This window comes from Vigna angularis, chromosome 1, assembly GCF_016808095.1.
Source record: "Vigna angularis cultivar LongXiaoDou No.4 chromosome 1, ASM1680809v1, whole genome shotgun sequence".
Lineage (NCBI taxonomy): Eukaryota > Viridiplantae > Streptophyta > Magnoliopsida > Fabales > Fabaceae > Vigna > Vigna angularis.
In genome coordinates, this window is record NC_068970.1 from 33,745,432 (window position 1) to 33,809,346 (window position 63,915).

The window sequence follows — 63,915 nt, forward strand, 5'->3', positions numbered from 1 at the left end:
AACTTGTATAGTTACGATACTTTTGTTGCAATACATAATACTTTTCTTGTTTGAGATCTCTTTAACTTGTGGGTAATCCATTTTGCCCGAAAAGTGAATGCAATAACTGATACCATCACTATCTTAACAAACTATTTTGATATACTTTAACGACAAAAGTTTCATTTTTACTAATTTTCAAGTAATAATACTGTTTAAAGCAGTGTGTCCGATTTCTTGAACGGATATTTATGGGCAGGCAAGTTTTATCGTGAAGCAGTTCAATAAAGTGTTAATATGAATTCTTTCGAACATGTAAGGCTTATCTAAAGCTGAGACGAAAATCTATTGTTATTGAGTTTAACGTATTTCAGACATTCAATTTCGTAGTTCTCAACTTAGAAATATCTTTGGGTAATGGTAGGGTACAAAAGTTTGGTATACCTTAAGAATTTATACCATCACATAAAAGTAGATATCATGAGTGATAATTAAAGAAAAAAGTATACATAAATATTTAGTCTTTATTTTCGTTTTCTTTATACAAAGGGGTCTTTTTTTTGTAATATTTTCTAATAATGCGTATATAATGTGTAGTGTTTTTTTTTCTATCATCATCTTCATCTTTCAAGACTTCTTTCCGCTACCTATCATCATATCCAACTCATCCATACCAACATACATCAAACTTTATAAAACACATTTAATCATCATAAAACACACTCTACGCACACTCCATTTTCATCCGAACAAAACCCATCTCCACGCATTAATCTTTTTTTCAACACCAAACCACCCATCATCAACACAAAACACAATAACTTTTTCTTTGCGGTATCTTCTTTTTCACAAAACTAACACACCCAACATTATTCTTAACTACAATCAATTTCATCTTCTTCCCCAATTAAGAACCGACCAACACATAATCACACACAATTAATTGGAGTTTCTTGGATTTGAAATGGAGGTATGTGATTGAGGTTTTTTGAATTTGAAAGAGTATGTGACTGGGGGTTCATTATTAGGGTTTCTTGAGTATGTAAATGGAGGTATAGGTATGTGATTGGGTTTCGTGATAGAGGTTTTTTGAATTTGAAATGGAATATGTGATTAGAGTTTTGTGATTAGTGTTTTATGAATTTGAAATGATTTGTTGACTCCAGAATGGAGGAAATGATTTGTGATGGTGTTTTTATTTTGGGATGAAGGTGTGTGAGGATGAGTGATTAATGATGGTTCTGTTCGGTGTGCGTTGGTTGTGTTGGTCATGGATGGTTTGGTTTTGTAAGAAGATGAAGGTGGTGATATGGTTGTGTAATGGGTCCTAGAGATGCCTCTTTGCTGAGGGGGATATTCACCTACAAAAGACTCCCCCAACACTCAAATTAGTAAGAGAGTTAAGATATTTGAATAATTATGTGTATTAGAGTTTATGACAGGGTGAGAGTATGTATTCTTGAGGAATATTAGTCCTATTTATAAGATTAACATGGATCGTAAACCTATATTTCTATTAGAATAATACTTACTTGGGAAGTATAATAATAGTATAATAAATAATAATTGAATGATAAATAATAACTAACATACAAACTATTAAGATTTAATTATAATGTGTAGATAAGGCCCAAATAAGTGTAGGTTTGAACTTCTCCATAATTAGAAGGCTTAAATGATCTTATTAGACTGTACTCTTTAACACGTCTATTGGGCCGAATAGGAAGAAGAACAAAATAAGTTAAATGACGTTATATTATATATAGTTTTTTTAAAAAATGAATAAATGTGTACTATAAAAATCTTTTAAGTTAAAATTGGATTAATTATAAAGTCGTGAATACTATAAAAAAATTGTGATTTACTTACATATAGTTACATATGGCTTTGGATTCATAGGTAAATTAGTTGCTACATCTAGAAATATAGAAAATTGAGTTACGTATGAATTTTTTTCATAGGTAATGCAAAAAAAAATACCAATTTTTCGTATGTAAAATTTGTAAGTAATTTTGACACGTTAAAGCAAAATTTTTACAAAGGATATTATCTTTAGGTGATGATATATGATCAATAAGCAAGTGAAACAAAATTTATCTACTGATTTTACATACAGATTTAAAAATAATTAATTATTAAAAATTAAAACTAAAAACCAGTATGGCGCTTCCTACCTCAAAAATTTTCGCTCACGCACTCAGAGAAGAACATATGTTGACACTCACTCACTTTCGCTCACCATTTTTGACCTTTGTTCTTCGTATGTTGTTTCTCCCCAATCTTATTCATTCAACCTTATTCTCTCTCTTATGCTCACCATTGTTGTTTCGCGCTGACTCACAAAGAAGAAGTTTGTTCTTTTCTTGCTTACTCACTCTTTGTTCTTTTGGAGTATGTTCATTCTTCATTCATCTGGTAAGTAATCTTCTTCGTTCATCCCTAAATTCTTAAAACCCTAAATCCCTCTCTTCTTTGTTATGATTGGCCGAAAACATTATATCGTGTGGTTCACATGTTATGTGTGCAAAACGTTGTTGCTTTGATATCAGATTTTAATTAAGGAGAGGGTGTTGTGTTTTGGGAATATTGAGTGTGCTATTATGTATGTTTCATTGTTTGAGTGTTTTTTATTTGTTTCTGCTTAACTACAAAGAAAAACCATTTATTTGTTCAAAAGTCTTGATGAGAATAAGAGGAAGAGGCTGAAATGGGTTTGAAATAGAAAATTGAGTGAAAAGAAGTGATTTGTTGTTTGTTTTACCACTTTGCTAGGGACGTAAAAGTTGGACACAAATAAGCTCTCAATTTTGCAGCGCTTCAAGAATATATCTCCTATATCAGGGGAGACAATTTAAAAGATAAGACAAGAGTTTGCAACTTATCTTATGCAGAGATGGACCTAGGACCCATGCCCATGCCTTTAGGAAGACTTTTTGTTAGCGTTAGTTTAAGTTTAAGTTTTGATAGTTTAGGTTTGGATTGTTTAGTATTTTGTTAACTTAAAACGCATAGAATATATTATATTGTGATGTGCTGGGATCATTTTTTGTTTTTCAGGTGTAGTTTTATTGTAAAAAATATTAATATTTTTTTAAAAAACAAAGTAGGAGTTGGTTACATACATCCAACGTCTAGTCCGATAGTGTGTTGTCCAACGCCAGATTCGTTCTAGTGGCATGTCAGAGATTTGCGTGCTAAACGCGAAATAATGGCGCTTAACGCTCATAGACGTTGGACATGGGGGTAGATCTGACGTCTCTATAGATGTCCGATGGGGTAGATCCGACGTCACTATAGACGTCTGATGGGGATAGATCCGACATCTCTATTGACGTCCGATGAAGTATTCGACATCTAATTGACGTCACTCAATATGGTGGATCGAAAATCAGACGTCAAAAATCCAAAATAATAGACGTTAAAAGTCTTTTCTGTAGTAGTGAGTGTTTTGGTTTGATGGAGATATTTGCATCTCAAACACTCCAATATCATGAAAGAATACTTGTCATCAGATTGAAAAAATTAACCCTAAATAACCTTCCAGAGTTGGACACAGTAGGGTTAGCACACTCATGGATAAAGCCATACACTAAAAAGCTTGAATTTTTAAAGCTAGAGGAGTGCCCCCAGTTAGAAAAATTAATGTCGGATGTGGTGTCTTTCAGGAATCTGAAACAGTTGGTTGTTGGTCGTATGAAGAGATGAAAAATTTATTAACTTTTTCAACTGCTAAAAGTTTGATGCAACTTGAGATAATGAGAGTACTAAATTGTGAATCAATGAAAGAAAAAAATGAAGATAAAATTGCCTATAAGAAGATCATACTTGGACGGCTCAAAAAATTAAAGTTTAATTTCTTATCAAGGCTAAGGAATACCATGTTGCAACTGCCATGTTTGAGTACAGTGACGATAGTTAACTCTTTGTTCACTTGAATGGATTTGGGAGAGAGTAATTGAGTGGATTTGAGAGGATTTGAAGATAATTTTTTTGTTGTTTATTTGAGTGAATTTGGAGGCAAGTGAGAGTGAATTTGGAAACAACGTTTGTGAGAATTAATGTAAGATTTGATTGATGTGACAGATTAAAAAAATCTATTTCCAAATTCACTCTCACTTACCTCCAAATTCACTCAAATAAACAACAACAAAAATTATCTTCAAATCCTCTTAAATCTACTCAATCACTCTCTCCCAAATTCATTCAAGTGAACAAAGCCTAAATGTCCCAAAATGAAAATTTTGTCTGAAAGAAGCTTAATTAAATGTTTTTGGGGATTAAAACTTCTTTGAAGGATTCTGATTTTCACTTCCACAATTTGCAAGAAGTGTCTGTCTCTTATCGTGGAGAGTTGGCACCATTGTTCCGCTCCTCCTTTATCATAAATTTTGTAAAACTTGAGGAACTTGATATAGAGAATTGTGAGAAGTTGGCAACGAATTCGTCAAATTGGATTTTAGAGCTTTTATGTATAAATATTGTTATATGTTGACATTATTTGTGTAAAGAGTATTTCTTAGATATGAATTGTTCATTGCAGTAAGTATATGTATTTCAATCAATATCTAGATATGTATAATTATTCCAAGAAAAAGGAAACAAGTTATTTCATCAAAACTAACAATCAGATTACATATAGATTTTTTTGAAAGTAATTACGTACAGATAATTATATACAAATTTCTCCGCAAGTAATTACGTATGAATTTTTCCAAAGATAATTATATATGAATTTATCATAAATAATTATGTATCAATAAATTTGTAAGTAACGGTTTGTTACTATCAATTTACCTTCAAATTTTTATTTTTAAGTAATTCGTAGATAAGATTCTATTATCTACTGATTTTATTAGTTACTTACATATTTTTGTTTTACGTAATGATTTTTTTTCTAGTGAAATTTAAAGTATTAAGTTATACATTGGAAAGAGATTTAATTGGTTATTAGTTAAATTTGAAAAAAAAAATTGCAAATGAAGTTAAGTATGCAAACCTATTTCAAAAATAAAATATATAAATAAATTAGATATGCAAAGTAGTGATTTAAAATGTTTCACAAATCAATTTTAATACTTTGTTTGGATAATATATTAGGGAAGATATAAAAAATATTAATTTGAAATGAAATAAAGGTGAAAGTGATTGTTTGAATTAAGTGGAATATAAAAAAATAAAAAAAAAAATTAATAAAAAACGAAAGTTTGTGAAAATTTGTAAGTGAGTTAATTGATGTAAATAATAATAAAAAAAATTAATATGAATTTTTTTTAAATGATCAAACTACTCCTTTGAAAGAAATTATTATTATTATTATATATTATTATTATTATTATTATTATTATTATGTTAATTATTTCCATTATTATTATTAATACAACACTATTAACTCTTTATGTATTAGAAGCCCGAGAATCCATTACACTAACCATAAAATCGATTATCCATCGGTTCAAAAAGGTTGGGAATAGATTCTCCACATATGAATGCCCAAATTGATTGCATAAAGTAGGAGAATCAATTCTCCTTTCGGTAAAAACCTCTAAGAATTGATTCTGTCTATGTGTGTTAGATTCAGTGTTCCACTTACCAATAACGACCACCAGAGACACAACCACGTTGACCAAAAGTTTTCTCAAACACAACACCAACTTGTTCAAAGGTTTTTGCCACATTCAACAAGGAATATCAGCAAATGAATATCAGCAAGGAATCTGCATTCTGCTTGCCTATGCATCTTGTGCATGTGCAATTTAAAAGAAGGACAAATGCATACAAATGCCAGCTACCTTTCTTGCCTAATCTTCTCCCTTCTTCGCAATATCTCAATCTCCACTAATTTTTTGTTTTTCGTTCTAAAATCACTCTATACAAATATACAAAACTCTAGCTTTTCTTTTAGTTTTAACGGTTTTTCACCAAAGTAGGCAAATATGCCCTCTTTATTACCAAAATAGGCAAAATTTGACTGAAAGTGAAGTCGTGGGGGGCCAAAACGACTTCAAAGGAAGCAGTCGTGCCCCCCCTGCACGACTTCACACTGTGCATGGCTACAGTGTTGAAGTCGTGCACCCCAAAAACGACTTCTGGGTCCTGTAATCGATTACATTGATTTGGTAATCGATTACAGAGTGTTGTAATCGTGACTCCCTGCAGGACTGGAAATGTGTAGGCAGAAAACGTACTGGTAATCGATTACGACATTTCGGTAATCGATTACCAGGTTGGTTGTGTAGCAAGAAGCACTCTGGTAGTCGATTACAGGGTTTGTGTAATCGATTACCAGTGTGTTTTTTATTGGTTTATGAAAATTATTTTGCATTTTACATATGTTATGTATTGGTTGTGTTATAGGAAAAGAGAAAATAAATATTAATAAGAAATATTAATAGTAATATATCAGTCATCGATTTGATTACAATTGGGTAAGATTAAGAAATAACTAATGACAAAAAGGACAATTTCCCCTATGATGACCTTCGTTGCGGCAGTAAGAGCATTTTTTTGGCTTATCTGGATTGGATTGATCCATTTCATTATGAAGCCTATTTGTAGATGGTCTTCCGGATGCCTTGCGTCGCATTTTAGGATCTGGTATGAAGTTTGGACCTGTATACACAGACCAATAATCTTGATTTTGGATTGGGTGAAATTGTACTTCGTATGCCTTGAAAATGTTGTTAAGACTGTACACTGGATCGATTACTTGGGTTAGTGGGATATGCGAAAATGCACAAACAACAATGACATGATGACATGGGAGACGAGTAGCCTGGAAGTGTCCACAATCACACCACCATTCATTTAGGCTGACCTTGTAGGAAAGTGGAACAGGGCGGTAGTGGTGAGGTGTTGAAATTTCCTGAACATCAAATTCAGAATTTTCACGGTTGTAGCGATGAACATGACAAAATGCGGATTGTTGTTGATTTTTCCTAATGATGTCGGCGATTTGTTCAGGATATTGGTGTCCTACTTGTAGCATACAGTTTTCCTTTAATCCGCGTTCAACAAACCATGATTGTGTCCTCTCAAATGTTGTTCTTATGAGAGCACATATTGGTAATGAACGTGCTCCCTTTAAAATGGAGTTGGTGCACTCAGCAAGATTAGTCGTCATATGTCCATATCTTCTCCCTCCATCAAAAGCCTGAGACCATTTTTGTAATGGGATTTTATCTATCCATTCAACTTGTTGTGGGTATTGGTTTCTCAATGCAGCAAGTTTTGCCGTGACAGTTGGTTGCTTGACCTCGTAAGCTGTAATGATGTAATAAATAAATAAATTAAAGAATAATCTTAACAAAATTATAAAAGTATAAGTGTTTGAAGAATGTTTGTAGTAGTACCTAAATTGATGAATTGTTTTTTGAGGTCGTGATTTTTGAATTTGTTGTTGAAGTTGGAGTAGAGTATTACATTATACTATATGTCATGTTTTGTTTCCACGTGTTTCTAACTTTGCACAGGCAACCGAGGAAGATCTTCTGATAATGTGGATTATAATGACGGCAAAGCAGATAAACTGGACCCATCTCATCCGACATAGGATGAAGAAGGCTTTGAGGCTAGGTGCTCCTTTACCATATCCAACTTTGGTCACCTGCATCCTGGAACATTTTCAAGTTCCACTGAAGGATGAAATATCTGTCCCATCTACTAGGCATTGGACAATATCAGGAGGAGTCATACAATCATTTGGATTGACCCAAAATGCTGACAACAGATGGGTGCATAGAAATTCTCCTCCTCCACCTCAACCTCAAAATGAACCACCTCCTCAACTACAACTACCACCAGTTCGTCAACAACAAACTAGTAGATTTGATGATGTGATGAGGGGGATAAACGATCTCCGAACATTTGTTGGGGACAGCTTCAATACACTCAATGAAAGATTTGAACAATTGGAGTTGAACATGGGTGACCGCTTCGATACTGTTGATGCTCGAGTTGAGCATGTGGAGCACGACATTGAGTATCTGCGTCGTCATTTTGGTCCACATGGTGGATCATCTTCCTAGATGCCTTTCAATTTGTACTGTCCTTTTCTTTTAATTTTAGCTTGTTCCTTATGTAATGCACTTTTAATTCAATAAAATACTACAAATTTCATTTCTCATTTCATCTTATGATTTTCTCTTATTTCTATTACATAAAATCATATACTCTTCCTATACAAAACAATACATCAAAATGTAATCAACAACAATCCGTGCTTACACAAATTCATATCAATACACTTAATAAACTTCAAAATATGCACCACAATTACAATACAAAATTTCAAAAACCAACCAAAAACACACTGGTAATCGATTACAACAACCTTGTAATCGCTTACCAGAATGAATCTTGAACTAAATACAATCTGGTAATCGATTACAGAAGTGTTGTAATCAATTACCAGTGCGTTTTTGACATACTTATTTGAAGTCGTGCAGGGTGGTCACGATTTCAACACTCTGTAATTGATTACCATTACATTGTAATCGATTACGATCATCAGAAGTCGTTTTTGGGGTGCACGACTTCAACACTGTACATATGAACAGTGTGAAGTCATGCAGGGGGAGCACGACTTCTTCATTTGAAGTCGTTTGGGCCCCCCACGACTTCCCCATTTTTGTAATTTTGGTTGAATTTGCCCATTGTGGTAATATTATAGGCAAATATGCCTAGTTTGGTGCAAAAACTAGTTTTAACAATACGAAAAATGATATTTTAACACACATAATATTTTTAAATTCATTTAATAATAACCATTTTACTTTTTATTCTTTTTTCTTTTTTAAAAGTACAAAAATTTATTATTTTATAATTATTTTATTTTTGTGTATCAAATGAATGTAAATATTTCTCATCCAAACATTACTTACCGTAAAACAAACGTGAAGTAAGGAAAACTAAATATAAATACATAAATAATAATAAATATAAATTACAAAAAGTTTTTAGAGTGACATTTTTTAACAAGTATTCTTTATAACATTTCTAGTGATACTTACACTTTCGTTGAGTTTAAAAACTCAAATCCACTATGTTATGTTTGGCTTTAAAAAAATTGATAAATACAATATCAGTACTTAAAGAATAAATTTTACAATGAAGTTCAACGTTTATATTTATTAACTAAATCTGGTGCTCAAGTGTCATTCATAGAAGCCATACCTTAGGTATCATGTTTGTCATGATGCTTGAAGGAGGATGAACGTTTGCATGAGATGAAAGAACCCTTCATGAACGAAGAAAGAAAAAGACAGAGAGAAGAAGAAAAGAACCAAGTGATTTCACAAACCATTTGCGCGAGAGCTCTATACTCTACTTTAGACTTGTTTATTTGACATCCATATATGGGAGATTCATCTAAGTAAACGATGTAGCCGGTTACAGATTCTGGTGTCTATGCAGCCAATCCAATCGGAATCGCTTAAGCTTTGAGATTGATGTTGCTTTTGGCGTCCAAGAATATCCCTTGTCCTATAGTTCCTTTGAGATATCGCAAAATGCGAAAAATAGCATGATGATGTATTCTGGTGGGAGCAGAGACATATTGGCTCAAAGTGTTGACAGCATAATATCTGGCCTTTTATTGGTCAAATAGATGGGCTTGTCGGCAATCCTTCTGTATGTGGTAGTATTCTCAAGTCTTTCTCCACCTGCAGAGAGCTTGATAGAAAAATTCATTGGAGTGCTCACGGGAGAACAAGTTAACATACCAGTTTCATGCAATAAATCTAAAGTGTATTTCCTCTGTGACAGATTAATTCCTTTGTTGCTTCTAGCTACTTCGAAGCCTAGAAAATATGTCAGATTTCCTAAGTTTTTATTTTAAATTCTCGGTCAAGTATAATAGATATTACTAATGGCACTTTCATCATTTCCGGTCATTATTATGTCATTTACATACACTAATTAACAAGACGGTGATTTTCTCTTCATTAGTTTTGACAAACAAGAAGTGATCAACAGAAGTTTGATTAAAATCATGTTGATGCAGAAAACTTGAAAGTCTAGCATACCATTGACGGCTGGTTTGCTTCAAGCCATAGAATGATTTATGTAAAAGACAGATCCATGTTATTAACGTCTAGTTGCTTTAAATTCCAATTCTTTGATGCAACAATGGCAAGGATGAATCGAACAAAAGATAACTTAGCAACGGGAGAAAATGTGTCTAGGTAGTCCATATAGCCTTTTGCTACAAGTCGTTCTTTATGTAACTCTATTTGTGCTTATGTGATGGAAGACCATCAAGAAATCACATTGGACCTCTTACTAGAGCCATGGCTAGGAAGATTCAAGAAGAAGAAGGATCACCTAACATTTTAATTCTATGGAAGGTTACTTATAAAAATCCTTCTTCTCTTAACTAAAGCACTTATACTTTGTTTTGTAGGGACTAATAAAGCTTGGAAACCATGATTCAGTCATCCAAGAAGTTAAATCAATAAAGGAAAGCAAAGGAGCCAAAAAGGGAGGTGCTTGCGGAATGGGAAAGGCACCAGAATTTTTCACTTGACTTGGCTGACTTGGAATGAGGCATGAACCTTGCTGGCTGAGCTGGAATGAGGCATGGACCTTGCTGGATCAAAATGGACGTGCATCCTATTTGAATTTAGGAGGGAATTAAATCAAAAATTAGGCTCCTCTTCACCTATAAATAAGAGGGCCTCCTCTTTGTATTTTCTCACTTTTGATCTTAATGATATGTTGCAGGATTTGCTTTCCAGTTTTTGTGCTCTTAAGTCACCTTTGATTTACTACTTCTTCTTCCTTTCCTCAAGCTTCCTTCCTCTTTAGGAAGGCCCTCTGAGCTGTGAGGCTTCATCCATACACCTCTTCTCCATTAAAACACTTCAAACCACTGCACTGTTTCATCAATCCGCTGCACCTTCAGTCACTGCTGGTTTCTTCTGGTTTGGAGCTTCTGCCTGCTTGTTTCCAGCTGGGACTAGTCTCCATCAAGTGGTATCAGAGCTTAGGTCGTCCACGTACCAAGAGCTAAGCTATTCCTCCATCTTTGCACTCCATTTCTGCATTCTGTTGTGCTTTCTGTTTCAGTTTTCCAGTTTCTGTTTTGAGTATTTTTGTTGCTTCTGTTTTACTTTTTCCAGTCATTAATTTCGTGTTTCCTGTTGCTGTGTTGTGTTTCCAGTGTTCATACATGTTTTTTACTCATTTTAAAGGGTGAATCATTCTTGCTTATGTCTCTTCCAGCTTTAGAATTCAATTCCAGTATGTTAAAGTCATGTGCTCAAAATTCTGATGCAGTGTTTTAATTTGTCATTAAATCTGGTTTTTCCTGCTTTGGTTTTGGATGTGCTTGAGTTCAGATGAAAGTGAATTCATATATCAACCAAATAAGGCAATGAGAGCTTAATCTAGCCTTGGTGATATGAGCAGAATCACTAAAACTCTGGTTCAAGTTCAAATCTGATTGAAAATTCATTTCTGGTTTAACTTTTCTTTGAATCTGTTTCAGTTGAATTTTTCTGTTTCTGAATCATTGTACAACTTTTTTTGATGTTATTGGACATGGCTAAAAGTGTAGCAGACCATTACAAGCAATGAAATGCAATTTGCATAACTTGGTTGCTCACAATTAATAGCATTCCATTGTTTCAGTTTTTAATCCAAGTTTTTCACCGTGCTAAGTTTCTTTGAACTATGTAATCTGAGTTTGGTCATGCTAAGCATCTCAATTCTAGCTTAGTTCAGTAGAGTTACATCTTCTTGAGTCAATTTGATCATTGTTCCAGCCTTTGTTTCTTTTAAAACTGATTTTGGTGGAAATTTGGTGCATTTTACTGCATAATTTGGTACAACAGAGGTGATGTTTTGAAATCTGTTGTTTCTGTGCTGTTTAAGAGTTTGAGCAAGTTTAAATTGATGATTTAAAGTTGCTAGCACTGTTTATTTGGTCAAAACTAGGCCTATATGCAGATTTGCACTTTAAACCATCACTTTTTGAGTTAATTTGGAAGTGAACTAGTGAATTCATATTGCAATTTGTTTTCCAGCTGTTTCAATGTTTAAACATCTTTAAAATGATGATACAAAGTTGTTTGATGCATCAATTGAACTGCTGAATCACTTCCAATCAAAATTGGGTTTAAAACCACCATTTCAGTCCACTTTTTCTGGTGCAGAATACACTTTCCAGCCACTGTTTTGGTATTTCTTGTTCAAATTCATTTCTGGATTGTGGAAAAAGCTGGTTCAATGTTTGAGAATGAAAATGAATGATCAAAATAAGTATAATCAAGTGATAAAAGGCTTATAGAACCTTACAATCCAGTTTAGAGGCCCTAAAACTCAAAAACTCAAAATCTGAAATTCATTGGGCCATTTTATCAAACACCTTTGCAAAATATCAAACAGTTTGGGTCTGGATGGATTTTGATCTGCGATTTTGATTTTTATTGCTTTCTTCATCTGTTCTAGTGCCATTGTTAGGTTCCTTTTGAGTGCTTGCTGTTATTCCATCCCTGTTTCCATTTGATTTCCTCATTCTTGGCTTCCAAATTGTCAAAAGTTTAAAAATCTGGTTTGAAATTCTGGTGCAGTTTGCTAATTCTGTTTGGTGTGTTTTGAGTGGAATCTTGAGGTGCTGTGGTAGTTATTGTGAGGCATCCAGGAGCAGAAAATTTCACCTACTGAGGTAGCATATTAGGAAGTGAAAAGGAGGCTGAATTGGAAACAGAAAGGGGGCTTTTGAGCAGCTGCAAACCTGCTGTTCCAGCACCTAAAATACACCAGAAAAGCTTGATTTGCAACCTGTTTTGGAGTGGCAAACAGCAGCAGCCAAAGTTTGAAGCCTACACTAGTTTTAGGCATTATTTTAGGCTTGTTTAAGTCACTATATCACGGAACATTTGCTGTTTCAAGTTGATTTTTGGCTAAGTGACTTGGGAAAATGCTCTTGAAGCAATTCCAAGATCACATTTGAACATTGTAATAGTGTAATTTCGTTTCTTTAGTGTGGAAGTATGTCAAGGGGCTCCAAGTGTCACTTGCACTTTTACTTAGGGCCGTCTAGCATTTACATTTTGCATTTTTATTGATTTCTTTAAATTGCTTGTTTGATCTTTTTGTTTTAAGTCTCCGTGGTATATAGGATTGCATAGCATCTAGATAAACCTTCTTTTGGTTTTTAGGAGCATTTCATTAACATTGAAAATATTTTGAAAGATTTCTACCTAGAAACTAAGGTAAAAGATAATTCTAAGGAAACTCTGGCTAGAAAGAACTTGGTTTCTAAGCTTGTCCAATTGTGACTCACCTCTTCTTCCTGAGAGCTACTTGGAAACATTTTTGCCTCTAGGATCTCTTCAGAAATCTTTCACCAAAAACAAAGGAAGTTTGTGAAAACCTTTTCACTCATTACTTGTCAAGTTATTTTTTGAAAAAAACTTGTAAAAATCATTTCTACCTACTTGTCAAGAATGAGTCAGTCTAGTATCCAAGGAAGTGTAAAACCTAAAAGTGAGAGCTTACAACTAAGAGAGGAATTTGAGCAAAAGTTCCAACAAAGGGACAAAGAGATTAGTGAGCTCAAGGATATGATTGGTCAACTTTTGATCAATCAAGACAAGGGTAAAAGGAAAGAAGGGTCTACACATAGAAAAAGAGAATACCTTGGAGATACATCCTCTCCACCTAGTGAACCTGAGCATTATAGTAGTCATCACAATGATGACCACTATCAAATACCTCCTAGGAGAAATCATAGAGTGAGAGAGTATCACCCAAGGGACCCAAAATTGATCTTCCTCCTTTCCATGGAAAAGATGATGTGGAAGAATATCTGGAATGGGAGATGAAAGTTGAGCAATTGTTTGAGTGTCACCAAATAGATGATGAGAGGAGAGTTACTATGGCCTCTTTAAGCTTTCAAGGCTATGCCTTATATTGGTGGACAGCCTTGGTCAAAGATCTGAGATTGAGAAACCTACCTTCCATTACGTATTGGAATGAGTTAAGCTCTGCCTTAAGAAGAAGGCATGTGCCAGCTTACTATGATAGGGAGTTAATGGACAAGCTCCATAAACTCCAACAAAGAAACATGAGTGTTGAAGAATATAGGCAAAAAATGGAGTTACTCATGTTGAGAGTTGGGATAAGAGAGGAACCAAGGATAACAATTGCTATGTTCCAAAGTAGACTTAATTATGACATAAGAGATAAGGTAGAACTCTTACCTTACAATAATCTCAATGAATTAGTCCAACTTTGTGTGAGGGTGGAGCAACAACTCAAGAGAAAAAGCTCCAATAGAAAGGACTACCCTACTAGTTCTAGTCATAAGAAAGAATACAAGAGGGAGGGTAGTCTATCTAAATCAAGGTATGATGGGTCTAGGGAAAAAGAGAGAGAAAAAGAAAGGGTTAAAGAACCTTCAAGAGACCATAAAAGCAAGGAGACTAAGTGCTTTAGATGTGGGGAAAAAGGACACTATGCATATGAGTGTCGAAATAGAAGGTCAACTTACATTCTTGAGCATGAGAGTGACAGTGAGGGTTCTTCATATAGTGAGTCTGAAACATCCACTTCTGAAGAAGAAGAAACTTTACCTTGTGATGGTGACTTACTCATGGTAAGAAGACTCCTTGAAAATAAACATGTTGAGCTAGAACAGTCACAAAGAGAGAATCTATTCCACACAAGGTGTAAAGTTTTTGAAAAGACATGTTCAATGATTGTGGATAGTGGCTCTTGTTGCAACTGTTGTAGTTCAAGAATGGTAGGGAAGCTAGGCTTAACTACTACTCCTCATCCTAAACCTTATAAAGTTCAATGGATCAAAGAGAATGAAGGAATAATAGTTAAAGAACAAGTGAGTGTACCCATTTCCATTGGAAAATATGAAGACCTTGGAAGCTGGGCACATATTACTGGATCAAATGAGGCATGGACCTTGCTGGATCAAAATGGACGTGCATCCTATTTGAATTTAGGAGGGAATTAAATCAGAAATTAGGCTCCTCTTCACCTATAAATAAGAGGGCCTCCTCTTTGTATTTCCTCACTTTTGAGCTTAATGATATGCTACAGGATTTGCTTTCCAGCTTTTGTGCTCTTAAGTCACCTTTGATTTACTACTTCTTCTTCCTTTCCTCAAGCTTCCTTCCTCTTTAGGAAGGCCCTCTGAGCTGTGAGGCTTCACTCATACACCTCTTCTCCATTAAAACACTTCAAACCACTGCATTGTTTCATCAATCCGCTGCACCTTCAGTCACGGTTGGTTTCTTCCGGTTTGGAGCTTCTGCCTTCTTGTTTTCAGCTGGGACTAGTCTCCATCATTATGTTTGTATACCTTTGCATCCTATAGAGGTGACCGGGGGATAGAGTGGTGACAATCCATGTTTTGTTTTCTCTCAAGGGCAGAAATTTCTTCTTGCTCATAGCTTTCTTCCAATTATTATTTTGGGCAGCTTCTTCATAATTCCTTGGTTCATTCTCATTGTCAATGCTAAGAGCGATCCCCTGGAAACAAGGAGATAATATAGACAAAAAAAAAAATGACTCTGTGGGATACTTAATGTCTCCTTTGACAGGACATAATTAACGTGATAATCTTGTAGATATGTAGGCATATTCTTGGTTTTACTTGGTCTTTTATTTGTATCGACAACATTATATTCAACAGCATTATTTTGAAAATTTTCAATTAAGCCGTCATGGTTATGATCGACATTATGTATATTAGGTGAAGGTAAAGAAATTTGATGTTCAATATTATCATTAGCATTATTAGAACCAGGAAAAACATCTTCATAAAAGATAATGTTACGTGAAACCTGTAACCCATTACTCTTAGTGTCATAGACAATGAATCCTTTGGTGTTGGATCGAAACCTAGGATAATCCCAACTCTGGCACGCAGTTCAAACTTTTTATCTTGCCAGAATTTAAAGTTTGAAAGTGTTTAAAATCAAAAGCCTTGTTGTATAATTGCTCAAAGAGGCAAGATTCTTGAGAAAAGGAGTACGACCATCAAGCATGCAGCATATTCAATAGCATATGACCAAAATTGTTTCGAAAGTTTAGATTGAAAAAGTAAAGCCTGGTGGTTACATTTGTTAGAGTTGTACAGTAGAATATTTGCTTTTGGACAAAAACCAAGAGCGAGGTCATTTGATTTCTTAATTAATAAAAAATTATGCTTTAAATTTTTTTCTTAAAAATTTATGGTTTAATTGAAACCTTTTCTCTTGTTTTAATAACTTTATTAAAATAAAGAGAATAGAGAATAGAAAATTGGTAAAGAGATATTCTTCTATACATGTTTGCATAAAAGAGGGATTAACTTAAATATTAAAAATAAATTAAATGTTACAATTGAACAATTTAGGATAGAAAATACATCTCTCGAAGTTAAAGTGATGAAAACCACTTCCCTTAAAATCTAAAGAGATGAACACCTTTTCTTAATTACATAAAAGATAAATTTTTCTAGTAACAAGGACAATACTCAACCCAATTAGTGAAAATTATCGCTCTACCCACGATAAGTTTATAAAAATCTTTTTTCATAAATACAAAAAAAAATTCATAAATACAAAAAGTTTCTTTGATAGTTATAATCTTAAACCTCTGAATAAAAAATTGTTTTTAAAATAGGTATTCACAATAATATATAGTCACGATTGTGGTTGATAATCAATCATTTATTAATGATAAATGATTATCACAAAAACTTTCTGAAAACATTTTTTTGCTACCATAATCAATTCCCTATAGTATGCATCATTGAGAAGTTCAATGACCTGTCAACACTCTCAGTAGAGGAACTTGTCAGTTTGCTTGAGGCGCACGAACAATAAAGAATGAATAACTATCATTCACTTGATCAAGCACTACAAGCAAAGTGTGACTTGAAGGAGGAGTTGGGAACACTCAAGGCCAAGGTCCTGGAGGTAGAGGTCGAGGTGGACACGAAAGCAAAGGTCATGATCAAGATAACTATGAAGACGATAGAGAAGAAACTAGTAAGCAGAAGTGGGATGATCGAGGACAAGGTAGAGCCTAGGAAGGTCGCTCAAGAGTGGAGTGCTTTAAATGTGATAAGCACGACCATTATGCAAATGACTGCGGATTAGGAAAATGTTATAATTGTGGTAAGGTCAACCACATTGCGAAGTATTGGCGGGGTGAGAGAAAAAAGGAGACAAATCTCCTTACTGAAGAAGATGAGGAAGACATAAGAATTTTGTTGTTGTAAAGAGCTTGGATGTCGAGTTGCCGACCTCGAGACCAAATGTCAGGTTGTGTTCGAGTTGCGTGATGAAGAAGAAACCAGATGTTGAGTTGGATCCGAGTGGTGGGATGATGTAGAGACCAGAACTCGAGTTGTGTTTAGGTTTCATGATGGCACAGAGATCAAGGGTCGAGCACAAAGAGAACTCGACAACTTTGCAGACTAGCAAGAAGAGCTCGGTAAGGACGACGAGTAGAAGATGGAGCTCGACAACTGTGCTAAATGACAAGAAGAACTCGACAACATTGCTGAGTAGCATAGAGAGGTCGGTTATACAACCTAGTAACATGGATAGGCTGGCATTGGGCATGGAGAGCTCGACAACCCATGAAGGTCTCTTGATATCACAGTAGAGGTATCACTGGAGAGTTTTCTAGAGAACTTGGAAGAGTGTGTAGAGAGCTCGATAATGAGCTCGGTGGAGAGCCGAAAAGCTCAGTAGAGCAAGTAGAAATTTTAGCTGAGTATGGTGATAGCTAGGTGGAGAGCTCAAACGAGCAATTGGAGAGCCCAATTAGCTTGATTCGGTGACTACACGACTTGCTGAAGAATGAAGAAAGCTCATATGAGTTTGTGGAGCAAGTGGAGAGTTCGGACAACTCGGTTAGACATCTGAATAGCCTGGTAGTGCCTCTATATAGCTCGGAGGAGAATATAAGGATCTTAGTTGAGTGTGAGTACAACCTGACCAGCTTGATGGGATGGTTGATAGCCTAGAAATCGTTGCAGAGAGTGTGGACCTAGAGAGCTTGATAATGGATGAGGTAATCTTTGACAATCATGAAGTTACTTTGGAGATCATCTCGGTTAACTTAAAAAGTAAAGAATTTGGAGATGGTTTGGTAAACGTGCTTGATTTCATAAAAAAATGGTGTGAAAAACGTGGAAAAGGCAAACGTTGAACGCGAGGATCAACAGAGAATGAGGAAATCGAAACTATTAGGGAAAGTGATACAACAAGCTATAGAGAAGAAACTCAAAGAGAAAGATGAGGAGATTTATCATATAAGGACGACTTTGTTACCAAAATAGGCAAAAATAGATCATATATTACGAAAATAGGTAAATTCAATTCAAAATACCAAAATGGGGAAGTCGTGGGGGGTCAAAACGACTTCAAATGAAGAAGTCGTGCCCCCCCTACACGACTTCACACTGTGCATTTGACCAGTGGTGAAGTCATGAACCCCAAAAACGACTTCTGGGTCCTGTAATCGATTACAAGATACTGGTAATCGATTACACAATGTTGAAATCGTGACCCCCTTGCACGACTTCAGTGTAGTAGGCAAAAATGCAACTGGTAATCGATTACGACACTTCTGTAATCGATTACCAGTGTTTTAAGTGTGCAAGAACCACCCTCGTAAGCGATTACAAGCTTGTTGTAATCGATTACCAGTGTGTTTTGGTTGGTTTATGAAAATTATTTTGCAGTTTACATATTTTATGTATTGTTTGTGTTATACGAAAAAAGAAATTGTGGTTATTATTTAATGAATGGAAACAAATTTGAAGAAAAGAGAAAAAAAATATTAATAAAAAATATTAATAGTAATATATTAATAATCGATTTGATTACAATTGGGTAAGATTAAGAAATAACTAATGACGAAATGGACAATTTCCCTTATGATTACCTTCGTTGCGGTAGTAAGAGCATTTTTTTGGCTTATCTGGATTGGATTGATCCATTTCATTATGAATCCTATTTGTAGATGGTCTTCCGGATGCCTTGCGTCGCATTTTAGGATCTGGTATGAAGTTTGGACCTATATACGCAGACCAATAATCTTGATTTTGGATTGGGTGAAATTGTACTTCATATGCCTTGAAAATGTTGTTAAGACTGTATACTAGATCGATTACTTGGGTCAGTGGGATATGCGAAAATGCACAAACATCAATGACATGATGACATGGGAGACGAGTAGCCTGGAGGTAACCACAATCACACCACCATTCATTTAGGCTGACCTTATAGGAAAGTGGAACAGGGCGGTATTGATGAGGTGTTGAAATTTCCTGAACATCAAATTCAGAATTTTCACGGTTGTAGCGATGAACATGACAAAATGTGGATTGTTGTTGATTTTTCCTAATGATGTCGGCGATTTGTTCAAGAAATTGGTGGCCTGCTTGTAGCATATAGTTCGCCTTTAATCCTCGTTCAACAAACCATGATTGTGTCCTCTCAAATGTTGTTCTTATGAGAGCACATATTGGTAATGAACGTGCTCCCTTTAAAATGGAGTTGGTGCACTCAGCAAGATTAGTGGTCATATGTTCATATCTTCTCCCTCCATCAAAAGCCTGAGACCATTTTTTTAATGGGATTTTATTTATCCAATCAACTTGTTGTGGGTATTGGTTTCTTAATGCAGTAAGTTTTGTCGTGACAGTTGGTTGCTTGACCTCGTAAGCTGTAATGACGTAATAAATATATAAAGTTTAGAATAATGTTACAAAATTATAAAAGTAAAAGTGTATTAAAAATGTTTGTAGTAGTACCTAAATTGATGAATTGTTTTTTGAGGTCATGATTTTTGAATTTGTTGTTGAAGTTGGATGCTAGATGACGTATGCAATAAACAGAGTTCAAACCATCTTGTTCCCAACCAACTTCTTCTGATCTTAAGGCTGATAGGATACCCTTTCCTCTGTCAGTGATGATGCAAATATTTTGTTGAGGGCAAACATGTTCTTGAAGTAGTTGAAAGAACCATATCATGGCCTCCTTTGTCTCACCTTCTACAATGGCAAAGGCCAATGGAAAATGATTTCTATTGCCATCTTGAGCTATGGCGGTGAGCAAAGTTCCATGATATTTACCCGTTAGAAATGTACCATCAACTTGGAGAATGGGTTTACAGTATTTGAATCCTTGTATGCAAGGACCGAAAGACCAGAAAACTCTTTCCATAATATAGCAATTATTGTCAGTTTGTCCATCAATCTGCACTGGAGAACCTGTGCATTGTAAAATTGTACCTGGATTTGCATCCTGATGGAAGAACTAATTGGCTGATTCGGGTGGAGGAACAAATCAACCAAGCTCACCTCTGACTTGGACCATAGAAGCACCCAGCAATGGAAGAGGTGCTTCGGCAATGCAGCGGAATGGGTTGAAGATGATTGGAGGAAACAGAAAAGTGTGGAAGCCACTCTGAAGAGGTGTTCGATGGTTCGATTGGAGAAGATGTAATGACTCGGTGATAAAGATAAGGTTGAAGTAAAAGGAAAGTGGAATGAAATAGTGGTTCGGTGAAGGAGAAACTGAAGCACAATTTCAAACGGTGGTGTTCTGTGAATTGGAAAGTGAAATGGAGGCAGAGATTTGGGTGCTGAAATGTGATGCGGATGGGTGGAGATATGCTAGTAATGGAGCCTAGCTAGGGAGAGAGGCTAGAGGAAACTCTCAAGCTCTCTCTCGGTGACCTTCAATAAGAAGAAAGTTCTGGACAACATCAACAGAAAATAATTCTTCATTCAAATCAAAGGTGGGTTACAAGCAATGGAGCAAGGTATTTAAAGGAGAAACAAAGCTCCTGGTTCACGCCTACACTTAGCTACGTTAGCTATGATGCAAGGAAGCAAGTGCTAGATGTGCAAGGGTGAATAAACATGAAGCTCCACGTGGACAATAAGCAATCAACTTGGTGAAGAAACGTGAATGGCTACGTGAGCAACAAGCTAGCAGCACGTGGACAACAAGTTTGGTGCAGTTTCAGCCACTGAGCACAAACTCCATTCCACTGGTGCTAGGCTTCTTTCTTGTTCAACAAAGCTGCTAGAATATGGCACACATTGGGCTTCCTAGAGTAGCTTGCTAGAAAATTGTATAATGCATCCAAGTGAAGATTTAATCTTGATTCTCCATTCTTGATGTTTCCTTGCTTTTTGATTTATCAAGCTTCTTGGCTAGTTGATTCATGATCTCCTAGCTTTATTAGACCCTACAAAACACATATAAACATATTAAAGAGAATCCTACTAAGACTTAGAGAAATAAAATTAAGAAAGAGTCTTTAACAATCCTTCTTCACTTCCCTTTCTTAGCCTTAGCTTAAGTTGATACTCCTTTGAATGGAATGCCCTAAATGGGTTTCCATCACATCCTTCACGGCATGCAACCACCTCGACATGTGGTTATAAGAGTCTTCCCAGTCTCCAAACTCCATAGCAAGAGCCTTTTGTTTAGCGATCCAAGCTTTTCTTTATGACACAAAATATCTGAATCGAGCTTGAATATCTGCAATCAAACTCTTGATTAGAATGGAGGGGTTTGTCCGGACTGAATTTGATATGATCGCGGCAATGTGAGTACTATCAAGATTTGTATGATCTTGAGATAGTATGGTTGAGAAACACGAATGTTGTCAGTCGATATTCTTGATTTCCCAATATTTATGGACTTTGCTATAAGCTGCCCTCAAACGCCATTGACAACCGTTGTGGTATTCCACACAACGAATAACATAAATGTTGGGCTTCGATTCAACAACGGTCGTCGTCATTGTTGTCATCTTGAAGTATGTTATCTAATTCATCATCGGTGCTGAATTCATCAACATTATCTAATATCAAAGGTTGTTCGTCAATGATTTGCGATGATGAAGATGGTGCAAAGTTCCCCGATGCCATCAGGAAATAGATGTGTGGGAGAAAAAAATAAGATTGGAGTAGAATGAGATTTGTTGGTAGTGGAATTTAGATAAGAAGATGGATTGCTGAAAGATTCATATATATAATAAAATTTCAAGTGTGAAGGTTACTTTGTGCATTGTAGGTGTTACGGTTTGAAGTAGGAAAGTACTGGGCAATAGAGCAGTGTCATATATGTATAGGGTTGCATGCATTCAATAACTTATAAGCTATGTATAGGATTACATTTATTTGATTCCGTATAAAGTAATAGGCAGTGGTATGATATATCATTTAATTTTCATGACACGTTTTTTGTATTACTTATAGATGTTGAGAGAATATTTTTTTTTCTTTTTAAGAAATAAATAATTTACTATTTAGATGTATGAAAATAATTTAGTATTTCAATAATGTCAAATTTGTAAAAATAAAATTTTTGAAATATGATTTAAATTTAAAAAAAATGGAAAAAGTGAAGTCGTGCAGGGGGACACGACTTCACCTAATGAAGTCGTGTACCCTCCCCACAACTTCACTTTTCCCATTTTTATTTTTATTGACATCCTTTTTTATTTACAAAAATTAGTTTTTAACTTTAAAAAAATGCTTAAAAATTCAAAAATAATTTTAGAAACTTAGATACATTTAATTTAAAAAAACATTTTGGGCCATGTATAAGGTCTTATAATAATTATAATGATAATAACGTTGTGTTTGGATTATTAATTGAAGTATTACATATGTACTTCACCTTAGGCTTTGACCTTTGATCTTAGGTGTGCTATTCATTATGCATGCTTTCCTATTCATTATGCATGCCTCTCTTCACCTCTGCAGATTTAAAGATTCCTTGACGTTGCACCACTCATTTGTCATAGTTGTTGTGCATCCCATCTTGTCAAGCACGTGAAGTTGTTTGTATGGGCATCAATGCTTCGTCAATAAATTGGTGGAGGGAACCTTACTACCATTGTATTATGATTTCCAATTGTTTGTGCCATCACAAACCACTTAATTTTTTTCATTGGTTTTACATCCCAGTTTCAAACAAAAATATTCGAAATGACTTCTGCACGTCAACTTCCCGTTGATATGTCCCTTCTACGTCTTCAAGACAAACACATTGTGAAGGCAATTTGGGAAGGCAATGAACGAGTTATTTGCCCTCGAAGACATGCAATCTGGATAGCAAACCATGTTAATGAACTTGATGAAAGAATCATGAATCTTCTACAGGCAGCGGGGTTTACCCATATTTTGAAAGCGTCAAATATGGAAATAAATCACCAGCTAGTGACTGCTTTGGTTGAGAGGTGGAGAATTGAGACTCATACTTTCCACTTCCCTCTTGGTGAAAGTACTATTACATTGGAAGACGTTGCACTGCAACTGGGGCTTCCAATTGAAGGTCATGCTGTCACTGGCATCAGTAGTGGTCCTCTAACATGTTTTCGTCAACAACTACTAGGAGATGTTCCTCCTGAGAACAGTGTCAAAGGCAACATAATTAAGTTGTCTTGGCTGAATAACACATTTCGCCATTTGCCTCATGATGCCACAGATCAGGTTATTCAACAATACACTAGAGCGTATATGTTGATGATAATTGGCAGCATCCTGATGCCAGATACATCTGCAAGCATGGTGCATTTGATGTATCTACCCCTTTTGGCTAACCTGCAGAACGTCTCAAAGTATAGCTGGGCATCCGCAGTGCTTTTCTGCTTGTATCGTGCCCTTGATTATGGGACTAGGGCTGACCAAGACAATATCGGAGGGTGCATGATCTTGTTACAATGCTGGGCATGGGAAAGAATAACATGTATTTCCCCACAAATACTTGAAGTCACACAAGAAGACATTTCTTATGGTGCAGTTTTTCCCTTGGCGAAAAGATGGTGTCGAACAACAAAGTCAATATTCCATGATACGACAACTGTACAACAATTTCGTCAAAAGTTAGACGACCTATCACCTAGACAGGTATTTTTGACCTCTGACATATGTTGATGTATTTATTTTGCACTAAATGTGGCTTAATTTGTTTTTAAACAAAAACTTCAATATGTCAATTTATATGGACACCGTACATACGTGATGACATTTGTCAAATCATTCCAGTCGAAGTGCCCCCTACTTGTCGGGCAGTTGTGCCTCTGATATGTTTCTCTATTGTAGAATACAAACAATCAGACCGTGTGATGCGTCAATTTGGATTTCGACAAAATGTCCCCCATCCACCAATGAATATAGATGAGGAACATAAACAAGATATGAGAGGACGCGCAGATTGGAATTGGCAAGAACACCATGAACAGTGGATTGCATTATGGAATGACCGTCATAATCGTGTATTTAACGGTATTCCATTCCAAAAAAATGGTCACTTGCGCGATGAATCCGAGTACATGCAATGGTATATAACTCATACAATCTGCTCCCACCTTTTAAATTATGAAAGCCTTATTATCTTGCGATCCTCAATCAAACATTGTATTAAGCAGTATGACATGGAGCACGAACAACAGTTCCAACCACCATCTGCATATCGTGCATCACCACCATATCATGACCCACAAAGGTCTTCTTCTGACCATCTCAACTATCAACATCCATCTCCGTATTCAAGGTTCGAACAACACATCCCACCGACATCAACATATCCTCAGGTTGAAACCTCTTATTTCGCCTTTCCACCGACAACACCGTTCAGTGGAGGTCCATCATCTTTTAGTGGAGGTCCTTCCAATTATTTTGCAACCTCGACAATGACTCCATCTTCATACCAACACGCTTCTTCGTCACAAAACGTGTATCGACCGACCCTTGATTTCCAATACCTTCAACAGTCCATTGAAAGTCATCCCAGTGATGAAGACCAACACACGCAGAGTCCCGCACCACAACAACAACAAAGGCGAGGCCAATGACAACGACGAAGACCAACATGTGGGACTGGAGGACATAGATAGATTCCAATTCAATTTATTTATAATTATGTACTTTGTTTATATTTTCTTAATTAATCACAAATATTTATGTCATAAGAAACTTTTATCCTTTTCATTTCTTATTGCACATCATGTAAAAACAAATATATATATATATATATATATATATATATATATATATATATATATATATATATATAAATCAATCTTAATATATAATGCATTGAATTAAAACTAAAGCAACAAATAAATCAAATTTTGAACCAATAGACACTAGTAATCGATTACAGTTTATTCTGTAATCGATTACCAGATACACCCTGTAAACGATTACAGGTTTTGCTGTAATCGATTACCAACCAAACCCTATCCTATAAATTCAACTTTTTCTCTCTCCTCACAAACACACACTCATTCCCACTCGATCTGCAGCACCTCCCCACGGTTTCAGCAGCTCTCCAACCTCAAAAATCACTTCCTCTTCCACTAGTTTCACTTCTAAACAACATTTTTCCACTCTCCTTTCAATTCTCTTCAATTTGCACTGATTGAAATCTCAAATGGCGAAATCTTCAAAGAGGCAAAGAGTTAGAGGCTCATATTCTACAGCTGTGGGACGTCGCCGCCGTCAACTTTCACCCCCTGAAAGCTCACCCTCACCACCACCGTCACCGACTCCAACACACCAAAATCTTCAATTTTCTACTCCTGCACTAGCTGAAAGGTATTTCTCACTTTTTAATGACCGTCAAATCATTGACCCAAAACACCTAGATGACCAATATTTCGAAGATCACAGTTTTGAATTTTTTGGCATGTTGAAAAATATGGGATTGGATGATTTTGTCTGCGATGTTGCGCGTTATTATCCTAATTTGGTACGTGTCTTTTATAGTAACCTCAAATTTTCTGATAATGGAACAATGAAAACTGAGGACAACAATGTCAAAATGATTATCAAACCCAGCATTTTTGCTTCCATAGCCAACCTCCCCTCTGTTGGGTTGAACTTTGAAGGTAAATTATTTGAGGATTAGGTCGATCAATACAATATCCGCGTAGCAAGACAATTGATTTGTTTGCCACACAATCCTCCTACGAGTAGAATTCTAGCCGGCAATATGACAGCTGAGGCTAGAATATTACATTATGTTATATGTCGTGTTTTGTTTCCACGTGTTTCTAACTTTGCACAGGCAACCGAGGAAGATATTATGTTAATGTGGATAATAATGATGGCAAAGCAGATAAACTGGACCCATCTCATCCGACATAGGATGAAGAAGGCTTTGAGGCCAGGTGCTCCTTTACCATATCCAATTTTGGTCACCAGGATCCTATAACATTTTGAAATTCAATTGGAGGATGAAATATCTGTCCCACCTAGTAGGCATACCACAATATCAGGAGGAGTGATACAGTCATTTGGATTAACCAGAAACGCTGACAACAGATGGGTTCACAGAAATTCTCCTCCTCCACCTCAACGTCAAAATCAAGCACCTCCTCAACTACAACCACCACCACCACTTGTTCAACAACAAACTACTTCATTTGATGACGTCATGAGGGAGATCAACGATCTCAGAACATTTGTTGGGGACAACTTCAATACACTCAATGAAAGCATGAATGCAAGATTTGAACAATTGGAGCTGAACATGGGTGACCGCTTTGATACTATTGATGCTCGAGTTGAGCATGTGGAGCACGACATTGACTATCTCCGTCGTCATTTTGGTCCACATGGTGGATCATCTTCCTAGATGTCTTTCAATGTGTACTGTCGTTTTTTTTTTTTAATTTAAGCTTCTTCCTTTTGTAATGCATTTTGAATTCAATAAAAGACTACAAATTTCATTTATGATTTTGTCTTATGATTTTACTTTCTTTGTTCTATTCACATTAAATTAATTACTCTTCCTATACATAACAATACATCACCACAATGTCATCAACAACAATGTGTGCTTACAAATATTCAAATCATTACACATAATTAACTTCAAATAATGCTTTACAACACAATAGAAATTTTCATAAACCAACCACAACACACTAGTAATCAATTACAACAAGCTTGTAATCGCTTACCAGGGTGGTTCTTGCACACTTAAAACACTGGTTATCGATTACAGAAGTGTCGTAATCGATTACCAGTATCATTTTTGCCTATTACACTGAAGTCGTGCAGGGGGGTCACGATTTCAACATTGTGTAATCGATTACAGGATCTTGTAATCGATTACAGGACCCAGAAGTCGTTTTTGGGGTGCACGACTTCACCACTGGTCAAATGAACAGTGTGAAGTCGTGCAGGGGGCACGACTTCTTCATTTGAAGTCGTTTTGGCCCCCACGACTTCAAATTTGGTCAAAATTTGCCCATTTACGTAATATAGGCAAATATGCCTAGTTTGGTGCAAAAGCCTATAAGAACGCTAAATTAGATGCTTAAAAAAAAAGTAAAAAGTCTTAGCATGAAGAACCAAGTGTGGAGGGAATTGGCATAAAACAATTAGAAATAGGAGTTTGGTAATGTTAGCGAGGAAGTGGATAAAAACGAAATGTGCGGAAACATAAACAATGATGTTATGTGCAATGAGGATAGTGGTAGATGGAAAGAGGAAAATCATGAAAGAGTCGAAGCTACAGTAGCCCATGGTTGAGGCATGGTTAATAAGACTGTCGAGTGAAGAATTAGTGAAGGTTACTGGAAAGACAAACAAAGCAAAGGAGACATTGGCCAAGGTGAAGAAAGAGGACGACCACAAGGAAAGGGAAGAACTGGAGAAAAGTAAGGAATATGATTGTTCATGGAAAGAGTAAACTCGGTAAGGGATGAAAGAGAAAAATTTGAGTTTATGGGGGAGTTTTATTAGATAAACTTAAATTAAGGTGTTTTTTTAATTTCATTGATTTCGTTTCGAGTCTTATTCTGTTCCTGTTACTGGTTTTAGCTTTATAGATTTAGTTCCTGTTACTGTTTTTAACTCTAAAGATTTGGTTCCTCTTATTGCTTTTATACTTGTCCCATTAGTGTTATTGTTTTTATTACCGGACTTGTAGTTATTTAAGGACTGCGACATTTATTAATAAAATACACAAAATTACAAAATAAAATCATAGGTGTATTGAGTTTTATAGTCAGTGTTATCATGGGGTTCACCAAAGCCCATTTTGGATGGAGTTGCATATGTTTTCACACCTAAAAATGCATTAAAAAAACAATAAATTTTCTGAAGAAAAGATAATACTTGTGTCATGATTTAAGATTGGATTATCATGTAAAGTATATGATTTTTTTTTTAAAAAGCTAAACATTTTTAATTAATAGAAGAAAAAATTCCTTTTACACTAAACATGCCTTTAGTAAGTAAATAAGAAAGCATAAGAAGTAGTTAAATTACATAATGATAATGTTGGAGATCTCATATCAACTATAGATAAATTACATCTTACTAAGTTGATTTTGTAACATTAAATTAAACTTAAATTTAATACCTTAATATGTTATTTAGAGTTATAAAAATCTATCGTGTCATCTATTTATACTAGTGGAAAATGGTGATATTATAAAAAGATGTAAGATCAATTGTAGAGAAACCGATTTAATTCAAAATGTGATGACAATTTTGCAAATACTTAAAAGTATTTTAAATTGGTTATAGGGAGAATTGATTTAATATGTACATATTAGATCGGTTATAGAAAGAATCGATATAATATGTATATATTAAATCGGTTTAGGAAAAAACTTATCTAATATGTCTTTTTCAGTACAAAGCACGAAAATCCTTTTTAGTTTTTGAACTTCGTCTTCCCTCTCCTGCCTTCATTATTTCATCTTCTCTTTGTTGCAAAAAAATAACGAAGTTTTAGTCTCTTCACCACTCACTACCACCATCGTCGTGCTCTACTGCTGTCACGATATGCTTCAAAAAGCTTATTCTCCTCTTCAAGGCCCCTCTTCAACAATCAATGCAACAAATTACTGTTTTTTCCTCTTTTATAGTTGTCTCTTCTCAAGGCTTGGTGCTTTCCTCATCTCCTCTACAAATGAAATACAATCATGACGTTACTGATTTACTGAATGTGTGTCGTTGATCCCATAGTGTTTCACAAAGTCTCCTAGTTAACTAAGTGTACTGTCCACGATGCTTTATAGTTAGGGTGCAGTGTTCTCCATGGTGGTTCACTAATGCTAGTTCGTTGGTGCTAGTCCATGGTGGTTCATTGTTCTCTTCTTTTCACCTTTGCATGATCACTCTCTAGAAGGAGTGTCTCTCGTTTGTATGGTCACTTTTGAAAATATTATTTTCTTCTTTTTAGTTAAAGATATTAGATGGTTGGTCCCGAACCAATCTAATATGAATATATATTGGATATATTGTATAAGCGATGTAATATGCATATTACATCAGCGTATATTAAATCAATTTTGTAAAACTAATCTAACATGCACTTTAGAATTAATCTAATATATAACTATTGTAGAACTATTTTTCATTAGTTTTACCATACTTTTATTTTTATTTTCTCTCTTAACTTTTATTTTCTCTCTTAAATCTATTCAAAAGGAAAAATAATAGAAAAAGATAAGCTTATTTTAATTTAAACAAAATAGTAATTTATTTGATCTTCTACAAGTGTTGATTACAACGATTACCAAAACTAAGAAATAATTGAGCAATGTAGGAACTTATCTGTACATAACATGCAAACAACATTTTTATGTTTTGTTTCTTCCATCTGATTCAATGGACATCCCTCAGCTAACATGGAGGTTATGCTTTTGTGAGAGAAGAATATAAAATAGGGCACGCTTGTCTTGAGGTAGTATTTACTCTTTGTTTTCTAAGGGGTTTATGAAGACACATGGTATAAAAATCTGTATGAAAAGTAAAAATTAGTCAGACTTAAATGGAGATTAATCCACAGTTTATATTCCTTACCACTAAAATAAATATAAACAGTGTGAAATGTAGATGATGCAAAGCTAGCAATCTCATCACATGGCATGGCATCATTGCCAGCTTGCTCTGGTGAATAGAGTTAGATAATAAAGTGGCAGCCACTAACCAATACATAGTGTCAGGATGAGGTGCAGTCTGACCATTAAAACAACAATAATGTTTCATGGATTTTTATAATTATCATTGGTGAATGTCCTAAACCAGTGTGGTTGTGGTTCTTTTTTGTGCTGATACCTGATTGTACCCTCTTACACACCCCACCAGAGTGCAGAGGAATTTTGTTGGATGCTATTGCATCTTCCTTTCATCCAACAAATTAATCACAATGCTAATGATGTCACTCCTTGGCAAGAGATTTTTTAGTTACCATCACTGTTGGTCAAACCTGAAATCAGAGGTGAAATTAATGAAGGACACTGACATTCATTGAATATGTTGGCAGGACCACTAATTTAACCAATTTCATTTATCATTGAACTGGGATTGAATCAATTTTCTATGAGGTAGAAAGGTATACTTAGATTATGTTTTTCCCTGAATAAATACTGTCCACACGAACATGATCATATATCACATGAAAATATTTTCATATACCAATTAGTGTTTGAATCAAGGCTTTGAATAATGGTTTGAAGTTCTAGTTCAATCACAATATCAAGATGTTTGAGATCTTTGCAAGTGCAATATTGTGGCCGCCAGCATTTATCTCCAACAATAAAACATCCAAAACAAACCAACTATACCTTTAATTTTAGTTGTTTGTTAAAATGCATTTATTGTATGAAAACAAAAATCCTTGTCCAACTGAATGTAAGAAACAATTTGTTTGAGTCTAAAAAATAGAGTTAAAATTAAATGTAGAGAGAAAATGTAAGACAGACGAATTAAAATGTTAATATAGATAAATTTTTTGTTCTTATATAGCTGGTTTTATCTCCTCTTGTCCCTTTCTTTTGAGATAAGAGTTTTATATACTCTATCTATATGAATTAGTTGAAGAACAAAAACTTACTTCAACCGTCATAATTGGTTTGAAATAATATATATGCAAGTTGGAGTGTAAAACAAGTTTATAGTAATGCTCAAAAGTTTAGTGTTGAATGATGTTTGAGTGATGACAGTCTTAGTCTTGACCTAGATAGCACATGTTAGCACATGATAGAGAGTTGGGTATGCTTAGACACTTCAGTTAAGAAGATACAAAATTAATTTCCTCTCCTCCCAAAAGATACATTACTTTGACATTGAGATAATGTTTAAATAACATGTCTTATGACTCAAGTGTCAATCTACAACTTAAGCAAAAGAAAGTAAATATTGATTATTTTTCTTGTGCAATTTTTATCACTCAAATAATGTGGGTTCCTTAAGTGAAAAGATGTATTATTCAAGTTGTGTTCACACCTTTTAGTAATAGAAGGTCATTAAAAATCTTGTCATATTTTTATCATTAAACTTTTGTATTTTTTTTTTTAATTTTACCTTAAATTTTTAAAATAATTTAATTATAAGTTTTCAAAACATTGTTTACTCTAAAATGGTGTAACATCCGAAAAATACAGCAATAAACTATATAATAGAATAATTACATTTAATAATATTTCAGTTCAGTCTTACACTAAGGAGAGCGTACGGTTCTGGCCGAACGGCCTTTACAGAAAGAGTTACAAATTGAAACTATACAGCAATACAAAACTAACCGAACGGTTTACAAAATCATATACTGAACGATTGTACATACAAAAGGGGAAGGTGATCGAACGACCATCTCACTACACAACTACACTACTGACCGAACGTCCTACGGTTCGATCTTAACCTCAACTTCGACTAGATTCTCTTCCTCCAGCGTATCTTCCAGCAGTATGTCTCCTTCTGCTCACATCCACATGGATGATCATTGCAATGACAAGACGGACGTACATAACATAACAAGACAGGAAAAATACAGGGTAAGCTTATGTAATTTAATTCATGCATAAACATACATTTCAAACAATTCAACACATAAGACAAATTTCATCATACTTATCATACAAAGCCTATTACTAGACTGACTGTCCGGACTGTATGAAATCTGCGTAGCTACAGGCGTTCGTGCACCCGGGTGATGTAGTAACTAGGATGCCCTCAACAGCTGCCACCCGAGGTTAGTCCTATCTGTCCAAAGTACCCCTAAGGACTAGGACCTCCTGTCGTTCCCACACATGACCTACCCTCCTCTACGTGAAGACGAGTACTCACGGAACATCAGGATGAACAACCAGCTTAGCATGCCCACAGTCATACTTTACAAATTCCAATATTCATACATGAGTCGTTCTTCCCCGGAACGCTCGTCCATAATCCACAATATTTCCATATCACATTCTCTTCATCTTTCATTAATAAATATCTCATTTAACCACCTCGTACAAAGATTTATACTAATTCTAAATAACGAACGTTCAACCCGAACTCAGAATGAGACCGAACACGTAGAGCGAAATCGCGAGATCTCAAATTTCGGAATAGATTAAGAACAAAGGGTTGATATCGGGTTGAGAAAGATAATGAGCACAATCATATATTCTAAGAAACGAATGGAACGAACGTCAATTACAACGCTGAGCCAATTAGATGAACTGACTCTTGAGAACTCCATCTGAACATCAAAAAGACCAGACCAAGAACGAAGACTCCAGAATGAAACCAATGAATAAGGATATTTCAAGGCATTCAAAACTAATACTTAGAATGATTCACATGAAGAAACCGAACACTTGTGAATACTTAGTTTAATTGAGTTTAGTATCAAGAAATCCAAATGTCAGTCAAAGACTGAACACGATAGTGAGCGAACCTTAGAGGGCTTGAACGAACGCTCGTATTAGAAGTTTAACTTAAGGAGATAGAACGAGTGCCTGGTGTAAGACCAAACACTTGCTTAGGACGAACACTTGGTATAAGACCAGGTGCTACTAAACTTATAGAAAAGATAAATATACTGAGATACTATTGGAGTAGTAATTAAGAATAACTAAATATACAATTTCATATATATATATATATATATATATATACATATATATATATATATATATATATATATGTATATATATATATGTATATATATATATACATATGTATATATATATATATATATGTATACATATATATACATATGTATATATATATATATATATGTATACATATATATATATATATATGTATACATATATATATATATATATGTATACATATATATATATATATATGTATATATATATATATATATGAACTATGCTTGGCGAACGCTCAAGCACGGTATTTCGAAATGCAGATGCTCGTCCTCAACCAGGATTCTTCCCAAATGAAAGAATCTACTACAAACCAAATTCACTAGAAAACCGAACGGTCAAAGACCGTTCAGTAACATACGTACACTTTCCTAGGGGAATTTCATACCAGGATCATTTATATTCCAACTCATTTCTTAACATATAGTTTCATAACTTTATACATTCATATAAAAAATCAATTTGCATACTTCATACAATCCATAACATAGTAAATAATCATATTCATACTTTATATACATTCAACCACTCAGCACATGCATTCATTATCAACGAACGTACAACTAATCATACAATTAAATTAAATAAGCTTCCCTTACCTCTAGCGTGAACGATCGTCCTAGAGGCAGAAGTATGGTTCGTCTGTCTACAAATATTTCTACTCTCAACGTTCAACAACTCTTCGAACTAAATCAAACCACAGAAAACCAAAAATGGTTCAGACAAGATGACAGCATGCAACCAGAACTTGATTTGCATGTACCAGAGAATGAACGGCTAAAGACAAGGAAACTTACCAGTTCAGAACTCGAAATTGTTCGGTTCAAAATGAAGCTTAGGATGCCGGAAACGCTTCTACGGTGCCTGAATGGAGATCGGAGAAGAGAAAGGGTGAGTTTTCTTAGAGAGAAGGGAGAGCTTTTAGAGAGAAGTAGGAGAATTTGAGAAACTCAGAGTTTGGAGAAGAAGATGCATGCAGAGAGTGGGACGTGATTTTCTAAAAACTCAGTTTTGCTTAAAACGAACGTCCGCTCCTATGCTGACAGCTGCATTCAACTATCTGATTTTTGACTCCCCTCAGCTTGACACCTGGCGTCCGTTCAGAGGGGTTTTGGGTGCGTTTTTAATGGTTCTGACAAATGGTTAATTTAATTTATTTGCAGCCACTTATCATGCGTTTTTTTATGTCAAATTTTTGTTGGAGAAATCTCAATATTTTAATTATTTAAAATTATGTTTTATTTCTCTATATATTTTTCTTATTTTACCCTATTATACAGTTTTTAATATATTATTTATTTTACCCTCATTCAGACGTCAAACCAAATAAATATTAAAATTAAAAGAATTCTGAAAAGAATGTAACTAAGAAAAAAATCTAAGATCTTAAAGTTTTTGAACCAGTTTCCTAGAATAAAATATAAATAATTTAATATTTAAGATTATGTATGTTATATCATCATTTTCATTTAATAAATATGAAATATTTTTACTTAATTTATTTTTCATATTATCACACCTTCATTTGTCACCTCATTGATTGGTCATAATTGACATTTATTTGAGGAAAAAGCAAAAATGTATATAGCTTTGAAATTTATGTATGAAAAATTCACAAATTTAAAAGTTTAATAATAAAATTGACGAATATCAAAAGTTTACTGGTAAAATTCACGAGATGAAAGTTTTATAGTAAAATTTACAAACATGTAAAAGTGAATATATTGTCTATTTCGTTCTAGATTCACGTTATCATATTATTGAAAGTTTGATATTCAATTAATAAAAAAATATTTATAGTCATAAATTTCCTGGCATTTTATATGGGTCACAAGATCATATAGTTAGAAGTTTGATAATCGATTTTAATAAAATATAAATTGTGCATAATTCTAAATTGTATGTCATTTTTATATGGGTCACAGTATCATATTAAAATTTCGACATTCAATTTGTGAAAATGTAAAATGTATATAATTTTTTAAGTTAGAAGATAAAATTCAATAATAAATTTTGCAAAGTATAAAAAAGTACTTGAAAAAAAAATGTTACTTTTCCATATAAAAAGAAAAAGGAACTCTTGTACCGACAAAGGTCAACAATTTGTTTTAACAAACACAATCTGTCATGTTACATATATCCTTGTATAGTTGTGCATTTCAGTTCCCAATGATGTTGGTTTGTTTTATTAAGATTCATCACGTTATTTTACAATTTCATTATTATAGTAACTTAGTGTTTTTTTAACCACATGAAAGTTCGGTAACCATTTCCGATGTATAGTTTCGGTTTTTGGCAGGCTTGAGTCCGGCCAGACACTAAACCCTGAAACGGTTTGAAAGAGAATTAATTAAACCATTACAAAAGGTTTAGTAGTAAATATACCTACATAATAGTGAGGTTGAAATAAGTTTATAATTACTAACAACTTCACCAACAAACCTCATAAATACAATTTACTAAGACAAAATATACTATTTCTAAATATCCAATAACATATTTGTTTGAGACTGGTAAAACGGAATACTAACTTAAGTATTAAAATGTATTTTTGTTGGTGTTTTTTCATTTTTTATGCTCGAATTTACTGGAAGAGAAGAAAGGGAAAGATTAATTGTTTGAACATGAGTATCAATGGTTTTATAAGATTATTATGTATTGTAAGAACACCATAGACTAGTATTAATAAGTGAGTTGTAAATAAAAATGACAAAAGCATTCTTATTCAAGTAAAATTTGTGTAGTTGTTATCATGCAACAGATTGCAACCAATATGCAAGCTGGTATTGAAAGAGGTTGAAAAAAGTAATGTGTTGGGAATCCAAGTGTAAGTCCAAGTCCCACATTGGATAGAAATGAGAAAGTAAAGTACTATATAAAAGTAAACAACCCATTAACTCATTGCTTAAGGTTTTGGATAGAGAGTGGTGTCAATCTCTTATATGGTTGGGCTGGTATCTCATTGGTATTGTCTTCCCAGTGAACATCATCCTCAATAGACCCAACAGTGGTGTTAAGATGAACGGTGGTACGAAGGACTACTCGTGGTAGTGGTTGAACGCGGTACAAAAGACTACTTTTGGTTGGGAATGCTTCCGTTGGAGGGAGAGTGTATCAATATGGAAGGGACTCACCCCTTGAGCGAGAGATTGTTGGGAATCCAAGTGTGACTCCAAGTCTCACATTGGATAGAAATGAGAAAGTAGAACACTATATCAATCCCTTTTATGGTTGGGCTTAGATTTCATTGGTGTTTGTCTCCAACCTCCCATTCGATAGACCCAACAGTATGCTATAACTCACTATTACACGTATAAAATAATTTATTATTTACGTATGGGCTCATCTTACCTTCAATTCACTTGTTGCATATTTCTAGTGACATGGAGTCCTTGGCATCAAATGCATTATCTTATGTTCAAACAATGTGGGCAAAACATTTTGTTGATATATATAACAATTTAGAGTAGTTGACATGTTACAATATATTAGTTTATAGAACCTTTATATCTTTATAAAAAAAATTAGAATATTAGTGAGTTATAGTTATTTTATATTTTTATATCAATTGAATTGTTTGAAGTTGAAAAATGAATATATTTTTGAAATTATTTTTTGAGATTGTGGAATATGCATATTTAAGATATAATTTTAAAAAATAACACTTTTAACAACGGCTCGTACCAAAATTGTCTTTGCTTATCTAGCCCAATTTTTTCTCTTTGGTTTTGACATTTTTTTACAGTTATCCTGAGTTAACGTTGTAAAAAATCCTTTCCATACTAGTGAAAATTCCAGCAATATAAATCTACATTAACAAACAAAATTAACAAGTTTTCTTACAAACAAAAATGTTAATTTGATTCATAATTCATGAGTCAGTTCCAATTCACTCCTAAGTAAGTTCTCATTTTATTGCCCACTAAATGACTTCAAAGCTAACTCAACTTTACACAATTTAATCCTAACGTAACCTTATTAAATCAATTTTTAAGATGAAGTTTGCAATCACTTATATATATTGTAATTATCCTTATCTCTAGTTGATATAGGACTTCCAACACACAGTCCTCACGCCAAAACATATATAATTTGAGCATGAGACTAGATAATTAATGGGTGGTTGATAACAGTTGATTTCACCGTTATTTGTGATTTAATTTTGATACTAAATGAACCATTTTTGACTTAGAAACTTGCTTAATCTCTTGATTTTAGTTTACTTTTGTGAATAAGAGAGTTGAGGTTATACTTGATGATTTTATCACTAAATTTCCTTGATTTTGTAGGAAATTGGAATGATTTGGAAGAGGAGTTAAAGTACCAAGGAGTTGGAGTCTAGAAAGGACAGAAAAAGCACCAGAAAAGAAGGCTACAGAAGGTCGCAGGATGCTTGGTTGCCCCTTTCTAGGGCCCTCAGCATAGGATGTCTCGCATGGGCACCTGATTGCCCTTTTCTGGGGCCCTCAGCGCAGGAAGTCTCGCATCAACGCTTGGGTGCCTTTCCTGGGGCGCTGAACGCCAGCCTCCTTATGTCGCACACCGCTTGGGCGCCCACTGAGGGGCCTTGAGCGCCACTCTTCTCACAAGCTTGCTCGGTTGCCCTAAGTAGGGGCGTTGAGCGCTAGTGTGTTGGGTTTGGACTCTGTTTTATGATCTATTTAAGGACCTGTACACGTTAAAGACGCAGAAACACACTTTTCCACTCTTTGGAGGCAGAATTGGATGCGGGAGCTCTCCTCTTCAGTTTCTAGGGTTTTTCTATCACTTTCATTCCATTGTACACCTAGTTTCTCCATGATTATGGATAACTAAATTCATTTGTTGTTGGGAAAGATGTAACCTCTAAACTCTCATGTATTTGAATTTGTTCTGAATTATTATATGTTTCTTTCTTTAATTGTTAGGGATTTTCTCCTTTGCTCTATGCTTGTTATGTTTTGATCATTCATGACACGATTTTATGGTCTTCTTTGTTATTGGGAAATACCTAGAAATCACGATCTGAAGAATTTCTCCCAAAAGCAATATTGCCCAAGGATGGGGATAAGAGGTTTGGTTGTCTTAAGCTTTTGTTCGTAATGCAAAATTAATTATTAGGGATGCAAGGGATTGTGGTCTAATAATTAAGGATAGACTTTCTTCGTCGAGGGATCGGGTTTTAAGTAATTTAGATAGTGACGTTAACAATTGAATGACGAAGATGAATTCTTATATGCATGAGAGTAAGGATGGTGAAATCTAAACCCCAACAACATATTCATCTCATATTATCAAAATCATCCATTCAAACCAATGAAATTTTTTTTAAGTCTTAATTGGTTAAGGTATTACATGACTGTCTAATGTCGTGAGTCTTCTGGGATACGATACTTGGTCTTACCATTTTATATTACTTGATACGATTTGGTACACTTGCCAATATGTTAACAGTAGTCTAATAGTATATGAAACAATAAACCCAACAATTAATAAAACTTCACTAACATAGACTTTGTATCATGTTAAGAAGTAGATTTCAAGCCTAAGTCAACCTTACAAATATGACTTGTAAGGTGAGGTTTGCACCCACTTATATATTATTATTTACCTTATCTCTAATGAATGTGAGACTTTAGAGACATCTCTCACATTGAGACATGTGCATATCGAGTGTGGAACTATACATTAATAGGTGATCTGATAACGATCTGATAATAGGTACAACAATAAATCCAACAAACAACAAACTTCATTATGATAAACTTTAACTCATGACTCTAATATCATATTAAGAAGTAAACTTTAAACTTAATTTAACTCCACAAAGTATCCTCTTAAAATTAAAGTCAAGGTCAAAGGAAGTTTAATCCCATTACAAGACTTCAACTAATTTCTAAGTACAAGACTTTTAGTTGAGATCAAAGGTCGCGTCGAGTCTAATTATATCAAAATTCAAATCAAATTAATTAGCTCAAAATTTGAGATGACTTAATTCAAATTAAAATTTAAGACAAATGAATTATGATGGAAAGTTAACTATATAAGCATGTATAAAGTATAATTAGAAAATTACACATGCTTTAATTTGATTTAAGCTCAATGAAACCATACCACTGAAAATTAGGAGGAGTAGAAAAGTTTGTTATAAAAAATTTAATAACAATAGTGTTTTTTATTAGTTATTATGTTAAGTATATGTTTATTGGTTATTTTAAACTGTTATATAGGACAGACTTTTGAATTTAATAAAAAAATTGAACATAACATTTTACGATCTTAAAAAAAAAATTAAACAATAATTGTTTATAAAACAGATTCTTTTACAAACAATTCTATGTCACCTATAATTGGTCAAGTAATGCAGCTTCAAGCAACTTTAATAAGTATTAACGTAATGGAGTTTTCCTGACAAGTTGATTTCAAACGTAATTAATCAGAAGTCGTGGTTTCTAATTATTTGTAGCTTGAGTAGTTCTTCCTACATCTCCCATATCTCGTCCTACACCTCCCAACATAATACCCCTTATTTAATGAACTACAACGAATTATGCACTGGTGATGGTGATGATGGATTAATGATGTTAACTTAATTCCAACAACCAATAATAACTAGATGCTTCTATATACGCTGCACCCTCTTCATTGACTCTCACTTCTTCTTCTTCCTTCTTGTTTGAGTTACTAAGCTCCTTCTGCTTGTGGTTCTTGCATTGTTTGAGTTGTGGTCCTGTGGTGGTCCTAGTGTTTTCGCAGTGGTCTCGGTGTGTTGGTGGTGGTCGTTGTCTTGTTCTGGTTCGTCGGAGGAGAAGGTTTAAGCCGACATTCGAGGCAAGTAAAAAGTGTGTTGTGGAACACCCTTAATCGACATTCGATTGATGGTTAAGGGTTCGCCGACATTCGAACTACAATGAGCCCTCAACCGGCGTTCGAACACCAACAAAGCCTTAACCGTACTTCGAAGTACGATTAAGGCTTTTGGGCCTCGTCCCTACAAATCCAATTGCATCCATCATAGATAATCCAGCCCAATCCATCATAGATACAAATTTATCATACAATACATGATCTACCACAACAATGAGTTTCATACAAATTGATTTTATCATCCATGCATCACAGAATCAACCATGAAGCAACGACAAGAATGAACTAACCTGGAGCAGCGAGAGAAGACAAAACCGAGAGGAGGAAGAAGCAATAGCACCATGCACACCAAGGAAGGCTGAAGAGGCTTAACACCACTGGATCCAAGGACGAGAATTTAGAGAGGGAGGCGCCACGGAGAATGAGGATGAGGGTGCAGGGAGAAGGCGCGAATGAAATAGCAAAGAGAGGGAGAACGAAAATGAAATACGCAGAGGGAGAATGAACTTCAAAGAAGCAAAGAGAGAGGAGAGGTGTAGATGAGAGAACAAAATCTTATGCAGTCAAAAACTCTTATTATCTTTGTCAGAAGCATAGAAGGGGGGAAAATGGTAAAAATTGGAGGTGCAGGGAGAACAACTCTTGTAGCTTTTGTTGTTCAACTGTATTCTTCTTTTAAACTTCGTAAGTAACTTTTTCTTATGTGTACAAGCTATTTTCTCATCAAACTAGGATTAATTTTATTAAATAATTTTCAAAAATAAAAACTAATGTTAATTATAATCCACTGCAATAATAATAATAAATTATAATATACTTAATTTGCTCTTTGAGGTTTTTCTTAAATATATGAGGTTGTATAAAAGATAAAAACCTCATTTATTTTTATTATGTCCTTTTAGATATTAGTTATTGGTTTCTTCTTCTTCCTTTTAGGCTTTTCCATTTATAAGAACTCAAAATTTCACATTGTATTCTAATGAAAACTCTTTTTGTATTCTAAAATGACTTTCATTACTCAATAATGACTTTTGCATTTCGGAAAGCAACTTTTGGATTCCACAACTAGAAAAAAAATTATGAAAAAAAGGTTTTAAATTGTGTAATCTAGAAATCACTCTTAGATTACAGACGTGACTAATAAAAGTAGAAAGAGAAAATGATAATAAAAGAATAAAATAATAATTTAGTAAAATAAATTTATAACTTTTAAAGAGGGAGATAAGGATAGAAAAGTGAAAAGTGTTAAAAATCATTTTGGACCAATTGGATTTCGAAATAGAGTAAATTTAATGTCTATCATTTTCTTTGAAGCAATCTATTTTCCTTTTTGTATGTAACTTTTTTTAGTTGCACATGGCTTCTCTGAAGTCTAGGCAGATCTTTATTTATTAGTGATCATAAAATCTTACAATCTATTGGTGATCATTGATGAGACTCTTCTTTGTATAAATAGAACTATTTTATGCTTTGAAGTTGTATACGTAAAGAAAAATATTAGGAATCTACCTTAAGGTAAGGGAAGCTAATTATATATTTAATTTGATTCAAAATATAAATGTTTGAGAGGAAAATTAATCTGACTAATATGAAAGAATTGTTATGAGTATCTGTCAAAATTGAGATTCATAAGAAGGTGTGTTGATGTGATCACATTGTTGTGAATATTGTACATGTAATTGAATGTTTGTGAAATTGGTAGAAAATGTTTGATTATGTTGATATAAATTGAATTGATATATTGGCTTGAAATATGAAATGATAATTTGTGATTGAAAATGTTAGAATGGAAAAGTTGTTTTGTAGAGTTAATATTGGTGAACTTATGAAGTTTGTAAGTAAATGGTTAGGTGAATTTGTTTATACAATTGAACAATGAGAGTGATTTTGAATAGTATAGGATATAATTGTTACTTTGTATTTGGCTAATTGAATGTTGCTAATATAGTATTGTGATGGTACTTATAACCATCTTTTTACTTGAATGTTAGCTCAAAAACATTAGAGACATAAAAAATTTGAAGTTGAACTTGGATAATATTTTAAAAATATTAAATTGGTGAAAGTTGTTGATTTATGGCTTGTGTAAAAATGTTAGCATGAGATTAGAGGACATCCAAAGTTAGAAGAAATATTTTAAAATGCACATTTTGATTTTCTACTACAATTACCATCAAGTGTAGGACAAGCATCCATGGTCGTTACTACTAAAAATGTTAACAGATATTTCCAAGAATTCTTCCGTCAAGCGATACTTAAATATTGTTGGGCTCTAATGGCCTTTGTGTGTTTTCCACTGAGTGGTAATTAGGTATCGTTTGGCACAAATATTACAATAAGTCATTGACTTAGTGGCTTTGAACGATGGCTACATTTCGTCGAGCGATATTTCTGTACAAAGTTTTTCGTGATTGATTTGATTTAAATTAACCATATAGGTCTTTTGTAACATTTCACTCTTTGTATTGATGGTTTGATTGTAATATGCTTATTAATGTATAAATGTATCTGAAACATTAATGATATTAGTAGTCAATACAGTTATTTCCGAAAGAAAATGCTAATCTAGGGTGTGTCAAGGTGTATTGAAGGGGATTTTTTATGTGAGATTATCTTGACTTTACTAGTATGCAACTCACATAAAGAAGATAACTAGGTGGTGAAAGTTGAAGGAAGTTTCACAAGACAAACATTATGATGTGAAAGAAGATCATACCGAGGGAGCTAGTGAATTTAACTCTATCATGAATTAAGAAAGAACACTGATTTTCGATATAGTTTTAACAATATGAAATTGGTAATAAGTATAACAAGTGCAGAGTCTCAAGAATTTATTCAACATACTAGTCTATATATGTATGTTATAGTTTGAGCTATTTGGGTTGAGATTTGAATGAGATGTTTGGATATAGTCATGTGGATTGATGTTGGATAATTGATTTTAATGAATGGAAAATATGTGAGTTTTTATGTTGGTCTTTTACAAAATGTTGTGAGTGAGTAATTTAGTGAAATATGGAGAAATGAGACATGTTAATCTAAGAACAAATGAGACATGTTAATCTAAGAACATATTTTTTCATGTTACCATATCTTATATATTAGTTTTCTTCATGTAAAATGCATTAGTTTACCATTGTTTTCATTTTTTTTTGTGTTTGTTTGGTTTTATCTTTATAGGATAATTATATAACAACAGTGGAAACAAATGATGGTAGTATCACATGAGCTGGAGAAGGTCACTAAAGACCTAGAATAGTATTGAACCTTAGTGGTGATGTATCATAGTTTTTGGATAAATGTATCCATTATGTTTGAATGAACTGCAATAATACTTAAATCTTGTTATAAATAATTTATGAATTTTGTTTATCATTGCTTTAAGAGTTTAATATTTTCATATATTTTGAAATATTACAACACAATTCAAAATAATTTTTGGTGATACAATTCAAAGTAAAAAAAAATGACATATTGTGAAATTCAAAATAAAAAGTGACTTTTTAAATTGTACACCACGTCTATTTATGTAAAGAATGACTTGTAATTCAAAAGTTTACTTTTTAGATTGCACAAATTGAAAATTTTTTAAGACAAAATTAACTTCAAATTGTATAATCAAAAGGTTAAAAGCATTTTCCAAATTACACAATCTAAAATTTTTAAGTAAAAAATACTTCTGGATTGCATAATCCAAAAGACACTTAATTTTCAAATCTCACAATCTAGGAAATTTCCAAATTGAAAAAAAAAACTAAGAACAAAGTAATACTTTTTTATATTCATGGGCATGAAATGAAAAGTATAAAGTAAAAAAATAAATTCCCAAATTTGGCTTATCTCTTAGTAGGTAAAAATACCCTATGAGGGTTGAGTTAAAGCCTAAAAGTCAAGTTCTAATCTCTAAAATTTTGTATAGTAGTATATTTCTTTTTTCTTACTAGATGAAGTTGGAAAACAATAGAAGCTGATAATTGACATGAATGTTCTCTACTCTTTTATCACCCAACTCTTTTACTACTATTGTCATTGTCTTCTTTTTTTATTCTTATTACTCTTATTAATAGTGATTTTTTCTTAACCATCTTATGTGCATGTCTTCTATCATTATGGTCATTATTATACTCTTAGTAATATTATATTTTTTTCTCATCATCTTATATACATTATTTTATTATTGTCGTCATCATTATTATAACAACCATAGCATCTTAATGTCATAGTAATTATTATGTCAATTATAATTAGTTTTGATAATATTATTAACATGCCATTGCTATAATTTTTTTAGAATTTTTTAATATTGAATTTTTTAAAGAAATATTACAGAGAAAATCACATTCAATCCAAAACATTAACATAAGGAGTTTATAAATCTATGTTCAACTTAATTATTTTTAATTAACTTAAATTTAGAATCAAACTTAAATTTTTAATAATTATTAATGTTACAACAACAGTGTAATAATATCACTTTTTATTATTAATTTATTTTTATTATTATTGTCATTATAATCATAATTTCCTTAATATTGTTGTTGTCATTGATAATTGTACTATTACAATAATTTTCACCACTCTCTGATACTATCACTATCATTGTTAGTAATGGGCCACCAGCATTAAAATTTATTAATGTATACTATATGTATAAAACACCAATGATTTATGTTTTTTTTACTATATTACAGTGTTATTCTAGTTTTCATTTTATTATATCATAATAATCAAATAATCTTTAAAGGATAATAAAAAAAAATGTTCATAATTGTACACACTTGTTCCTTTTAATTGCTTACTTAAAAATCGCTGCTTTCATCTTTATACATACCATTTTATTCTTTCTAAGTCTCTACAAATAATTTTTTTAATTTTGTTCATTTCTAGCATCCTTTTATGTATTAATAGGACTATTGTTAAAAATAGACTAAAAACGTAAAGTTTGCTCTGTAAATATTAAATGACTAATTTAACCATACAAAGAATTAGAGATACTAGATAATAAATAACTCAAATCAATTTCAATCTAAATTAAAATCCAAAACTAAAAACAATAAGACGAAAGGTTGTCCAATCCAAAATAATTTAAAATTTTCTATTAAATGGGTAGAGATTGATATATAAAAATGTATCCAATCCGTACTACCTATATCAAAATATTTGTTTTTAATGAAGTTAAATAGACACATTGTCTGTCATAAAAATATAAAGTAGTAAGCTTTTCAACCAACAGTTTAAATTTAAGACATGCTTTAAAAAAACCTGTTGGGAAGAAACAGTGCATTTTTAACACATCAAAATCAATGACCCTCTCTCTCCAACAGTGTCCCACTAATGCCTCCCCTTTGCTCTTATTTTATGCTCTGTACCTTTCATTTTCTCTCTCTTCTACCTTTTCTCCTTCACTCTTTTCCCTCACTCAAAAACACACTCCCTTTCCTTTCCTTTCCTCTCCTTTCTGCTAACACCAACATTACCCTCAAAACAAAAATAACATTACCATTTGCATTTCTCTCTTTCCACCTCTCAATTAGGGTTCTTCCACCCACTTTCTTCACCACCATTGTCCGAACCTATTGCATTCTCCGAACCCCTCAGCTTCGGATCAACTCAAATGGGTAAGTACCTTCTGTTACTGGCTCTCACTTTCCTCAACCTCGTACTATTCTCCACCCTTCATGTCTCGGCTGCACCTTCAACTACTTCTCCTGCAAGTAAGTATCATTCACCTGTGCTCATTCTTTTGCTTCCATTTCATCCAAGTTTTCTTATTTAGCTCATCATTAACTTTGTGTCTTCTTGGTTTCAGAAATTGTTAGTGGGTTTCTCTCCAATGCCGTGCCTGCCGTCACTAAATGGGCGTGGTCTCTCAAGGCCACCACCAAAACGGGTATGGATCTGGCTTTGGTTTTTAGTTCTGGGTTTGTGTTTTCTGCAGGTTTGGTCTTCTGGGTTGTGGTGGGTTGTGAGGTATGAATGTGGGTTTTTCTGCAGCGGTTTCGAGCAGGTCGATGATGAAGTTCGAGGGTGGATTCAGTGTGGAGACTGTGTTCGATGGGAGCAAGCTTGGGATCGAGCCTTATGCTGTGGAGGTGTTGCCCAATGGGGAGCTTCTGATTCTTGATTCGGTTAATAGTAACATTTATAGGATTTCCTCCTCACTTTCTTTGTGTAAGTGTCACAATGTGGGTTTAATGATGGTCTCTTTTTCTAAGTGATTTCTGAAATTCACTTTATTATTCATTTGTGATATGATGTGAAATGAAAAGTGATAGGTCTGTTTCTGTTATGGAGGAGGGAAATTTTTACTTTAAACTGTCTTTTGCTGGATTTGGAATGATTAGCTAGTTTAGACATATCTAGCTTCTTTTCATTTTGAATTCAATACCTTCTTTGTTTACTTAATGTGATTCTTACTGTCTAATGGTTAGATTATATTATAAGACGTGTTCTCATGTCACTTCAGTTTATGATTATGAGCTGAATGAAGATGTATACATGATTGTAATGCATTTTCAACACTGTTTATATGGGGCTTGTTTTTTGTAATGTAGTCGCACTGTTGTAATTGAACACTTTTCATGTATGTATAAGTATAATTGTATTTTTGTTCCATCAATGTCCATTGCTATATGCAGACAGCAGGCCCAAGCTGGTGGCAGGGTCGGCTGAAGGGTATTATGGACATGTTGATGGGAAGCTCAGAGAGGCTAGGATGAACCATCCTAAGGGGATAACTGTTGACGACCGAGGAAATATCTATGTTGCAGATACTACAAATATGGCAATTAGGAAAATTAGTGATTCAGGTAAAGTAATTGTAGGTGATCATTTTTGTTTGTTTGTCAGTGTATGCTTGTGCATAGATAGTATTTAGATAACTTAGAAGTCCTGTGTGAGTACTGTTATCGTTGGTCCAGAATCTTTGGATTTAAAAATGTGCAACATTAGAGTCAAACAAGAGAACCTCTCAGTGAATATTTCTGTTTCAGGGGTCACGACAATTGCTGGAGGAAAATGGAGCCGAGGAGGGGGCCATGTTGATGGACCAAGTGAAGAAGCTAAATTTTCGGATGACTTTGATGTGGTTTACGTTGGAAGTAGTTGTTCACTACTCGTCATAGACAGAGGAAACCGAGCCATCAGGGAGATCCAACTCCACTTTGATGATTGTGCTTATCAATATGGCAGTGGATTCCCACTTGGTAAGCTAACCCATACATGTTTTTTGTTGAAATTCTGTCAAGTGCTATTCAAATTTAGACTGATTGTCTTCAATGTTCTTCAGGGATTGCAATGCTTGTTGGGGCTGGCTTCTTTGGTTACATGCTGGCATTACTGCAGCGAAGGCTTGGTACAATTGTAGCATCCCAGGACGTTAGTGCTTAGTCTTGTCTTATTCCTTCTCATGCTTTATCCTGAATGATACTGATGTAGACTTGTTAGTCATAACTAAAATGATCAGTCCCTTATGTCATATTTGGTAAAGAGAAAAAAAAATAAGGGAGAGAAAGTGGAAGAGAAAATAAAGGAAAATAAATCGGTCAGAAATAGAGTTATAGTAGAGATTGTTTGGTTAAAGAGAAATGAAAAGGAAATAGAGCGGAAAATAATATTTTTAGGCTATTTGGTTTAAAATAAAAATAAATAAATGCATATTATTTTATTATTCTTAATTAATATTAGCATTATTTATTTCATTAATAATATTTTTTATTTTTATGACTGATTTTTTTATTTTTTTATCATTAATATACTTGATTTATTTATTATAACAAGAGTAAAGGTTTGAAAAAAAGAAAAGTAAAACTCAAGCCTCCATTAATTCATTATGGGAGTATTTTGTAGACTTGGTTACACTCACAACATAATTTATTGTTTTGTATTTTAAAATGTCATTTTTGTGCTTTTCTTCAATATTTTTCAGGGAATAAATTTGTGGGTCTCAAACTATTTTTTTTTTAATTCTTCAAATGTCTTTCCTATTAAAATATTCATTTTCCCTCTCTTCTTTCCTCTTCCACATCATTCTCTCTTACCAAACTCGAAGTTATAGAACTTCATGAATGAATCTTAAACTTTGCAGTAAAAAGCATCATGTTGCTTCCACAGAGTTGCATAGTAGAAGACCTATCTATAGTTTGAAGTTATTAATTTTCATTTCAACCTTGCATTACTTGCATACTGATATAGCATCATGATACTACAGATGCATGTTCTAATCCATCTCATGTTTCTTGTAGGCTCAGGTTCCGGTAATGGTAACATCTTCAGTTTCTTCAAATCCATATGAAAAGCCATTGAAATCTGTCAGGCCTCCTTTGATTCCATCATCAGAATATGAACCTGACAAGCAGGAAGAGGGCTTCTTTGGATCCCTAGGGAAGCTTCTTGCGAATGCTGGTGCATCAATGGTGGAGATAATGGGAGGATTATTTCCTTCTTTCAGAAGAAAATCGCTAAGCCACCAATTCCAAAGACAACCACTTCTCCCGCAACCCCAGAAGCAAGCAAATGCTTGGCCTGTGCAGGAAAGTTTCGTGATCCCTGATGAAGATGAACCTCCTTCCATCGACACAAGAGCTCCTACCCCTAGAAAAACCTATCCTTTCATGTCCAAGGATGCAGAGAAAATGCAACAACTTCGGCAAAGTCGTGCATTCTATAGTGGATGGGATGGAGATATCAATCAGCAGCAACAACAGTCACAACAGCAGCAACAGAAACACCATCAGTACCGATCGGCAACCCCTCACACTTACTACGAACAGAGCCATGAGACAACCAATGAGATAGTGTTTGGGGCAGTGCAGGAACAGGATAGGCGGCAGGAGTCCGTGGTTATCAAGCCTGTGAATTATGGGGAGCCACTATATGACACTCACAATGTTAGGTCCAGAATGAGTTTCCTGGGCTATGGCGGCCACAGGTATTGAGTACATACAATCATTAGGAAGTTTAGATTTTAGATGTGAGCTAAATGGAGAGGGAAGAATTTAATCAGGTATAGGTAGTCTTATAATGATTTTTCTTTCTGTGGGGTCTTAGTAAGAAGTTGGTGATCATAATGTGAATTGTTTATTCAGTTTTGCCAAATGTTGGTTGCTATGGTGTTCTAGTGTAACCAGCAACTCCGGCAATCATGAGGAGGGGATGGGATCAAGAAATTTTGCATGCTATTTCTTCTAATGATCCTCCTCATGTTTAAATGTGCAATAGTTCTCTGAAATTGTTTTCCATTGAACATGTGCTTAACATTTCCTATCACCACGAGTTGACAATATTAACCAGAAAAATGTAATTTGTATTTATTTGAAATTCAGTGAGACAAGATCATAATATTCCTTGAATAGAGTTACTAAATTGCTTTTAAGGAAAGCTTTCGGAAGTATTATTAACCTATTTTAGCAAGTTAAAACTTATTATTAACCTATTTTAATAATATATTTTATGGTATTTCAACCCTGTTTTTTAAGTTAAGTTTTTTATATTTTTGTCTTTTGGTTTGTAAAGTAAGGTTTGTAGTTAGTTATAGTCGATGCGATTTCTAAATTGGTTTTATTTTTAATCGAGTTAGGAATATCAACAGATCAAACATAATTAATTTATTTCTCCACTTTCACTCGTTCATTTTAGGGAAATTTATTTAAGTAAAATTATAATATTATTTTATATTAGCAGTGAATTCGTTCTTGTGGAACTTATATTTGAATGCGAAGTCTGAAAGCGTTGCTCAGTCAACTAAAGTCTAAAACTTGAGTTTCATGACCTGAATTTTCAAAATCATTCCACGGATTACGATATGTCTAGTCTAAAACTTGAGTTTCATGACCTGAATTTTCAAAATCATTCCACGGATTACGATATGTCTATGTGACACACGTATAGAATTTCCGTATGAAGTGAAAACGAAATCGTCACAAGTCATTCAATTTTTAAAAAAGAGTTAAATAAAGATATTTTGGCGGAGATAAAAGGCGTCTGATATTTATTTCAATTATAGCTTTTTCTAAGACCATTTTGATATTTATTTCAAAAGTTACATCTACAATATTTTTATTAACTAATAATAAAGTTCATGGTTATAATTTATAAAAAATAAATGGAAAAAGTATTTAATTCCTATTTAGAGTTGTTATTAAACTTTCACAAAAAACAATTTTCTCTAATCCTGTGTAAACAAACATCCATGACACAAATACATGTAATTACAAATATTTAAACATAAAATTTATGAAAAATAAATTATATTTACATACATTTATTATTTATAAATAATAAATATTTTAATATCCATTTATAAACAAATTATATTATCTTTACTTACAAATATTCACTTTCAACAAAAAATAAATAAATAATTTAATTTAAATTAAATTAAATTTAATTTAATTAAAATTAAAATTAATTAATATTATATTTTATATACTATTTTATAATTTTATTTAAATTTTATTTATAAAATATATGTTTCTAAATATTCACAAATATTCTCGAATACCCATAAATTTTAAAATATCTATAAATTTATTTTAAACAGATATATGCATAGATAACATCCGGATAGCCATATTCAACTTGAGTCGTTGCCATCCATAATACTGAGAATAATTTCAGCTTTATATAATTTATTTGCTTAATTCTTGAACACAGCTTATCATCCTATAATTGACAAACTCAATAACTAATTGTTTTAACTCTGCATTTGAGATATTATTCCAAAGTTCAATGATATTTGAAGGGTAAAGAAATCCATAGTTTTCATGGTTACTACTTGCCATCATCACAAAGCACAAAAGTTAAAAAAAGATGGGTGCTGCCATGTTGGTGAGAATGTATATATATGCATGCTAGTTTCAAGACAGAGAGCTGTCATACAAAATAACTTCATCTACGCTTCACAATACCCATATTACAAACAGATGAGTCTGGATGGAGAATGTTATCTTTAAGTGGCTCTACAAAGCCCATGTTAGCCTTCACCAACAGATCACCTTCATGGCACATATTCCTCCTTCCTATGCTATCATTTCCTTTGATGGAGGATGCCTTGGTTGAATCTTCATCAAAACTCATCAAATCCTTCAATTGGTCATCATAGTACTTACCTGGTTTTGTTACCTCACCACTATTGCAGGCATCTAAATCTAACAAAGACACGGACTCCAGATGTGGCCTTGGAGCTACTATGTTTATTCTAATTCTAGACAAGCAAACAAAATATGAGAGGCTCAATCTCCAAAACCTCACCAAGATCGTGTAAACAGAGGAGCAACTACAACTAGCAATTGCGCTTTTGGCACCGTAGAAGAGCATCGGAACTAGCTTCCCCAGACTGGTTAGGCAATGCTTCCATGTCTCTTTGCAATGGCAAGAATTGGGGCCTTTCTGTCTACACAGTTCAGTCGGAGAATGTGTAAGTAATTTTACTCTTTCACCACGTAACATCTTAACAAGTTGAGAGGAACTTACATTAGAGATGATGTAAGGGCGCACTGCAAACCCAATTACTATGCCAAGTAAACATGAAAGTCCTAATCCTAGAGTCCAAGTCATAACTGCACCTAGCCCTAAACAAAACAAGAAAAATCCTTCAGTAAAACAGTTATGAATGACGGTAGTTGAATTTTAATAGAAAATAGGTATGGGCATGATAAATAATTAAACTACCCATTTTTATAATGCTTTGAGAGTTGAAGCAGCAAATACAGTAAAATTACCCCTAACAAAATCAAATATGTAGAAGAGAGAAGTTTCAGTGAAGGTTGTTTTTGGAGTTGGGGGAGTTAAGAGATGCCCACTTGTTTGCCTAAATGCATGGAGGAAAATCCCATCTTTCACCTAATTTACTATTCCCGTATTAAGGCTAAGAATGTCAAGCAGTAACTTCATTTGTATAACTAAAGTTCTGAAATAATTGATGATGCTGTGACTTACATTCTCTCTAGGAGTCAACTATAGAGAGGAGGTGTCTACAATTCCTTATTCTTTATTTAGTTTTTCATTCTCTCTTTCTCTTCCTTCCACTTCTTATACCTCAAAAGTGGAATGTACACTAATCATTTTATAAAAACCAAAACCATAAAAATGTGACAAAAACAAACACACATGCCCCAAATTTAAAATCTCACCAGATCTAGAACCAAAGGTGCAATCCTCTTCCTTCAAACTAATCTGGCGGACTAATCGATGCATGTGATCTGACACCAGCAAAGCACACATCCCCGGAATGAAGGTCAGGTCAAAATCCTTTGAAAATGATGCATTAAGTGCAGGGACATCCTTTGAGGTCGACTTTTCTGAGAACTCTCCTCCAGCAATTGTGGTCACACCTAGTCAAGACGAAATTAGACAGAAAGAATGTTCAACATTTCCTGATAACACAACTCACCTAATTCACCATCCAAACCATGCATGTTAAAAAAATCATTAAGCCATTTTTTAGCAAGAGTGAAAACTGGAGGACCACCAGCCACCGCTCTCAACAATTCACAGACTTAGTTTCATGCAACTATGAATTTTACTCAATCTCTCTCGTCCCGTACAATAGTAGATTTGACTCTTTTAAAGTAAGCAACTCAGTTAAGAAACTAAAGCAAATAATGTCAGTCGTAGTTGAAAAACCAATTGTTGATATTTCAACAAATTCATGATTTGTTATGCCTTTTCATGAAATATTGAAAAACTAAAATGACTGACTTTAAATGAGTTAAATCCTACATCTATATATCGAAGCAGAATAGATACATTTCAAATTAACATCATGAAGTCCAAGATACTTTCACGGTGCTAAAGACAAACGTTGAGGAGTCTTTACAACACACCAACCAACACATTCCTCATATCACATCTTCTTTGCTAATGGTTAAAATTGATTACAAACTGCAAAAAATCATACTCGTTAAATATAATAAGTCATCAAATTTTATGATTTTCAATAAATTTATAGTTAGTAATAAAGAATATATTAAAAAAAGTGTGTTGCTGACATTTCTATGCAAACTCTAGATGCAACAAAAAAAGTTATGGAAATATACAAAGCATACCCTTGGCACTAATTTTCCTTATTGCACGGTTGTTCTTGTCAGCCACATACACATTCCCTCTAAGATCAAAAGCAAAGCTTCCGGGTTTATCAAACCGAGCAGAACCAACGTCCCCATCCAAATACCCCACAGAACCATCTCCTGAAAGCCTCGTGAAAACGATTTCTGCCACAGAATAACGACTAATAACCACAAAAATAAAGAAAAAATCGAAACTTTGGCACCCCCAGAAGACAAAAACAGGAGGGAAAGAACCTTGGGAAATGGGGAATTGCGCGGTGTAGAAAGTGCTGTTAATAGAATCGAGAAGGATGAGATCGGAAGAAAAGGGTCGTTGAAGGACGATTGAAGGGAATATGTGAGGCTTGTTGCCGTCGAATAAGGTGGTGATGGTGTAACCGTCTTCCGCGACGACGACATCTTTGGCCTTAACTGAAAAATGGAATTGGAAGGGAAAGGAAGAGCAAGAGAAAATGTTACCGTGTGAAAGGAGGAAGAGGGTGAGTGTGAGTAAGATGGAGTGAGCCATGACTATCAATTTGCTGCAACGCCAAGCAGAAGTGTAAGTGGTTAATTATATATGTAGTATAATAATAGTACTGGAAAGGGTTCCTTGTGGGCGAAGTAGTTTACAGGAAAACAAAAAGTATAGCATTTTTGTGAGTTGCAACTTGACCCAATAATCTATTTCCCCTCTGATGAGTGCAACTGCAACTCACTCCAAGTTAAGTTTTTTACTAATATAATTGAATTCTTTTTGTTAAATTTTAGTAAGTATTCTGATGAGTGGATACATTTGTAAGTATCCACGTCAAATATATTCATGTGGCAAGTACACTCCCATATTAATGACAATAATACTTTGTACTCGTTCTGTACTAAATTTAAAATTAAAATTTGGTAGTCGATACTTTCCAACTCAATAGTCTAAACAACGTAGATGAATATATTTCTCTTTTTAGTTTTACTCCGATGAGGATGATGAATCCAGTGAAGAGGATTTTATGGAAAAGTCTAAATTAGCATAGGGTTGCAGGATTATATGTTTTAAGTCTGATAGGTTGTAGTTTCTATTGTGATTGTCATGCTATTTTGATGTCTTATTTTGTAATGGTTGGCATTATATGCCACTTTGTTGTTGTTACCATCTGATTGTACTTTATGGATTGATAATCAATGAAATCAAATTTTATGTTAATTCAATCTATGGATTGATGTTTATATCTATGATTAAGTGAAACTGATTGATGAGATTGATTACACTATGAGTGTATGCAATGTGTTACATTTTACTGTTACATTTATATATTTGCATACTCATACATTACATGTGATAATTTGTAACATTTCAAAAAATTTTTCCCTAAAAAAAATCAAAATTTAAAATATATAATTACGGTAACACCCCAAATCTCAAGCTCAAATCTATACAAAAGTTTACAGCTCAAACTTAACATTAAAGATAACATTGAATCCTTCTAATACATTCTTCCATCTTTTCCTGCACTTGCGCCAGATCACATGACATTCCTTCATTTGCTCCCGTATAACAAAAACGTTATACGATCATCGCAAAAATATGATTTTCCAATACATGCACAAATAAGTAAGGGTGAGCTAACATGCAATATAACATTTATAAAGTATGCATGAATGCTTTGATATAAACATCATATAATATTTAGGTTAGACATCCCCATATACCATTATACCAAAATTTCTACTAGACACTCATACGGATGATACATTGATGAGCTACTGGACAAAGCTATTTCCCAAACATTCTAAGACCGGATACTATTTGGACGGACGCTATCTGCCGAACACCATCTGCCGAGCGCTATCCGCCGAATGCTATCTAATGAATACTATTAGGCTGAATCCGATTTGAACGAACGCTAGGGATCATATACAATTGAGCCGAACGCTAAACTCAGAAAACCATAATGACCGAACACTCTCATAATGAACATTGAGATCAAACACTAGGCCGAACGCTAGAAATCGAACGCCAGATCGAATACTATAAGGCCGAACATTATTTTCTTAAACTTCACCGAAACGAACGCTAACTCCACGAGCTTCCTATTTATCGAATACTGATTGCACGAACGTTAAGATTGATCACTTAGGCTCGACACTAGACACCAAACGCTATTAGACCGGATACCATTAGGTCGCACCCCAAGAGACCGAATGTTAAGTAAGATCAAACACTTAGACTTCACGCTGAGACCGTGCACTCTACTAGAACAATTACTATTATTTTGAACACTATTCAAACGATCGCTCAAAGATCAAGCCTCGCGCACCACAGATTAAGTACCATTCGAACGAACGCTTAATTGATCACTTTACTGGATTTAACACTATCTGAGGGTAACCTCATCGAGGCCCGATGTTCCCTACATACGACCACTAACCGTTAACAATCCTTATCTAAGACAAGCGTCATCCAAACCGAGCACTACCTATGAATGATCACTGCCTGAATCATGCATCATCACGACTAATCACTATTTATTAATCGATCGCTACCTCAACGAATATCAAGGCCGGTCACTCCCCATAAATGATTGCAACCTCAGAGCAACATTACCAATAAGGATCATTCTCTAAGAACCATCGCTACGAGACAGAACACTAGAATAAAGAACGCTTGAGTATGGGTTAAACGCCTAGAGTACTCTACTGAACACCTCAGTACTGACCGAACGTAATCAAACTAAACCACAGGGTACCAAAATACGACCAGACACTAGCTACCTGAGAACAACTAACATCAAGATCAACCGTTACCTAATAACGCCTGCTACCCGAAAGTAAATAATACCAAGACCGAACGTCACTAATAATAACGCACGCTACTACCTATAGACCCAACCAATTTTACTTCCAGTCTCTCTCGAAGAATTATTCCAAATTCAGCTTTATTTGCACTACCATTTCTCCCGTACCAGCACGATCATCACGGGTGAAAACCACAGCCACAACATGCAAGATGAAAGCCAGAAGTATCACATCATAACCCATTACATATACTATAACAATTCCCATGATAAATCGACCCACATGACGCTGCAGGCTAGTCTTTCATAAACTAATGTCGTTTACTTGTAATTCGTCGTCATAACCTACTCTCAATAACAGGCGACCCGAGCCGTCTTCCATCGCGACTTCAGACCTATCTCCCCGACTCCTCAAGGACTAACGAGTAAAAACATCGATACTACGCGTAACGATGCACTATACTCAACACGAGCCGAAGTCATTGGGCGAGACATTCACCTCCTCGCACAGAAGAAGGTGACACTCGAATCTCAGTCTCACGCGTGAGACTAGCAAAAATGCTCAAAAGACAGACGAAGTTACAAGTAAATAACATAGTGTATGTACCACCTCCAACAGAATAAACGTGCTCAATCACGAATTCATACATATTCTCAATAATATGTATAAATAAATCAATATTGGATCAAGGAAATAACCAACAATTCTCAATAATTGTTTGAAAATACTCCCGCGGATTCATACATTATAGTCGAACGCTATTTCCAACTCTGATGTTGTCTGAACGAACGTTCAGGGATCAATCATCATCAAGGCTGAACGCTGCCGATGAACACCAAACCTTATTAACCGAGCTCCAAGGACGAACGCTCGAGATCAAGTCTAGTCGTACGTTAACTCTGACGAGTACTTCCCGAGGATAAACGAACGCTCACATTCACAATTAAACCAAGGTCGAACGTCCAAGATCCAAACCGAACGCTTAAAACTGAACGCTCAAGATTGTTACCCAAGAATTTCAAGTTAAGAACGAACGCTTATACTCACTAATAACTCAATACCGAACACTCAAACCAAACCCCATTAATCCAGACACGATTAGAACGAACGTTCTGATATTTAGTCGAACCACTAAGTCACTTTGCCGAACGTCATTAAAAGAGGCCTGACCGAACGACATAAATCAACAGCTAACCGAACGGTGCTAAAAATCAAAACTTAACCGATCAGCCGAAACTAACGACCGAACGCTCATTAGTCACTAATACCCCAAGGCCGATCGTTCAAGATTCAAAACTTAAGAATAAGCAACTTAAAAAACCGAACGCTCACTTATACCCAAAAACCGAACGTTCAGGATTCAAACCTAAAATTCTATTTTTAAGAACGAACGACTGCAATCACTAATACTCAATACCGAACGCCCAAGATTACTTCTTGTGGATGCCAATTTAGGGACGGATGCTCAAGTTGAAACCTGGATTACCAATTGCTAACGTACGCTCACAATCTGTACAATAAGAATAATAAACTAAGTACGGACGCTTAACATCTCTAATACCGAACACTCAAAATAAACACTATTAATCCAGATACCATTAGGACGAACGTTTTGATTCTTGATCGAACCCCTATTTCACTTTACCAAACACCTAAAGTATTGGACGATCGTCTAGAATCCTGGCCGAACGATTTAATCGAACAGTGTTAAATTCACACTTAACCGGACACTATCAATTTAGGTTTCAACCGAACGCTATTAAAATAAGCCTTGACCGAACGCTAATATCACTATTGCAAACCAAGGACGAACGCTAATGCTCGCTAGCTTAAAATGACCGAACGTTCCAAAACTGGCTGACCTTGGTTGAGCACTATACGGACGAACGTTCTAAGTTGGCTGATTCGGGCGGACGCTCAGAACAATTACCGAACGTTCAGAAATTGGTCGACCACTATTTGGTCGAGCACTGTTGGAACGAACGTCCAATTTTGACTCACCAAAATTGGACGTACGCGCGTTCTGCAGGATTCTGCAGAAATCGCACCAGATTCCAGAGAAAGCCCAGAAACCCCATTTTCATCCCCCCTTCTTCCCAGATTTGCATCAAATACAAATTATTTCAACAATTAATGAAATAAATCAAACTCCCCTTACCTCTTGAAGACTTCCTTTGTAAATTTTGGGATCTATCTCCTCCCAGACGTGCAGATCAAGATCTCCTTGCAACCTCACAGTTCTTCACTTCCTCTCCTAGATCTTGCTGCAAGGACTCCACTCTCACCAGCTGCCCAACCCAGATCCTCCTCTCAGCCCTTCTGAAGTTGGTACAGGTTCCCATGGGTGCTCTTTTGAATGGTTGAAAATGGAAGGAAGGGCTCCCTTCCTCTGGCTGCTCTCCCCTCACGACCAAAAATGAGCCCCTCTCCTTTTCTAAGCTTCCAGACTTATGCATCTCTAATTATTGCATCCCAATAATTCAAAAGGTGGGTGACCACCGTGTCCCCACCACTCCTAAAAAAATACGGGTCTTACAATAATTCCTGTAATACATTGATTCTAAAATGTTTGATCTGGATAGACCATGAAAGGTTTTACAAGAACATTGCTTGCTGACTGTGTCAATCTGAGAAATCAACAAAGTGTTACAGTAAGAAGTCGATTATAACTATGATCAAATCGATTGAGTTTCGACATTGGTTCGAAGTTTCCAAACTTGGAATATCTATTATCTTTAAACCTTGTTTTATATTATGATTGAATGTTTATTATGCTTATATCTCTATGCTTATCCGTTGTATCTATGTTTTGAGATGATAAAAGATTAAACTGTGTTTGATTATTGAAATTGTATCAATTATGCTCTGTTTATACTGTTATACATGTGCTCTGATACAATGCTGGAATATGTTATTACATGCTCTGATATATACTCTGATTGTACTGCATTGTGCATGTGATTTGAGATTAATACATGCATAATGACAAGGGGAGCATTGCATATTATTAATATATCTCACATGTTTTCATTTAAGGGGAGGAAATCTTAAAATCATGTGAATATTAATGACAGGGAAGCATCATAATCTGTTTTGATTATTATATTTAATGCATCTTAAGATTGTTGATTATCTATGTATCAATTACAATGTGTTTACCTTTTTTGCTAATGCCCAAAGGGGGAGAATTATGATAATTTTGAAATTGAAGATAATTTGTATGATTTATGCAACATGGTTGTTTATCATGGTTATGCATCATCAAAAAAGGGGGAAATTGTTGAGATTGTTGATAGGGGGAGCACATGTTTTGCTTAACCCAATCTCAGAAATATCTGTTTTTTATTATGACAACACATAATTAATAACACATGTATATTCTGTGTTATATGTTCTATGTTTACATGTTATATGATGATCTTTACTGTGTTAAATTTGTGTGAGCATATATGAGAACATGATTGTGTTGTTCATTGCATATCACTCTGTTAAATATGTGATTTTATATATGTATGCATGACATATGTTTTTGGAAAAGGAAAACCACATGCACTTTAGTTGAACTTTAAATATGTGGCAAAATAGTAGTTTTAAGTCGATTACATTAAGGGGTGAATCGATTAAAACTCGTGTGTTTGCACATAATCTTTTCAAGTGTGCTATGAGATTTTTCAAGAAGAAAAGTTTTCAAAACTGTGCTAAGTAATGTTGCTTAATCGATTGCATGTGATTTGTATTCGACTAAGTTGGTTGATGTTTTGAAAATCTGTTAAATGCTTGTCACAACTAACATAACGATCATATTTTTAATTGTGTTGACCAAGCATTAAATGATAGTCGATTGCATTAATTGTACATTCAATTAATTGATATGATTGGTGCTAAACTGTTATAAATGAATAATGTATTCGATTACGTTAGTAGAAAATTCGATTAAAATGCGTCTGATATGTGTTTAACTCTAAATTGACGCTGATTTGAATTCTGTAAGAACTTTTGTGATTCTAACACTTTCATATTTTTACATAAAGCTGTGTGATCTTACAGAGAAGGGAAAAGCTCCAAGAATCAAGATTGACCGTGGTGATCAAGGATTCTAAGATTTGTTGAGGAGCAAGACTTGTAGTGTTTCAAACGTTTGATCAATCTGCACATTTAGGTGTTTACTGTGTGATCAGGATTTGCAATCTTTTGAAGATTGGCTTGGTTTTCCTGTTGTGAAAACAAGAAGAAGAAAAATGTTGTTCTTGACTTTGAGGGTGCCTCAAAGGGTTAGACAGCAGAAGAGGGTGTTCTTGCTGCTGGTCTTGTTGTTTACTGCCTATATTACATTAGAGGGTTAGAGATGTGTTTTATATTTTTGACGTGAGGTCTTTATAAAAACCTTGTTGTAAAAATCTTGATCTTTATAGTGCATTTGCTTCGTGTGGTTGGAAGGACACTGGATGTAGGCTTGGCCGAACCAGTATAAAAACACAGTGTTTGAATTTTCTTATCCCTACTCTCTTTTATTCATTCGATTAAGTTCTTTGCATATTCAATTAAGTTTCTATTGCATTGCTAATCATTTACCTTTCGATTCAAGAAAAGTGTAAAGGCATCACATTTTGTGAAAAAGATTTTAAAAGCTTTTCTTTTTACAGTTCACCAATTCACCCCCTCCCCCTCTTGGTGTGAGAAATTGAGCTATTCTATTTTAACACATTTTTAGGCTCTGATTACACAATGCCAAAGTTGTGCAAGGGGGCACAAGTTCACCTGTTATCGATTACACCCCTACTGTAATTGATTACATGAATTGTAAATGGGGAAAAACTCTCTGGTAATTGATAAACTTTTTGTAATCGCTTACAAGAAGTGTAAATAGAGATAAACTTTTTGTAATCGCTTACCAAAGTTTTGTAATAGCAAAAAACCCTATCGTAATCGATCATAGGCTTCTGGTAATCGATTACCAAAGACTTTTAGTGTTAAAACAAAGAGTTTTTGTGCTTCTTCATTTGTGATAAATCCTATTTGTTTACCCTTTATATCACATTAAGATATATTGACATAATTATTGACCCTTTTTGTGTTATTGTTTATTGCAATCCTTCTTTTTCTTAATTTTTTAGGATAATTTTATGAAATTGTTGAAAGTAGATACACATTTTTTAGTGGATAGATTTTGTAATTGGTATATAATTGTAAGAGGTATAATTTTTTTAGAGTAAAAAGAAATTAAAAGCATAAAAGAAAGTGATAAACAAAATAGAAACTATTTTATTAAATCATAAATTGATTACAAGAACATAAAAATAAAACTAAAAAAGAATACAATAAAATAAAAATCTAAGAAGATCCTGCTGGTGGACCAAAATGACGATGAAGATAATCGATGTCTTATTTTAGATGTCCAACTCGAGCATCAATGGTAACGAATTTGTCCAACTCAAGCATCCATACTACTGAAGTTGTCCCCAACGAATGCTCGTAGATCGCGTATCCCGTTCATTATCTTAGCAAGTGAGGAAGTATCTTGTTGAGGGAAGGTGTTTTGCGTTGAGGAAGACCATCTATGTGAACCCACTGGCCATCATTGTTTTTCTTAAATCCGAAGGAAAAGATGACGTCAGTTGCAATTCTAAAGGTCCTATTCTCTAGGGCAACTAGCTCATCATCCAATGGAAATTCAAAATGTTGAATGAATATGGTGATCAAATGTGGAGGAGCCCCATCCCTCAAAGTCTTCTTCATCCTATGTCGGATGAGATGGTCCCAGTTGATCTCCTTTGATATGATCCACATTAAAAGGAGATTATTCTAGATAGCCTGCGCAACATTAGATACACGAGGAAGCAAAATACGACAGATAACATAATGTAGTATTTGAGGTGTAATTTAAACAGCTAAGCCATTGAGCAATCAAAAGGAGATGACCAAATTGGGATTCCAAAGTGCGCATCAAATTTGTCCATGATTGAATTGCGGATAGGCGTTGAAGCATTTGAAACCAAGGCACACCATCTATTTCGAAATACTTTGCAACAATCTCTACTTTTTCAGCGTCAAACATATGGTGATAGTTAAAGAGCCTTCCTGCCTTAAAATCAAGCAACAAAGAATTTAATGAGAGAATACAATTTTGTATGTATATATAGAATAAGCGCCAAAAGCAAATTGAAAGGACTTGGAAGGTTGTACCAAATATAAGAAGATCAAGTCAAGCATTTCTAGATGGTTTTAAGTTAGCACTGTAAAGATAAACTACACCACAAGCAGACAATGACAAAATAGAATTATTGTCCTATGATTGAATGGAAAGGAGACTAGCCATCACCATAAGTCAGAAACAGTGACCACACCACTTTAATGAAAGTGGATACTAAATTCCATGATTGAATCTTCCACTCCAAGATATTATTAATTTCCATGTATAACCCCCTTAATACACTAAGTAAACAATGCCTAAAGAATAAGGTTTATAATATCCAAAGTAAACTAACAAAATGGTTTTCACATACTATACTATGATGCTAGATAACAAATTTTTGATAAAAGGTCCTTTAACACACATCAAGTAGGAACCACTCCTACAGAGAAGTACATATGCACTGTATAAGGTAGGGCTTACCAATTATAAGCAACAAGTAACACTTAGGCGGCACCACTATCACAATAAACGTATACAACCTATGCAGTTTTGCTTGACCAGAACAGTTTGGCAGAGTTAAATATTTGAAATAGAAAAAACACAGAGAAGCAACTACCACTGTAGTCCGTGAAAATGATTATTGACAACATCATCTCATATAACAATATTTAAAGAATGCAAGAATCCTTATTTCGACAGTAAGAAAAAGGTTTAATTGATTTCTTTGTCTCTAGTTTTGCTGCAATATGTCAAGTTGGTCTTATCTTTTAAAAAAGTTTCAATTTTGTCCACACCTGGTAAAATTTGCCTCAATCAAGTCACTTTCGTTAAATATAAACAGAGTTAAGTGTTTGATGATTTGACAAAAAATAGTCAACAACCTTTTTTCTCTCTCCTCTCTATCTATTAGGCTTTCATTCACCATAAACTAAAAAAAGAAAATAATTATTTCATCTCTAAGAAGAATTGCAACAAAAAATATGGTAAAACTTTAAGGACTCTGTTAGATTTCAATATCCCTTACAGGTCCAATCTTCTTATCTTCCCATCCATTAATTCCAACCCAATACATAGAACAAAAATTTGACAAGCCATTTTGTCCTTCATTCCAATCCCACACTATTATACCATTAACTCCTTCACCTCAAAAATGCCAAGGCAGAGTGCTAAAAGCAAAGCAGTGGAGATAGAGGATAGTTGTTTTCTCTCTAGGGAACTGTTTTGAAAGGTTTACCATTGCCAATATTTTTTTTAATACCCTGATGTTTTGTGCAACGTCACGACATTAAACAATGATGTACATGAATGCAATGAGAAAATTGTATGAAAATGTTAGAGAGGTAAAAAAGAATCAACCTGAATCAGAATGCTGAGTAGAGGTAGCCTTGGCCATGTCCTTGGCAACAAAGGAAGTGACATCACAGTATATTATACTTGGTACAAACAACTCTTAGAGACAAAACTAGATTGAAAGGCCGCTGAATGAGCTATGGACTTTTTGTTTGGATGGTAAGTACTTCCATCAATATGCTCATGCACAACTACTTCATTTTTACTTAATTAATTAGAGTAGTATGTTATAACATTCTTATACTATTATCAATAAGAAAGAAATCACTATGTAAAAATCATGTAATGTTTTATTTATTTCATTTATTTGTTCCATTGAAGGTTTATGGATCCACTTACAAGAGTAGATTATCCAAAAAACATGCTTGATTACCAAAGTTTACAAAGGAGCAATCCAAATTGCTTGTTAATTCATTTGATTTTCTTGGCATAAACTACTACATTGCCAATTTTATCTCTGATGCTCCATAATTAAGAAATGTTAGAGATAGTTATATGACAGATCTCCTTGTATATTATTCAAGTAAGAAGTCTTCTTTATTAACCTTATATATATATTACATGTTTTTTTGTTTTAGTTATTGCAATTTTGCTGGACGAAAAACTCATTGGTGAAAATGTAATCTTCTTGTGACCAAATTACAAATGCTTGAAATTTTAGAATGTTTTTATTAATAATGATGATGATATTTATGCTTCTTAATTTTGCATGTTGGTTCAGATTGGTTGTTATGAAGAGGAATGTTAAAAAGATTAGAAATGATGTTAAAGATGAATACAAAGACGCCCACAGAAGCCAATTCGACAGTGCCTGCGAAAGCAATGATAGATAAGACAAAAGGGGATGGAAACAAAAAGTAGTGAAATAGAAATTGG

At 34.2% G+C, this 63,915-nt stretch overlaps 3 protein-coding genes and 1 pseudogene across 3 annotated transcripts in view; 2 read left to right on the plus strand and 2 right to left on the minus strand.

Moving 5' to 3' along the window:
- LOC108321449 (probable alpha,alpha-trehalose-phosphate synthase [UDP-forming] 10) overlaps positions 1–54 on the plus strand; it is a 4,977-nt gene extending 4,923 nt beyond the window's left edge. Inside the window, exon 4 of the mRNA XM_017553199.2 lies at positions 1–54. This exon is cut by the window's left edge and continues 645 nt beyond it. The gene's annotated coding sequence lies outside the window, so the exon portion shown is untranslated.
- An 18,793-nt stretch (positions 55–18,847) lies between these two features.
- Positions 18,848–21,886, minus strand: LOC108321406 (uncharacterized; annotated as a pseudogene).
- A 23,117-nt stretch (positions 21,887–45,003) lies between these two features.
- LOC108321372 (uncharacterized) lies at positions 45,004–48,977 on the plus strand. Its single transcript, XM_017553116.2, has 7 exons — positions 45,004–45,434; positions 45,530–45,610; positions 45,715–45,891; positions 46,359–46,529; positions 46,713–46,925; positions 47,009–47,097; positions 47,964–48,977. Exons 1-7 carry the CDS (start codon positions 45,335–45,337, stop codon positions 48,654–48,656), a joined length of 1,524 nt encoding a protein of 507 aa, XP_017408605.1. The 5' UTR covers positions 45,004–45,334; the 3' UTR covers positions 48,657–48,977.
- Positions 48,978–50,522: 1,545 nt separating this feature from the next.
- Positions 50,523–53,461, minus strand: LOC108321412 (uncharacterized). Its single transcript, XM_017553158.2, has 5 exons — positions 53,022–53,461; positions 52,767–52,931; positions 51,852–52,052; positions 51,193–51,290; positions 50,523–51,108 (listed from the first exon to the last, which is right to left on the minus strand). The coding sequence occupies exons 1-5, from the start codon at positions 53,293–53,295 to the stop codon at positions 50,608–50,610; spliced, it is 1,239 nt and encodes a 412-aa protein (XP_017408647.1). The 5' UTR covers positions 53,296–53,461; the 3' UTR covers positions 50,523–50,607.
- Positions 53,462–63,915: the final 10,454 nt, after the last annotated feature.

Bases quoted from the DNA above. Each gene is read 5' to 3' on its own strand.
- LOC108321372 (XM_017553116.2), top strand. From the start codon at position 45,335: ATGGGTAAGTACCTTCTGTTACTGGCTCTCACTTTCCTCAACCTCGTA. The intron at 45,435-45,529 runs GTAAGTATCATT...TCTTGGTTTCAG, and splicing joins TTCAACTACTTCTCCTGCAA to AAATTGTTAGTGGGTTTCTC. The intron at 45,611-45,714 runs GTATGGATCTGG...GTTTTTCTGCAG, and splicing joins CAAGGCCACCACCAAAACGG to CGGTTTCGAGCAGGTCGATG.
- LOC108321412 (XM_017553158.2), bottom strand. From the start codon at position 53,295: ATGGCTCACTCCATCTTACTCACACTCACCCTCTTCCTCCTTTCACAC. The intron at 52,053-52,766 runs GTATGCTTTGTA...CGTCTTGACTAG, and splicing joins AAGGAAAATTAGTGCCAAGG to GTGTGACCACAATTGCTGGA. The intron at 51,291-51,851 runs GTGAGATTTTAA...TGTTTTGTTTAG, and splicing joins CACCTTTGGTTCTAGATCTG to GGCTAGGTGCAGTTATGACT.